Source organism: Neomonachus schauinslandi, chromosome 6 (genome assembly GCF_002201575.2).
Source record: "Neomonachus schauinslandi chromosome 6, ASM220157v2, whole genome shotgun sequence".
Lineage (NCBI taxonomy): Eukaryota > Metazoa > Chordata > Mammalia > Carnivora > Phocidae > Neomonachus > Neomonachus schauinslandi.
In genome coordinates, this window is record NC_058408.1 from 51574742 (window position 1) to 51646582 (window position 71841).

The 71841-nt window shown below is 41.4% G+C and overlaps 3 protein-coding genes and 1 pseudogene across 8 annotated transcripts in view; 2 read left to right on the plus strand and 2 right to left on the minus strand.

Annotated features, from left to right (window-relative positions):
- Positions 1 to 18458: 18458 nt before the first annotated feature.
- On the plus strand, positions 18459 to 43014 carry MRPS14 (mitochondrial ribosomal protein S14). The gene is made up of 3 exons (XM_021682613.2): positions 18459 to 18534; positions 30836 to 30994; positions 42553 to 43014. The coding sequence occupies exons 1-3, from the start codon at positions 18490 to 18492 to the stop codon at positions 42733 to 42735; spliced, it is 387 nt and encodes a 128-aa protein (XP_021538288.1). The 5' UTR covers positions 18459 to 18489; the 3' UTR covers positions 42736 to 43014.
- LOC110573996 lies at positions 35878 to 36858 on the plus strand (annotated as a pseudogene).
- A 5075-nt stretch (positions 43015 to 48089) lies between the features above and the next one.
- Positions 48090 to 59396, minus strand: LOC110573999 (calcyclin binding protein). The gene is made up of 6 exons (XM_021682614.1): positions 59170 to 59396; positions 55214 to 55433; positions 51728 to 51824; positions 51377 to 51476; positions 50051 to 50148; positions 48090 to 48999 (listed from the first exon to the last, which is right to left on the minus strand). The coding sequence occupies exons 1-6, from the start codon at positions 59188 to 59190 to the stop codon at positions 48843 to 48845; spliced, it is 693 nt and encodes a 230-aa protein (XP_021538289.1). The 5' UTR covers positions 59191 to 59396; the 3' UTR covers positions 48090 to 48842.
- A 9205-nt stretch (positions 59397 to 68601) lies between these two features.
- RABGAP1L (RAB GTPase activating protein 1 like) overlaps positions 68602 to 71841 on the minus strand; it is a 776559-nt gene continuing 773319 nt past the window's right edge. For 4 of the 6 annotated variants that reach the window (XM_021682815.1, XM_044915942.1, XM_021682813.1 and 1 more), the window contains 2 exons: positions 71707 to 71841; positions 68602 to 70713 (listed from right to left, as the gene is read on the minus strand). The exon at positions 71707 to 71841 is cut by the window's right edge and continues 63 nt beyond it. In XM_021682815.1, coding sequence (XP_021538490.1) covers positions 70561 to 70713; positions 71707 to 71841 — 288 coding nt within the window. In that variant the 3' untranslated portion in view covers positions 68602 to 70560. The remainder of the gene's footprint in view (positions 70714 to 71706) is intronic. The other 2 variants (XM_044915943.1, XM_044915944.1) reach the window with 1 other exon arrangement.

Here is a 71841-nt window from a genome sequence, read left to right on the forward strand (position 1 = left end):
GAGGAAACATTTGTTGGGGATGGAATCAAGAGTTCTAATTTGGGGGGCGCCTGGGTGGTTCAGTCATTAAGCGTCTGCCTTCGGCTCAGGTCATGGTCCCAGGGTCCTGGGATCGAGCCCCGCATTGGGCTCCTTGCTCCGCGGGAAGCCTGCTTCTCCCTCTCCCACTCCCCCTGCTTGTGTTCCCTCTCTCACTGTGTCTCTCTCTGTCAAATAAATAAAATCTTTTAAAAAAAAGAGTTCTAATTTGGGGTGAGAAGCAAGGATGAGGGTGAAATGTAAGGTGATTGTCAGATTTTGGCTTGGGGGTCATTCTCTTAGGCACAAAATACAGAAGGTGAACCAAGCTTGAGAAGAAATATGAATTCGGGACGCCTGGGTGGCTCAGTCGGTTAAGTGTCTGCCCTCAGCTCAGGTCATGATCCCAGGATCCTGGGATCGAGCTCCGCATCGGGCTCCTTGCTCAGCAGGAAACCTGCTTCTCCCTCTCCCACCCCCCTGCTTGTGTTCCCTCTCTCGCTGTGTCTCTCTCTGTCAAATAAATAAATAAAATCTTAAAAAGAAAAGAAATACGAATTCAGTTTAGACATATCCACTGAGATAGCCAAGTTATCCAATGAGATTATATGGGTCTTGAATTCAAGAGAAATTTCTGAACAGAGACAGAGATGTGAACTTAGTGGGGGTAGTTGAAGCCATCAGGTGAATGAGAACATGTATGAATGAGAGGGGCAGAAAGACACCAACACCAAAACACTTGGGAAAACTCTCCATATTTATGGAGGAAGAGGTGCCCTAAAAGGAGATTGAGAGGGAACTGTCAAAGGAGTAAGAATATCAGATTACATGAAATAAGGAATGCTGTTGTGATCAAAGCAAGAGCTCAAAGAAGGGCATAGTATATTGAAGTGGTAAGAAGGAGCCAGATTTTGGAGGTCCTTGAATATAAGGCAAAGAAATTGACTTTTGATCCTTGGCCTTCATGATTAGCGGTGAATGACATATATATATATATATGTGTATATATATATATATATACACATATATATATATGTACTGATTGTACCTGGCTGAGCCTCCCAGCCTTGTAGGGGAATTGAGAAACACTGTGAGTCAAAGGTCCAAATCATGATCCCCCATGGTCAAGATTTGAAGATAGAAAGTAGAGAGTGGCCTGTTGAGAATATATTTCTACGGGGCGCCTGGGTGGCTCAGATGGTTAAGCGTCTGCTTTCGGCTCAGGTCATGATCCCAGGGTCCTGGGATCGAGTCCCGCATCGGGCTCCCTGCTCAGCAGGGAGCCTGCTTCTGCCTCTCTCTCTCTCTCTCCCCGTCTCTCATGAATAAATAAATAAAATCTAAAAAAATATATATTCTTTAAAAAAAAAAAGAATATATTTCTACAACAAATGTTGGAGAGGTTGTGGAGAAAGGGGAACCCTCTTACACTGTTGGTGGGAATGCAAGTTGGTACAGCCACTTTGGAAAACAGTGTGGAGGTGCCTCAAAAATTTAAAAATAGAGCTACCCTGTGACCCAGCAATTGCACTACTGGGTGTTTACCCCAAAGACACAGATGTAGTGAAAAGAAGGGCCATATGCACCCCAATGTTCATAGCAGCAATGTCCGCAATAGCCAAACTGTGGAAAGAGCCGAGATGCCCTTCAACAGATGAATGGATAAAAAGATGTGGTCCGGGCACCTGGGTGGCTCAGTTGGTTAAGCGACTGCCTTCGGCTCAGGTCATGATCCTGAAGTCCCGGGATCGAGTCCCACGTCGGGCTCCCTGATCAGCAGGGAGTCTGCTTCTCTCTCTGACCCTCCCCCCCTCATGCTCTCTATCTCATTCTCTCTCTCAAATAAATAAATAAAATCTTTAAAAAAAAAAAAGATGTGGTCCATATATACAATGGAATATTACTCAGCCATCAGAAAGGCTGAATACCCAACTTTTACATCAACATGGATGGGACTGGAGGAGATTATGCTAAGTGAAATAAGCCAAGCAGAGAAAGTCAATTATCATATGGTTTCACTTATTTGTGGAACATAAGGAATAGCATGGAGGACATTAGGAGAAGGAAGGGAAAAATGGGGGGGGGGCGGAATTGGAGGGAGAGATGAACCATGAGAGACTATGGACTCCGAGAAACAAACTGAAGGTTTTAGAGGGGAGGGGGCTGGGGGAATTGGTTAGCCCGGTGATGGGTATTAAGGAGGGCACGTACTGCATGGAGCACTGGGTGTTATACGAAAACAATGGATCGTGGATCACCACATCAAAAAGCAATGATGTGGGGCGCCTGGGTGGCTCAGTCGGTTAAGCGACTGCCTTCGGAGTCCCGGGATCCTGGAGTTCCGGGATCGAGTCCCGCATCGGGCTCCCTGCTCGGCGGGGAGTCTGCCTCTCCCTCTGACCCTCCTCCCTATCATGCTTTCTGTCTCTCATTCTCTCTCTCTCAAATAAATAAATAAAATCTTAAAAAAAAAAAAAAGCAATGATGTATTGTATGGTGACTAACATAACATAATAAAATTTAAAAAATAAAAAAGAATAATAATAAAAAAGAATATATTTCTCATTAAAAAATATATTGTCTAACCCAAGTCACTACTGACTTGAGGGAGCTGGAGAGTAAAACCCAGAATTTCAAAAGCCATCATTATTTGTGCTTGGTTCTTATAGACAGCCCCTCGGCAATAACAAAGGACTAAAAAACATCCCCCAGGAATCCTCTTGGTTTAGGCAACTCCAAAACCAACTGCAGGTCATCCAATAGCCTCCCTGATGAGCCTCAGTTGCAGAGCTTCGGCGCCACATGGACCATGTGTTAGTTTATGTTCCAGAAGGAGCCATCAGACAAGTGTAGAAAAATGTCTGTCCGCTTTTCCATTACAGTGTTCCAGAAGAAGAAGAAAATGGCCTGAGGCAAGGGGAAGACAGACTTTATGATTCTTTTTTTTTTTATTATGTTATGTTAATCACCATACAGTACATCATTAGTTTTTGATGTAGTGTTCCATGATTCATTGTTTGTGTATAACACCCAGTACTCCATTCAGTACGTGCCTTCTTTTAAACTCTGGCAGCCTCACCTTCCACCATACCACTGTGGTTTGAAGAGCAGTTTAAAGTTGAGCTTCAAAAACAATTACAAATGAAGACTCTGGCTAAACATGACCACAGAGGGAGATGGAGGTGAGCTGGGTCTTTGCAGAAGGCATTAGGGTGCGCGGTGAGTATGTGAACCTGAATGTCTAGTAAGGCACCTTGGCAGATGCCTTGGTGGCTGGCATGTATTAGGGAGAGTGCGTGTCCCAGGAGGATGAGCCTCTCTGGGTGGACTGGAAAGATGAACGGCCATTCAGACTGTTGAAAAGAGTACCAGGAATGGGGCACCTGATTGGCTCAGTCAGTGGAGTGTACAACTCTTGATCCTGCGGTTGTTGGTTCAAGCCCCATGTTGGGTGTAAAGATTACTTAAAAAAAGTAAAAATCTTAAGAAAACAAAGGAGTACCAGAGATGGTTGGTAACTGACAGCGTGTTTATGGATGTCTGCATGAGACTGCACTTGGCATAAACACTTTGCAGATATACATTGTGCCGTTATTTTCAGAAAGCAGAAAGCCCTAAGCTTCCAGCCACTGACAGAAGCCAGAAGCTGCAGAGACTCAACTGGCGATGAGCTGGACATGTCTGCTACCTCAGGGGAATGGGCTGGCCCTGAGAACTCTGTGCTCTGGAGCCTGGTTGGGGAGAATAGGAAAGGAAAGAGCAAAGGAAACCCAGTTGGATGTCAGGTTCTTTGATCTAAGCTTTGGCCAACCCTACCCTCAGCCTCCAGTTTCACTCTATGCCAGGCTTCTCTTCTAGTGAAAGGTGAGTGAATAGGCAGAGACATGCCACCTCTGGGGGATGCAAAAGCCAGGACTTAAGTAGCTGATGCCCTGAAGCACAAGATGCCTATGGTTGATCCCTCTAACTTTCCACAACATGCACCTTGTTGGAGAAGACAGACCCCTTCTTTCTGTTCGCTCAGTGGTAAGAGATTCCAGTGTGTCCAGTGGAATCAAGGAAGCAAAAAAGCCAGAGGTAAAGTCACAGGCAAAGAGGGACCAAGAAGAGGTCAAGGATGACAACTGGGCTTAAAAATGAGGTCTAAGGCTAAGGTATGACGTCAAAGCAAGGGGGTGGGGAGGAAGACACACACCAAAGAGGCAACCTCTGCTCATTCCATCCAGTACTGTCCAGTCCAACAAGCACACTCAGCACCAAGCACCCTGCTCAGTGGTACACACACAAAAAGAGACAAGGTTCCTGCATTCAGGAAGCACACAGTTTTCCAGACAAGCAAGCTATTAAAAGTCTGTTAACATGATGAGTACCAGAGGTATGGGGTGCAGAGGAGCTGCCCTGGCCCTGCCTGGGGTCCCTTCAGGGAAAGCCTCCTGATGAAGAGGGGTATAGGTGCTCTGAGGGCAGAAACAATACTGTGTGTGCGTGTGCATATGTGTGCACGCACGTGCATGCATGCATTTACTCTATGTCCCCACAGTCCTATATGTTATTTTAAATATGGCAGGTACATAATAAAGATTGTCGAGTGAATACAAGAATTAATCAGTTTTTCTATTTGTATCTCTCTAACCATTCCTCTGCTTTCTTCCTAAATCTTACTCTATTCCTTTTTCTTTGCTGGAAATACCCAGAAGAGTTTCATTTTGGGGTAAGGTGCAATAAACGGGATGCCAGTCAGATATAGAAATTGTCATTTCATGACATGAGCCAGTATTGAAGGAAAGGGTACCTGTGGCCTATGGTTAGAAGGAAAATCACCATCATCTTAATCATTGGAGAGCATTTATTGAACACACACCCTGTGTCAATTGCTGTTTTAAGGGCTTTAAGTATGGAATGTGCTAAATCATTTTATCCTCACCATAACCCAATGAGGTGGGTATTATTACAAGTGAGAAGCTCAACTGATGCACAGAGACGTCATGTAACTTGCTCAAGTTCCCAGAGCCAGTGTGCGGTGGAGCCAGTTCCATCTGGCTCCAGAGCCTGCAACTCCTACTGCAATCCACCCTTGGGACTGAACACTGAGGGCAAAAGCATCTTGGGCTTACACCCCAGTGTACAGGCCAGAAACCACTAATTATTTCAAAATTTTTTAGTTACATAATATCCACCAGTTCATTTTCCCCTAATGCCCTCTTTCCCTGTAGGGATTGGCAGATCCTAAATTCAAAGGGCCTTATAAACGATCACTTTTGTCTGGGCTTTTTATTCCAGTGGTAAGAAACATAGGCCATAAAAAAACATGATAATGTTGGAAATCATGGAGCACATCATTTTCTTCATCAGATAGTAGCAGCAAGTCAAGGTCGTACTGTTTTCTGGCAATATGGGACCTGGGTAGAAGAGACAGGCATGGTTGGCCTCAGGCCAATGTCTATGGTTTGGTCTCACCATCTGAAAAATGGAGCAAATGATCTCTCGGCCTTGTGGAAGCACTGCAAGATTAACAAACTCATGTCTGTATCTGAGAATTCCGGGTCTTCCAGAGGAAACACTGATCACCAAGATTTATGATTCCAAATAATAGCATCACAAATGACCATTTTTCACCAATCCTCTCTGATTCTTCCCCAGTATTAAAATCAACACTAGTCAGAACCCAACCTATTACCATAGAAGGGTGAAGGATAACTAAATGAAGCCAAAGGGAGAAAGAATCCTGTCAAAGACCTCTGTGGTCACTCTGGACATCCCACACAGACGAATGTATTCTGCGGTGAAGTATGCGCATGTGTGGGCCCGTGTCTTGTCTTCATTACATCAGCTTTTCCGACCGGGTTGCCATTCCTCTTCCTTACTGCAAATACTCCAGAAGCAGACCGTCATGGTTATCGAAGGCATGAGGCTAAGGTTTTTCAGAGAATCCCAGATCCACTCAGAGTGGGAGACACTTGGCCTGACATCAAACCTCAAGGACAGATTTCAAATGTATGAGAGGACATGTCCAATCTCCACTTTGTGGATTACCACCATCTATAAGGTTATACCGAATGTAACCGGAACTCCATGGATTCAAATACTTATTGAATGTCTACGGTGTGCCAGACACTGCTTTGTGAGATGGGATATAGAATTGAACAAAACAGACTAATGATCATTGACATCATCATCGCTGTCCTCCTAGAGTTTACATTTCTATAGGGGAAGACAGACTAGCATTCCCTGTAGTAGAAGGGAACCAATATTAATGAAGTATCATCCTGTAGCTCTATGAAAGAGGTAAATGAATTAATGGTAGTTTGTATTCTTCATGTATCTTTCAGGGGATACACATGAGATCTCCCCGTGCTGTACAGGATACTAACAACCCTATAGCTTGCATTCCATGACGATGCAGTGACTTAGGTAGCTACGGTTGCACTTTTTTCCCCTTTCTCTTCCTTGAGCAGAGAAGCGGAGGGTGCTCGTTCCCTGTGAATTAGATCCAGGGAAGGAAAAAAACACAAACCCCAAATGGATCCCTGAAAGCAGATGTCCAGCAAATCCAACTCAATCCAGCAACTTAATTACTTGATGAAAAGATGTTTACTGAGGACAGAATGCCCACTGTGTGCTGTACATTGCGAGAAATCCAAGAAAGTGCTGTGACCTGAGTCCTACCCTCAGATACAGGACATGAAACAATTAGTGAATAACACAAAAGAGTGTATCAGCTATTTATGACAGCAGAGAGCAGAGGATTAAAAAAAACTCTAGGAACACAATTTTAATTTCCTTTTCTACAATAAATCAGGACAAAATTCGAATTCACCTGGTTTGACTGACAACTAATAAACTCAGCAGGAGACAAGACACATCCAGGAACATTTTTCTTTCATATAAGTTAGCCTGGCAGCTGGCAGCTGGTGGCAGGGGCCTATGTGTGTGTGTGGGGGGGGCTGATGGGGTAGAATTTAAGGATTCTTGTGTTTCTGGAAGAAAGCCAATGAGGAGTCTCAGACATACATGGAATGTGAAGTGAGTGTGCTTTCCTCTTGCTTCCTACCCATCCCCAGCATGGACTATGGACAGAGGGACAGGGTACACATTTCTGCTGTTCCAGGACTGCTAGGAGGCCTTCAGGGTCACCCGACCATGTGCCTTCTCCAGAAAAGCCCACCTCTGCCTTGTGCTGGCACCCTGAGGACTCGCCCTGTGGCTTTGCGGACGTTTTCTATGCTTGAGTCCCATTCACTTCCGGCTCTTTGATATTTTCGTCCCCATAGCTACTGAAAGCCATGTACTTCCATGAGATGCTAACATTTTGCCTTTTCGTCAGGGTTTGGAATTTAAAAAAACTAGGAAGAGGAGGGGCGCCTGGGTGGCTCAGTTGGTTAAGCGACTGCCTTCGGCTCAGGTCATGATCCTGGAGTCCCGGGATCGAGTCCCGCATCGGGCTCCCTGCTCGGCAGGGAGCCTGCTTCTCCCTCTGACCCTCCCCCCTCTCATGTGCTCTCTGTCTCTCTCATTCTCTCTGTCTCAAATAAATAAATAAAATCTTAAAAAAAAAAAAACTAGGAAGAGGAGAAAGAAGAAAGAAAAAGGAGAAAGGATGTCAAAGAAAGAAGACGCTACTTTCCTATCAACTGTTTATTCCCCCCAAGTGAAAATCTATTAAGGACATGGCAACAGAAAACGGGTGTGATCTCATCCCTGAAACCACACGAAACATTTTGTTTCAGCCTGAGCCACAAGCAGCTGGAGGAGAGCGCCTGGGACAGCACTGAGTCGGGTCCAAACCCTCAGAATAAGTGTAAACTTCCCTCTGGTAAGGGGAGGGGGAGGTACCCACACAGCTGCAGGGGCAGGAGCAGGAACAAGCAACAGAATCCACTTGACAACCCAGGGGACCATGGCCTTGGGCACGGAGACCTCGTGCGGAGAGCACTGTGGCTGTCTTAGTACCCCACTGAGGCCAGAGGTCTGGAACCCAGGACGGCCAGGTAGCCCCAGGGGTCCGTGTCTCTCCAGGCAGCAGGCAAGGCTCTCTTGCGCATCCGAGGGGAGAGCAGAGTGACCACATCTGCTTGGGTTTCAGCGAGATGAGTAAGTATCGTCGTCATCATCCAGGGTTTGTTGGGTCTGACTCTGGGCAGGGCAGCATACTTGATCCTAGGAATACAGAGGCCGAGCCTCATCTCTGTCCCCATGGACGTCACTTTCTTTCCCGGAGTTCACAACATGTGCTGTACGACCATGTTCCGGAGAGGCCCATGGAGCCCTTCACTCCCTCAGCATCCTCTCGAGGCAGCTCTAGGCCCTCTCCTCTGGAAAAGACAAAAGCGTTTCGATTATTCCCACCAGCATTGTGAGTGTGGTCTCTGTCATGCCTGGGAAGGGAGAGACAGAAGGGCACTTTTTTTTCTAAAATACAAGGCCAGAAGGTTGTATCCAGAGAGGCTGGACTTGAAGGAAAAGCCCATGAGTGATGAGGAGAGAATTTTGTGCCAGTCTGTGTCCTCTCCCATTCAGATTGGCAGTGTCTGGTTAGGACATGGCCAAAGGTCAAAGTCTGAATTATTGTCTGAATTATTGCAATCCAATAAATATTTATGCTATTACATACACCAGATGCTCTGCTAAGAACTTGGGTATGAAGTTGACAACAACACATTGCCTTAAGGAACTTTCAAATGAGTTGAGGAAATTAATACAAATAATATATATATGGTAATATATATTTATAGTAATAAATATAATATATACAATATATAATAATATAGTAAGTATATAACTATATATATATATATTTTGACAGCTTGGGGAACATGTAAAACAAGTATATTATGAAAGAAGGTAAAGGTGAAGGGCGCCTGGGCGGCTCAGCTGGTTAAGCATCCGCCTTCGGCTCAGGTGGTGATCCCAGGGTCCTGGAATCGAGCCCTGCATCAGGCTCCCTGCTCAGAGGGGAGTCTGCTTCTCCCTCTCCCTCTACCTGCCTCTCTGCCTGCTTGTGTGCTCTCTCTCTCTCTGACAGACAAATAAAATAAATATATAAATAAATAATCAATCTTTGGGGGGGAAGTATAGGTGAATACATTCGTCCCACCCTCCCTGACTTGGACTTCCCCTATGAGGATTCTAATAAATATGTACTTGCCTTTGTATATCTCTTTAGAAAGTAGATGGCCAAGTCCTGAGCACACACATTATGAGTCACTCCTAATGAGTCTAGTAGGAAAAGAGGAAGATGGAGGCGAGAAGCGGAAAAGGAGGTGAAGACGTAGAGGTGCTGGTGTTGCTGACTCAAAGTGAAAGCAGATGAGCGCAGTGGGCTGACTAGAGTTTCCCCCAAATTCATGTCCTCCCACAGCCTCAGAGTGTGACTGCATTTGAAAGTGGAGTGCTTGCAGATGTCGTTAAGGTAAGGATTGAGATTAAATCATCCTGGTTTAGGATGGCCTAAATGCAAATGAGACTGTTCTTCGAAGAGTCCGAACACCAAGACACGGGTGGGGAAGAAGGCCAGGGAAAGAGGAAAGGCAGAGATTGGAATGCGCTACCTCAAGAAGCCAAGGAATGCAGGAGCCAGCAGAAGCTGGAAGGGGCCAGGAAGGAGCCTCCCCTGGAGCCTCTGGAGGGAGTGTGACTGTGCGGACACCTTGACTTTGGACTGTGGCCTCCAGAGCTGTAAGAGGACACATTTCTGTTGTTTTAAGTCACCCAATTTGTGGCAATTTGTCGTAGCAACCACAGGTAATGAATACAACGAGGAAAAGCAAACAGCCTTGGAGGAAGGGGGTAGGTAGCCCAGATGGAAAGAGGAGTCCATAATATGAGCTTCTGCACACAGATACTGTTACAAACCAACGGGGGTCCCTTCCCTTGGTGATTACAGACAGACTACAACCAGGTGGAGCTGCTTCACATAGTTCTCCTTATTTGCAGCAAATAAGGAGAACATGGGGAATAACCTCCAAAGCTATGATCCCTCCCCCTCCCCAAATAAAGGGGTGAGCAGGCTCCTTTTGTGAGAGTTTCAGATGGATATTCAGAAAAGGAGCCCTCATCATGGCATGTGATGTGCAGGCATGAAGTTGCACCTGCACACTCAAAAACACGCCGACACATATTTCGTATGTTATGCAGATGACACTTTTATCCCCCCACAAACCTGGGCAGAGATTCTAACATTTTAATGAAGCTTAGGGAACCATCAGGCACTTTATGATTCATCAGGGCAGGCATCCTCCTACGGGTCCTACTCAAAATGTTTCTTTTTCTGCCCCAGGAATTCATTAGTTAGTTTCTAAAAGATAAAATTGATAGTTAGGCAGAGGTTTCTAGGAGTTCCCTGAGTTCAGAGGATCAGATTGATGACAATCCCAAGGCCACGTCTGAGATTATGAACCCTGGGAGCTGGATAGAAGGGTTGAGAATTATCTGCAGAGCTGTGCCTCATTGATAAATAAGACTATCCTAAACCATTTATATCTCAACCTCCAATTTACTTGATATCTCTGAATCATAGAACAGTAATGCAGCTGTGAGCCAGGGAGCCGGGCCTGGCAGAACGAGCAGGTACACCCACCTCATCACCTGCTCCTCGCCCCCTTGGGTGGTGGAAATGACTGTGTACCTGGTGTTCGGTTACTCATTTGATGAACTAAACTGAACTGAATGGAGAGGTTGTCTGAAATCAAGTCTTCACGAGGAAGAACCGCGGAGGGGAACCTTGTAAGACAGGGAACCCAGTGTGGCCAGAGGTGCTTGGCGGGGAAGGGAGATGGTGCAGAGGTCTGATACAGTCATGGGTATCAACAGAAGGTGTTGGTTTGGACATGGGGAGCTACCAAGAATGAGGAGTTGTACTGTTTTAGAAACTTCACTCTAGCAGCAGGAAAGAGGGGATGTTTTTGTGAGGAAAGTGATAGGTTAAGTAAATACAAGGGGGGAGTAGGAAGGGGTGCCTCACTGGCTCAGTTGGAAGAGCATGTGACTCTTGATCTTTGGGTTGTGAGTTCAAGCCCCATGTTGGGTGTAGAGATTACTAAAGAAATACAAGGAGAGTATGGAAAAAGCACAATCAGGAATCCAGCTGATACTAATTCAGGCAAGAGATGAAAAGGGTCTGACCTAGAGGAGCCAGAGTGGGAATGGAGAAGTTTAAAAAGAAGTAGAATCAGTCTTTGCCCCCTGCTCAAAATAAAGCTGTTACCTTTCTAGCCCTGTCCGCCATGGTGCTTAGCAGCCAGGGATGCATGGTCTCAGACATGTTTACCAAGTAAAACACTGACTTGAGGGGCGCCTGGGTGGCTCAGTCATTAAGCGTCTGCCTTCGGCTCAGGTCATGATCCCAGGGTCCTGGGATCGAGCCCCGCATCAGGCTCCCTGCTCAGCGGGGAGTCTACTTCTCCCTCTCCCACTCCCCCTGCTTGTGTTCCCTCTCTCGCTGTGTCTCTGTCTGTCAAATAAATAAATAAAATCTTAAAAAAAAAAAAAGAAGTAGAATCAACAAAGTGTGGATGATCTGTTTGGATGGGATGTTATTGTCTTAGCCTGAATTTACCTGCTACTCCCCCATCACTCCCAAAAGCAGAATCCCTAGGACAAGGGTTTACGTGCAAGTAGTAGATATGGGCAGCCAGCCTGGGGAGCAGGAGTGAGGGATCAGAGCAAGTGGAATGAGCAAGGAGGGAAAGACAATGTCAGGATGTGTCCTTCCATTCATGGCTGGAGCTCCACATCGCCGAGCCTGTGGAGTCACAGGACAACACATCACAGGAGATGTCCCCTCCATAAGCTTCCATCCCCCATTGGTTTGGATGTCCCCACCGGTGTCCACGGCCCTGCACTTGGTAACCGTGTCTGTGTGAGTGAGAAGCAGGCCCCTGGTTCCTTAGGTGTTGTACGGTGACCCCGGAGAAGCTACAGAGCAATAAGCAAGACGTGCCAGAGGTAAGTTTGAGGTACTGTCTCACTGCGCCTGAGCTCAGTCTTATATTTTACAACCTCTAACAGCAACTTCTTCCTGCTTTTTGAACAAAGAGACCTACATTCTCATCTGGCACTGGGCCCTACCGGTCACGTAGCCTGTCTTGCCTATGATGCCTACAAAAGAGGCAAACTCAATTGAAAACACAGGTCCTGGGAGGTGGCTGGGGGGATGGGGTAACTGGGTGATGGGCATTAAGGAGGGCACGCGACGTAATGAGCACTGGGTGTTACATGCAACTGATGAGTCACTAAATTCTACCCCTGAAATTAATAATACACTGTATGTCAATTGATTTTAAATAAATTTTAATTTATTTATTTGACAAAGAGAGACACAGCGAGAGAGGGAACACAAGCAGGGGGAGTGGGAGAGGGAGAAGCAGGCTTCCCGCGGAGCAGGGAGCCCGATGCGGGGCTCGATCCCAGGACCCTGGGATCATGATCTGAGCCGAGGTCCGACGCTTAACAGACTGAGCCACCTAGGCGCCCCGATTTTAAATAAAATTTTAAACACAGGTCCTACCTGAACATATTATGTCATCAATTTATTTGGAGAGAGACAGAGAGAGAGAGAGAGAGGCAGAGAGAGAGAGAGACAGAGAGAGAGAGAGAGAAAGAGAGACAGTGTGTGTGTGTTTTTCCAGTCTGCATCAGACCCCAGGCGTGAGAAAGGGGCGAGGAGGGCCTGGCGGGCATGGGAGCTCGGCGTGGTAATACTGCCACCTTGTGTTCAATCAGTGCACAGCATGTAGCTCCAGGAGGAGACTCCCAGGCAGGGACCACAGCAGCAGCCACAGCGGCTGCTTCTTGCAAGTGCGTGCTCAGGCCACCCACACTCCACGGCCAAGCTGGTACACCAGTAGGGTTACTATTCAGCTGATAGTGCTTATTGAAGGCAGATCACCCATACACACCATTTCAGAGCCAGGGCTGAAAATACTTGCGTGTGTGTGCGCGCGTGCGTGTGCTTCCCTGTGCCTTTCTTTCTACATGATCTTTTCCTTCACTCCTACTTTCCTCCTTTCCCCCCCTCTCATAGCTGTCCCCACACACAGACCACCAAAAGCCCAAGAAGTCTGGTTCTTTTGAGTTAAACCATATCCAACTTTCCATATGTGGGCAGCCTGGCCCTCGAGGTCCCTCCCGGAGAACACCAGGGTCCAGAAGCATTGCAGGGGTAAAGCAAGGAGGGTGTTCAGGTCCTAGGAAGTTGCTGAATCAGCTGCATGAGTCAGTCTGGACTCCTGGGCTAGACAGGGTCTCTAGGGGATAGGCACACGCCAAGCAAATATTCTTCCTCTGTGATTCCAAGGGCTGCAGCCAAGGAGTCCTGGTATTTACCAGTTACAAGATAATGAAAAGGAATAATTAATCCTCCCCCAAAGCAGAAAGGTTAAGGAAATGATCAATCCTCTACTAGCTATAGACTACACACTAAAGGAACTACTACTTTGATGGTAGGCACAGAGGAGCCAGAGAAACGAAGCCCAAAGGGACAGTGAATGACTTAGTACTAAATATGAATGAAGCAAGCATCCCTGATTTCTTCATTTCCTCCTGCTTTGTCCAGGGTCCTGACTGCACGGGTCCCCAAGGATTAGCAGAGGAGATTTACTGGGACCAGGGCATGACCCCTTCCTTCATGTCCTTGGAGAAACACATATTTTGGATATTTTGGGTGAAATAATAGAGGCATAAAAAGAAAAGGACAGATTAATATTGTTAAATCAATGTCAACATTTCTGTGAGTCTAAAGGTAAAACATAAATTATAGGGAGGGGCGCCTGGGTGGCTCAATCATTGAGCGTCTGCCTTCGGCTTGGGTCATGATCCCAGGGTCCTGGGATCCTGGGATTGAGCCCCGCGTCAAGCTCCCTGCTCGGCGGGAAGCCTACTTCTCCCTCTCCCACTCCCCCTGCTTGTGTTCCCTCTCTCGCTGTGTCTCTCTCTGTCAAATAAATAAAATCTAAAAAAAATAAAAATATAAATAAATTATAGGGAAATTGAAAAAAAATTCTAAAAACGCAATCAGTAATCTAGTCATTCAGTCATTACTCAGTATTTGAGTTATTTCCTTCCTAATCTTTTTTTTTTTAAGATTTTATTTACTTATTTGAGAGGGAGAGAACACAAGCGAGGAGGGGGGCAGAGGGAGAGGGAGAAGCAGACCCCAACGCTGAGGGGCTCCATCCCAGGACCCCAGGATCATGACCTGAGCCAAAGGCAGACGCTTAACCTACTCAAATACGCAGGTGACCCCTTCTTAATCTTTTTCTATCTATCTATCTATCTATCTATCTATCTATCTATCATCTACGTATCTATCTCTTTCTTATAACTATACCTGTATCTTTAAACATACATTTTTTGAAATTTGGAACCCATCAGATTTTGTAAACTAGAATTACAACATGTTATTTCTTAATTCATTTAACTCTCCCTCTACTATTAGACTGTTACTTATTTGTTCTTATTCTAAATAATCCTATGGCACATGTCCTTATAAAATTCTAGAGTTTCTTAGCATTCTCTTGAAATAGATTCCTAAAAGTGGTATAACTGGGTCAATAGATAAAAATTTTGAAAACACTCTTGCCAAATTATTTTGTGGACAAGTTATGCCAATTTATATTGCTACTGCCAGGACAGGAAATTACCCATTTCCCCACACCCACAATAACACTGAACTTTCTTTTAACCTTTGTTAATTTGCTAGATTAAATTGTCATTGTTTTAATTTGCATTCTCTTGGAAACTAGTGAGGTTGAATATTTGTCATGTTATTAGACATTCTGAGGATTGTCTACTGGGATTTAAGTTTAAAAAGATATTCATCAGGGCGCCTGGGTGGCTCAGTTGTTGAGGCGTCTGCCTTTAGCTCGGGTCATGGTCCTGGGGTCCTGGGATTGAGCCCCGCATCGGGCTCCCTGCTTGGCGGGAAGCCTGCTTCTCCCTCTCCCACTCCCCCTGCTTGTGTTCCCTCTCGCTGTATCTCTCTCTGTCAAATAAATAAATAAAATCTTTAAAAATAAATAAATAAAAAGATATTCATCTATATTTTCTTCTGTTTCTCTTTTTAAGCTTTGTGAATATTTAACTCCTTAATCTACCTATGGTAAGAGGTAAAGATATAATTAAACATCACTTTCCTGGGGTGCCTGGCTGGCTCAGTCAGTAGAGCATATGACTCTTGATCTTGGGTTTGTGAGTTCAAGCCCCTCACTGGGTGTAGAGATTACTTAAAAAAAAAAAAATCTTTAAAGAAACAATTTTTTTCCCCCTGAATCCTTAACTAGTTGTTCTACCACCATTTGTTCAATGACTGTTACACCTCCTTTAATATATAAACAATTGTAATTACGTTGGGATTTCTTTTTGGCCTCCCTGCTTTAGTTCCTTTACCTGTCTGCTGATTTTGGTTCCAGTACTACACTAGTTTAATCACTATGGCTTTATAATATATGGCATTGTAATATCAAGTAGAGCAAGGCTATTTGTTATTTTTCCTTTTCAAAAATTGCATTCCCAGGGCGCCTGGGTGGCTCAGTCATTAAGTGTTTGCCTTCAGCTCGGGTCATGATCCCAGGGTCCTGGATCGAGCCCCACGACGGGCTCCCTGCTCGGCGGGAAGCCTGCTTCTCCTTCTCCCACTCCCCCTGCTGTGTTCCCTCTCTCGCTTGTGTCTCTCTCTCTCTGTCAAATAAACAAATAAAATCTTAAAAAAAAAAATTGCATTCTCATCCAAGTTATTCTTGTACATATATTTTAGAATTATTTTGTTAAGAAAAAAAATTCATTGGAAGTTTTTTTCCTCCCCATTGGAAGTTTTGGTTGAAATGGCATGAAATCTGGACATTAACCAATGGATATGTTTTATAAGCAAGGATTCCATAACAGAAGTCAGGCCTTTGTCCTTGAGTGGCTGCTCCTCCAGAGTACAATGTGGAGTGAGGCTTAGGAGCATGGGCCTTGGTCTGGGCCTAGCTCTGTGAGTTTGGCAGGTCACCTAACCTCTCTGTGCCTCAATTTCATCACCCATTCAATGGTTCTCATTTCATTAGGCTCAGAACCAACATGGTGACTAGAATACTTTTTCATAATCAAATCTCAAAATATTTAACAATTAAATTTTTATCTATCCATCCAAAAAGTACCTTCTAGCCTCTAAAGGAAAGACTATACAGAAAAAGCAAAGGCAATATACCTGACAATGGTGATTATCTCCACCTCTATCTAACTCTGTAATCTCCAGTTGAATATAAGCATCAGAAGTTCAGGGATTCTCTTGTTACCCCACCTCACACACATACATACACATACATAATAGGTGTACATAATAGGCAATTCATATGTATATATTGGATGAATAAATGCGTGAATGATGATGATTCTTCTGATCCTAGAATTCCAGGACAGTGTGGCCAACAGCCTTCCCCACCTTCTGTCAAATGGCCACAGAGAATCACGGACTTCTTAGGAAAACTCAAGGTAAAGTGAGCTTTCTTTAGCCTTGCCAAGCTTCCATACACACTAATGGAGGAGAGTGCCTTGGAGGAGAAATCTTAGGCTGTTTTACAAAACCAACACTATTAATTAAAGAAGACCTTGAAGTCTTCTCTTACTATCTGAGAGCTGCCTATCTTCCTAGCCATTAAATTGCTTTAATCACTTCTTAAAGTGAAAAACAGCCTAATAAAATACAAATGCTGTTTAAGATATTTGTACATACATGTTCAGAGTAGCATTATTCACAATATCCAACATGTGGAAGCAAAGCAAATGTCCATCAACAGATGAGTAGAGAAACCAAATGTGGCCTATCCATACAATGGAGTATCATTCAGCCACAGAAGGTAATTAAGCACAGACACATGCTACAACATGGATGAAACTTGAAGACATTATGTTAAGTGAAAGAAGCCAGTCACAAAAGGACAACTGTATGCTTCCACTTACATGAGGTACGTTGAGTCAAATTCATAGAGACCAAAAGCAGAAGAGTGGTTGCCAGGGGATGGGGGTGGGGGAAGATAGTTACTGTTTAATGGGTACAGAGTTTCGGCTTGGAAGGATTAAAAAGTTCTAGAGATGGATGGTGGTGGTGGTTGTACAATAATGTGAATGTACTTAATACCATCTAACTATACACTTAGAAATGATTAAGATGGGAAATTTTATATTGTATATATTTTAGCACATTTTTTTAAAGCTACTAATGCTGTTTAAAGATGCTTTCAGAACTATTTTTACAGAAAGGAAGCAAAAGGCCACCGTACACAAAGCTGGCTCACTCATTTTGTGAGCTGATTACAGATGACTCAATTGCGGGGAGAGAAAGGCATTGCAAGGGCTAACATTAGGAATAGATACTTACCTGACATGGCCGAGAATTTTCTGATTCTACCATGACAGGGACTCATGTTGTTCTTTGCTGCCAGCTGGCCTCAGTCAGTTCCTCCCCTGTCCATTTGATATGTTCCAATAAACTTGGGACTTTAAAGAAGGAGTCTGCGTTCAACTTCCTTCCCAGAAGATGTAAATAGCACATGGGCATCTCCTCACTTCACCCATCAACACATCTAAGATACAGGTCTGTGCCAAGCTAATACATACTCCTTGATACTCTTCTACCAGAACCGTGGGTAGGTGGTACTACCCTTACATCCAAAGGAAAGGGGCCTCTCAAAGTGTTCATTCCAGACCAAGGACATCTGCTATGAAGATGACCTAAAAGTTCCCTGTACTACAGACTGAAAACAGCAGTTTTTAAAAATATTTAAGTAATCTCTACACCAAACGTGGGGCTCAAACTCATGACTGGGAGATCAAAAGTCGCACGCTCTTCCAACTGAGTCAGCCAGGCGCCCCTGAAAAAAGCAGTTTTTAAAAGGCAACGTTCCTTCCTCTCCCCCCGCCCCAGAACTCCAAGTGTTTTAATGTATATAAAAATCCTAGACATATAAACAGGAATCACCAATACGATCATTATCGCCATTATAGTGGACAGAAAAGATTTGAAAATCTACAGAGGGAATTACAGAGAAGGAGGAGCTGGCAATAATTCTAGGTTTATGGCAAACAGCACCCTAAACTGGATGGAAGACATAGGAGGAGGGGGAGCAGGTTGAGCGAGACCGGGAAGGACTCTGGGGAAGAGAAATTGGTGACGAAGAGCGGAGGGGGAGCGGAAGGAAAGTAGCTGGGTAGGGACGAAGGCAGTTTCACAGCATCTAAAACTGAAGGTATGGCAGCAAGAAGCGAGGAGCGCCACACTACACCAACAGCATCAAAGTCGCACTTCCGGATTTGTAACTTGCTCATGTTCCGTGAAATACCGCGAGAACGCAAAGCCAATAAGTAAGCCCTCCAGCTGTAGGCTAAAGACCCGCCCTCCGTCCCGCCCCCTGCGCCCCGGGCCCCGCCCCTCGCGTCGTCGCCGCATTGGGCAGTCAATAAAATTCTGGCGGTTCGGCGTTTGCGGCGGATAACATGGCGGCTTCCATGCTGGGCTCTCTGCTGCGGACCGTCCGGAAGGTCAGGCCCGCGCCCTTAGCCCCACGCCTCGTCCTCCCCACTGAATCCCCAAACCCACGGGTCCTCTACCACTCGGCCACCTGTGGCACCCAGTGCGGATCCGCCCCAAGGGAGGTCCGAGCTGCAAATGTAAATTTGATGTTCGTAAGCCTCTGACAGGCATTGAAAGCTGCAGATTGCCGCCGATTTATACAGAAGTGAGTGCAGGTGGAGAAGAGAAGGGGGTCCGTGGATTGAGGCCCCAGGGACTCCAGTGTTAAGCGAGGAGAGCCGAGCAAAGGAGACTTGACGGGAGTTCCTCGAGGGAGAGGGAAAGCCCAGAGACTGGTGGCCCGGAAGCAGGCGACGACAGCATTTCAGGGAGCAGGGAGTGGTCAGCTCTGTGCTCAAAGTTGACAGGCCAATTAAAAGGGCTGAGAATTGGCTGTTGGTTTTAGCAGCGTGGAAGTTGTTGGGAGTCCTCATCATAGCAGTTTCAATGGCGTGATGGGGGCCAAAGCGTTCGAGAGAGAACAAGAGGAAAGAAATTGAGAGACTATGAGTATAGACAAACCTTTGCTTTGATGTTTTGCTGCAAGGGGAGCAGAAAAATGGGTCGGTAGCTGCTGGAAGGAGAGGTGGGTTAAGAGTGGGTGTTTTGTGTCCTTGTTTTTTCACGTGACAAAAGTAACTTTTTGTGTTAACGGGAAAGATCTTGTAGCGTGGGAAAAATTAAGAGAAGGAATGATTGTGGAGCTGTACCTTTTTGTAGGTAAGAGGTGATGGGCCTCATGTTCCATTGTTTAGTCTAAACGTGGACAGTTCATCCTCCGTGGTAGTGTTGTCCAATAGAAATATAATGCCAACTGCATATGTTAATTTAAAATATTCTAGGGGCACCTGGGTGGTTCAGTCGGTTAAGCGTCTGCCTTTGGCTGGGGTCATGATCCCAGGGTGCTGGGATTGAGCTCCACGTTGGGCTCCCTGATCAGAGGGCAGTCTGCTTGTCCCCCTTCCTCTGCCCCTGTTCGTGCTCTCTTTCTCGCTCGCTCGCTCTCAAACAAATAAAATCTTAAAAAAAAAAAAAAAAATTCTAGTAGCCATGTTAAAAAAGTAAAAAGAAACATGAAATTAATTTTAAATATTTGAAGCCAGCATATCCAAAATATTAATTTCAACATGTAATCTACGAAGATGACTTAAGAGAAATTTACATTCTTTTTTCATACTAGATCTTCAAGATCCAGTTTGCATTTTACTTACAGCACATCTCAGTTTGGATGCCAAATTTTCCACCATTAAAATAGAAAATGTCCCACCAAAACAGTAAAGTTGTTTAATATTTACAACTGCTTCAGTTTAAATATTTAATGAATTAAAATTAAATAACATTAGGAATTACATTCCCCAGTTGCACTAGTTACATTTCAAATGTTCAGTAGTAATATGTGGTTAGCAGCTACTATAAGAGTGGATATTTAATAACAGGAGAGAATGTACAGCATATGATTACAGAAGCTAGTAAGTGGGTAGATGTAGTAGTGGGTGTTTATGGAAATTCTCTCCTGATTGCTTCTAATTTTGTAATTAAAGAGAAGTCATTAGTGGAGTGTGAGGGTGTGGGAGCAAGTGTTAGGGATTTAAGGGAAGAGGAAATGGTGTGAAATAGGAGCAGACAGGAAAACTAGGGACAAGAATTGGAGCAAGTACAGTGATGTGAGAGAGAGAGAGAGGCCAGGGAGTTGAGTTTGTATGAAGTACAACATTGTATTTATGCACTGTGGAATTCAGGCTGGGTAAGAGGGAGACAGGAAATCAAAAGCTGTGAGTGAAAAGTGGTAGGACAATGAATTAAAAACCTCACAGGGGTTGTTGTTGGGGTGTTTGAAGGAGCAAGCCAGAAAGAAGTGATAGAGAACGAGGCACCAAAACTGAGATAACAGAAAGCTTGGACTTACTGGTAATAAAAGACCTAGGGCATGGAAGGGAGTACAGAAATCCCTGGAGGAGAGGAGTTCAAGGAACAGAGAAATCAGGAGATAATTCCATGTATATTGAGGTCACCAGGAGTTAGGACAAGAATATTGGAGGGTGACAGTGAGCCAGGATCTAGATTCAGTGATAAATGAAAGGGAGGGGCTGTGGTGGATGAGTGCAGGAGGGAGGGGTGATGGGAGATATAAGCCAAAAGCACGGGAGTCGAAGCTTCCTTTCAGAAAGGAAGGCTTGGGAGCTGCCCTAAAGAGCAAGGAATACACTTCCCCCCACCTCCGTGCCCAGTCACGGGAGAAAAAACTACAGGGGAAGCCATCAGGAGGGATTCAGGATTCAGCTAGAGCAAAAATCTGAAGATGTTAAGAGAAGTTGAGGATTTAGAATATTTTGATGACTGTAGAGCATGAGTTGAAGAGGGCCCCCCGAAAGCTTTTTGGGAGGTAAACACAGGTGAGGGGGGGGAAATAGGAAATAGGATGTGTACAGAACAGAATGGAATGTAATCTTAATGTACATAGTACTGTTAGAAACCTAAAATATTGACAGTCTAAATGTAGGCAAAAGACATAAAACATTCACAGAAGAAATAATGTAATAGAGCAATAAATGTTTTGAGTGTATTTTTTTTCAAGCCAGACTTGCGTTTTAGTGGGCTATACAATCTATGCCTCCACTATATTATAAGACAAAACTGAGCTGCGTAAATTTGAAGATCTAATTGCCTTTATTAAATGATTCTGGAATCAGGAACTGTACAAAATGAGGGTTTTTATAGGAAAGAGGGTAGGGCAAGAAAGTTATTAGCAAAAGAAAAGGATTGTTCCAGGCAAGGTCACTTTCCCTTAGGGGGATGAGCAGGGGGTCTTATCATGCAGATTATCTCCTCTTCCTTTGGGGGATGGAAGGCCCATGTGGCACTTATTGGTGCCCATCAGAAAATTCCTGACTGACCAGTTAAGAATGCTTTTGTGGGGGAAGTTGAAACTGTGAGTAGATTAGGTATTAAGCTCTGGTTTGAGGACTCAGCCTAAGTAATGCCATTTGGGTCTGTGGTTTTCTGTTTTTTACAATTAATTACCCCCTTTTGGTCAAACTCTCAGCTTAACAGAAATGTGAATTGAATTGAATTGAATTGAAGGCCTTAGCTCCACTCAGTGACCAACCTCAAGTTATAGCAGTTTTTGTTATTCCTTTGTGTGATATCCATAGGTCATGACATGTTGGCTTAACCTCTGGGGTATTCACAGGTCATGGCTTCAGGTCCATGTTTTTTAAGTTGGTCATTTTCTTTGTTCCTTAGATGTTTGAAATCTCTTAATTTTTAAAAAAATTTCTAAAGTAATCTCTGTGCCTGATGTGGGGCTCAAACTCACAACCCCAAGATCAAGAGTCGCACACTATACCGACTGAGCCAGCCAGGCACCCCCAGATGTTTCAAGTCTTAGATCATTTGCCTAATGGTTAGCAGCTGTGAACATGCATTTAAAACTTTTGAGAGAATACAATGCACCAGGGAATTACTATGATTAATATAAGCAAGATAATTCCCAGTATATGGAGTGTACTATAGAGCTATAGTCCCCAAGACCCAAACTAATCAAGATTAAATAAGTCAAAGACCCCAGGGAAGGAGCTACCATTAAGCCAAGTCACTTGTTCTATGATCTTATGTAATTGAGTTTCAGCTTCCTCAGAAGTGTTAACCCATGCACAGCAGGTGGTGGTGGGCCATAAGGACAGGCATCTTGCTCAGATAAAAGATAATCAGGAGTGGAGCGCCTGGGTGGCTCAGTCGTTAAGTGTCTGCCTTTGGCTCGGGTCATGATCCCAGAGTCCTGGGTTGGAGCCCCGCGTGGGGCTCCCTGCTCAGCGGGAAGCCTACTTCTCCCTCTCCCACTCCCCCTGCTTGTGTTCCCTCTCTCACTGTGTCTCTCTCTCTGTCAAATAAATAAATAAATAAATCTTAAAAAAAAAAAGATAATTAAGAGCTACTTTCCTATCAAGGGCAACTTTGCTAGAGAGTTTAAGGATTTTTATTGGGCTGCAATTGCTTTAGCAACGGATTTTGCAATAATTTTAAGAATTAAGGAGCAGTTCTTGATCGTAGCTTCGTTTATGTTTATCCCCAACCAGAGAAATACAGACCTGTCAAAAGGAATAAATCCTGAGTCATGAAAGCCTCCTCGTAGATCCTTTTTAACTCAACAGTGTGAATTCAGGGGAATTGACCAATTAGATGTCTTATTTTACTTGTGAAAAGTTAAGAGCACAGTTAGATTTTCTCCTAGCCTGAAATAAGAGGTTACCCCCTCTTAGCAAGGGCCTGAGGATGTTAATCTTCCCAGGGAGTGCCAGATTAAAGGAAAAGGAGAATGGGTTTTATGTTTATAGTATGAAGTCTTGATCTGTCATCTTGAGTGGAAGCAGTCTACCTCAGTGTCAGTTACTTCTCTTCCTTGTCAATTTGGTTTAGAGGTCTGCAGCATCTGTATGGGCCAGGTGTGAGGTGGAGTGTTTTTTAGCTGTGTGTACCCAAGGCTTAATACCTTTTAGTTTTGCAGCAGTGTCACTGGTCAGGAGTACTTGGTAAGGTCTTCTCCGGCGGGGCTCGAAAGTTGTTTTTCTCTGATGATGTTTCTAAAACGCCCAGTCCTCAGGCTTCAGACTGTAACCAACAGGATCCTTTGAACTGGGGTTCAGAGAAAGCTTTATTTACCTGTTGATGATAGGGTTTAGCTTAAGGTACTAAAGATTTGCAGTAGCTAGTCATACTAGCATGATACAACAAGAGAGCAGCAGAATATCATATACTGATAGAATCCCAAAAGGTTTGCAAGGTTTTTGTTAATGTTTGTATGATTTACCCAGTGAAGTGGGTGCTTTGGTCTTTGGAGATCATGGAAAGTATACCGCAGGGGGGAAATCTTCAGCCCATTCAGAAAACACATACAATAACAAGAACATTGATCACCCATGCTAAGCGGCAGTTAAATGAAGTCCAGCTGCAGGTGCACAAAGGGCACATAAGGAGGTCTGAAGCCTCTGGGAGCACAAACAGTTTTTCCAGGATTATGGCCCAAACAGATCAGACATTGCTGGTAGACTGTTTTTAAAGGCAGACGCTTAACCAACTGAGTGACCCAGGTGCTATTTGATCATATTAGAGAGAGAGATTGAGAGCATGAATGAGAGAGGGGAGAGAGAGAATCTCAAGCAGACTCCCCGCTTAGCATGGAGCCCCACACGGGGCTCAATCTCAAGACCCTGAGATCATAACCTGAGCTGAAATCAAGAGTCTGATGCTTAACCAACTGAACCACCCAAACACCCCCGGTATTAGCTTTTGATATTAAAATTTTTTTTTTTTTTTTTTGGGTAGGCTCCACACTGGGCATGGAGCCCAATGTGGGGCTTGAACTCAGGACTCTGATATCCAGACCTGAGCTAATATCAAGAGTTGGACACTTAACCAACTGAGCCACCCAGGCACTCCTCTTTTTCCTTTTTTTTTTTTTTTAAAGTAAGCTCTATCCAACAGCTTGAACTCATGACCCCGAGATCAAAAGTCACATGCTGTATGGACTGAGCCTGCCAGGTGCCCCTTAAAACTCTTTTTTTTTTTTTTTTTTTTTAAGATTTTATTTATTTATTTGAGAGAGAGAATGAGAGAACATGAGACGGGGGAGGGTCAGAGGGAGAAGCAGACTCCCCGCTGAGCAGGGAGTCCAATGTGGGGCTCGATCCTGGGACTCCAGGATCATGACCTGAGCTGAAGGCAGTCACCTAACCAACTGAGCCACCCAGGCACCCCCAAAACTCATTTTTTTTAAAGATTTTATTTATTCAGGGGTACCTGGGTGGCTCAGTTGAGTGTCCTTTTTTATGTATTTATTTTAGAGAGAATGTGAGCACAGAGGGGAGGGGCAGAGGGAGAGGGAGAAAGAGTCCTAAGCAGACTCTACGCTGAGCATGGAGCCCAGCACAGGACTTGATCTCACGACCCTGAGATCACAACCTGAGCCAAAACCAAGGGTCGGATGCTCAACTGACTGTCTCACCCAGGCACCCCAAAACTCATTTTTTTAAATAAATTCATTTTAATCTTAACCAGCTTGACCACATTTTAAATTCCTTTTCAAAGATTCCTTTTCCACAAACCTTTTATAACTGTTTTCCCCTGCATTCCATTTTTGTCCTGTTTTTCTTTAAACAACCAGCCTTATTTTAGGACAAAATTAATTTTTTCCCTTTAACAAAAAATTCATCTTTATTTCTCATACGTTTTTTACTCCCTTTTTTGGCATATGGAGATGTTCCCCTTATTTTTAGTAGCTTTAATTACATATATTAATTAACGTTTTTAACTTTGGAAACTTTAATTTGTAGTAAAAACTAAGGTAAGCAATTGTGAATGATCTGTTAACCAGCATTCCTTAAATTTGCAAATTTATGGTTACATTTCATACTATGTAGAAGCATATGTATGCCTTTTTAATTTTTTTCATGTACCATTAACACATCTAAATATCTTTTAGATTTCTGTAATAAGAATCCAAAAGTAGATAAACCTGTGTTTAGTAATTAATGTTTTAGTATTTTGTCTTATTTGGAAATGATCTAGATATTTAATGAATTTAACTTAACTCATTGTTTAACTTAACAAACTTTAAGGTTTCAAGTTATCAAAAGGATTTGGGGACACTATTTTAAAAATTTACCTAAAACTCTTTATTTAGTCTATTTGTTAAATAATTAAGTTTAGATTACCTACCAGAACTTCATTAAACATTAGACAAAGCATTATCCTAAGGTATTATTTTTTGGTGGGCATATGTTCTAAGAGATAGCTTAGGTAGAATAAAGTTTTATATTTAATGTTGATACCTTGAAAGACATGTCTTTTTTTTTTTTTTTTTAAGATTTTATTTATTTGACAGAGCACAAGCATGGGGAGTGGCAGGCAGAGGGAGAAGGAGAAGCAGGCTCCCCTGCAAAGCAGGGAGCCTGATGCAGGGCTCAATCCCAGGACCCTGGGATTATGACCTGAGCTGAAGGCAGTCGCTTAACCAACTGAGCCGTCCAGGTGCCCCAAGACATGTCTGTTTTAAACTAGTTTTGATTTCAAGTATTTTTTCATATCATATGAACTTGAAAACACATTTGGGTTAGTTTCTTTCTGAGAGTTTTAGAATGCACAAATTTTACAAGCACTTGCCTTCAAACCAACTAAATAGAGCTCTTTTACAAATTAATTTTAGCTGTACCATGTGGAGGTAGAGAAAATATCTAATATTTACAACATAGATAGACACAAATACACAGACAAGATGTAAACAAAAATTTATAACATTTGTTTTTACTAATATTTGTGGAGAGGACATATAGGCCTGATTTCTGAACACCTCCCTGTATTTTTTGTTTTTTTGGATGAAAAACTTCTCCCTGTAGTTTTGCGTTTGCTCTTAGGTTCTGGAGAAGATAGGGGTAGAAAATTTACAGAGAAAGTATCCAAATTTTCTTCAAGGTGGAGATTTGGAGTCTATCCCTCTGTTGTCAGAGGTGCTGCAGTCTGAGCCTAAGAACCCTTTTAGCAGTTTGTATTTTGAAAGGACCTCTGTCATGGAGCACCTGGGCTGCTCAGTCAGTTAAGCATCGGACCCTTGATTTCAGCTCAGGTTATGATCTCTGGGTGGTGAGCTCAAGCCCCACGTCGAGGGGCTCTACACTCAGTGGGAAGTCTGCTTGGGATTCTCTCTCCCTCCCTCTCTCAAATAAATAAATATTTAAAAAAAAAAAGATAAAAGGGCCTTTTTTTTCCTTCAGTCTCAGGTGACTGTGGGCTGTGCTTACATTTCAGAGATGTGATAAGATTTATCACCTCCCCTCTCAGCAGGGAGCCCAACTCAGGACTCGATCCCAGGACCCCGGGATCATAACCTGAGCCCAAGGCAGACACTTAGCTGACTGAGCCACCCAGGGGCCCCTAAAATATACCCTTTTTCTTTTCTTTCTTTTTTTTTTTTTTTTAAAGATTTTATTTATTTATTTGAGACAGAGAGAATGAGAGACAGCATGAGAGGGAGGAAGGTCAGAGGGAGAAGCAGACTCCCTGCCGAGCAGGGAGCCCGATGCGGGACTCGATCCTGGGACTCCAGGATCATGACCTGAGCTGAAGGCAGTCGCTTAACCAACTGAGCCACCCAGGCGCCCCCCCATTTTCTTAAGAGGACAATTTTGTTTCAATATCCTGGTCTTTTACAACATTTTGAGCGGATTAGGCGAGGTTTGGGCATTGGTAAAGATTGGGTTTTGACTTGTTTCTGGAGTTTCATTTCTGGTTTTGTAGAGATTTGTAAGACAAAGACAGTTTTTAATTCTCCAAGGAACTGATTTACAGCCTGAATATCAAGGAACCGGCCCACCCGTTTAACTAGATTTGTTTTTTCATATTAGGAAGATTTTTAACTAAAATGAGAACTAAAGGATTTCTGTCTTTGTAAAATCTGTATAAAATAAAGCTATTCAATAGAGACCTTTTTTTCTGCTTATACAATTCAACCTTGGCATCTATTAACTTCTATTAGTATAAAGTATTAGCTTTATACCTTAAAAAATTTGCTGCTTTTCAGGGGACATGAATTCTTTGTTGGGGGAGGAAGTGTCTAGGTTATATCTACAAAAATCATTGTGTGAAAATGCGTGAAGCTGGCAGGTGTTGGTTACAGTAAACCAAACCCTACAATTTGTTCCCAGTGATTCTGCTAAATTCACAGTCTGGCTTTTCACATTTACAGGAGTAGCATATATACTTTGAACCTAAAGATTAGGCTGGAGTGCTCTTTGTAAATTTTGTAGGAAAGGGGAAGTTAAAACCAGCAGATGGGGCTGGATTTTTAAGGAGGGGAATTTTGATTGGATGTGGACATTATTTGTCTTAAGTCTAATTTTTCTTTTTCTTGTCAAAGGAGTCCCTAGGGCCAGCCATTATACTAATAAGGCAATTGAGAGCTCTTTCTAAAGAATTTTTTTTTTCAAATATAGCCAATTTAAAGGATCCATCATTTGGCCATTGACAAGTGGGGCATCCAGAGGGCGTAGATAATGCAGCCACCTTGATCCAAAAGTTTACTCCGAAGAATAGTCTAAGAAAGCAAAGACTTCAGGCACCTGGGTGGCTCAGTTGTTAAGCGTCTGCCTTCGGCTCAGGTCATGGTCCCAGGGTCCTGGGATCGAGCCCCCCACATCAGGCTCCCTGCTCCGCGGAAAGCCTGCTTCTCCCTCTCCCACTCCCCCTGCTTATGTTCCCTCTCTCGCTGTGTATCTCTCTGTCAAATAAATAAAATCTTTAAAAAAAAGAAAGCAAAGACTTCATTGCATAAGTGATAAGAATAATGTGTGCACACGGTCTCCAGTCTCCCACAAACGTGAATCGCCTTTAGTCACAACCGCCTAATCTGTGATACCAAGCAGGTAGTCTGGAGTGGGTTTTCTAGCACTAACAAGCAATACAGGTTGAGATGACAAAGGCCCCTAATAGGCTGGGACCTCTTAGGACAAACTCTCCTGAGAGCCGCCACTGCCCAACAGAGAGTGCTGCTTGTAACAGATCCCCAGTCTGTTCAACTGGCCATAAATGTGCACCCCAGTAAGTGCACCCTCCAGATGGTGAAGACCACAGAGAATATTCTCACCAGTCACAAAGCCAAACTCTTAGGTCAGAGAACAAGAAGAAAGGAAAACCCCTACCCAGTGTTGGTTTGTTTTGGTGTTTGTGTGCACATTGACCACTTTAGCTATGCTTTGGGTCTCTCAGAGCCAATCTCCTATGTAGGAGGGGTGTGCTTCAGGGTTGGGAACTGTGTTTTACATAGTATCTCATTGCATGGAAGTTTCTTGAGGTTGGCTGGTGACCTACCGTCCATCTAACCCTTTCTGTGACCACTTACCCCTAACACGGGAGTCTTTGAGTTAGATGGCGAGCGCTCTACGGTCTCACACGCTGGACCTGTGCCCCCACCAATTTTTTGTGGCTTTTTGTTCTTCAAGATCCCCATTAGCTATAGCCTTTAGGTACACACAAAACAAGATAAACAAACATGCACCTTGCCACACCAGCACTAATGAAAACATGTCACTGCAGACTGGCCAACAGAAGACCGTGTGCGCCATCAGCAGTTACCAATGTGCACTAAACCAGCAGACTCCATTCAGGGAGACTGCAGACAGGAAATGGGAAAAGGACTAAACCAGTAAGTCCCAGTAAGTGGGGAATGCAGACTGGAACTGGGGAAGGGATTCCAATGTGGAATTGCAGACTAAACCAAGTGAGAAAGACAGGAGCTCTGTTAGGATCCCCATTGATCTAGATGGACCCATTAACCCCGGACTAGAAAGCCAATATTAGATAAGTATCTCGAATGCAAGAGGAGCAAAGCTGAAACCTAGGGGGGCTTAGCAGTGGCTCTCAGAAATTGCAAGAAGGACCAAACTCAAAAGGGTTCACAGGGTGCCATGCCTGTGTTTCTCATTGTCCCGGAATGCCATGAGAAGTTCGATTCATAGCCCAACGCTACGGCTAAATCTGTTAAAACAAAACAAAACAAGATTTAACCAAGTAAATTTGGAGATCCAGTTGGCTTTATTAAATGATTCACGATCAGGCAGCAGCAAGTAGAAGGGACCTCTAAGGAAGTGTAGAGAATGGGAGGGGGTTTTTTTTATAGGAAGGGTGAGGCAAGAAAATCATTAGTTGTCTTCAGGCAAGGTCACTTTCCCTTGGCGGGGGGAGCAGGGGGTCTTATGCAGACGGCCTCATCTTCCTTTGGGGGACGGGGCCCAGGTGGCACGTATTGGCACCCATCAGAAAAGTCCTGCCCAATCAGTTAAGACTTTTTCTGGGGGAGGTTGAAACTGCAAGTAGATTAGGTATTAAGCTCTTGTTTGAGGACCCAGCCTAAGTGATGACATTTTGGGCCTGTAGTTTTCTTTTTACCAAGTAAACATGTGACAGTGAGAAACAAACTGTCTTATTACTAGACAACTTGTGCTAAGAAATTTTAGGCCAGTGATAATTTCAAAGTACCCTTTACCCCAGCAATTCTGCTTTCAAGAATGTACCTTGCTAATCTATAGGAATGCATGTGAAATAATTTATGTAGGAGGTTACTCAGTGCAGCATTGTTTAACGATAAAAGGTGAGGTGTGATCTAGTTGTCTGCCAGGAGGTCCCAGATTAAATAAATGATGCATCTGTGAGGAGGAAAAAATCATTTCCTTCTGTTCTAAGTTCTCAGCTGGGGCCCCTGTAACAAAAGACATGAACAGGAGAGAAGCATACAAATGTGTAAGTTTTACATGATACATGAGCCTTTATAAGGAAGTGATAACCAAAGGGTTAAACCTGAATATTAATGCTAGGTCTGGTGAAGTGGGAAATTGTGGGGAAATGTGATAGGAGTATGAGCTAAGTGTGGTAAACTCCGCAAACAGCAAGGCCTGTTCTTTGATTCCTCTTGGTGTCCCTCCATCTTCAATGATAAGGTTGCCCATACCCCCCTCCCCAAACACCTGTCAGGTATAGGGAGGGCACCTCTCACCTGAAGGTCTTAACACCTGCTTTAGGGGGAGGTCAGAAAGTCTTTCCTGCACCTGCTGTTTCTCAAATTCCTTGTGCTTGATGTAGTCAATAATGTCAAGGTGTCATATTTTGAGGTCGTGTGCCCTGAACCTTGTCAGGTCTACTGTATGGACAGTGGAATATGCAACCTAAAAAAATTGGAGAGACTTTTTAACATATGGATATGAAAGATCTTCAAGATATATTGTTAAATGAGAAAAAAGGGGGGAGGGCATGAAATATGGGGGAGGAAGTATGTATATGTATTTGTATAGACAAAGATCTCTGGAAGGATATACAGGGTCTAGTAATGGTGGATACCTTTGGAGGTAGAGGGGTGGTCATTGGGCAGGTAAGGGATGAGGTGGGAGGGAGTCTACACTGTTTCTTTTTATTCTTTTTTGGTTTTTGAACCATATAACTGTTAGCCTAAGTAAAGGTCAAACAGAATTATATTTAAAAATCTAAGAAAATTTTTCACTCTCAACACACCTTATTGGCATTATTAGTTACCACCATTTTGGATTAATGTACATTTGTAGAAGTTACTTATTTTGAATTGAGTCTATTAGTTTAAGCTATTAAAGTGATCCAAAATTACTAGGAAAAAAAACTATTAGGTCATAAATGGTCAATAAAAGGGATCACAGGATGAGAGACACTGGCAGAACCTGGGTCTGATGATCCTTCACCTTGTTCCTTATCTTTTAGATGGTTCCTTCATCACCTTCAGGCCAAGTTCGAGGTTATTACGTAGACTGGAAAATGTTGCGTGACGTGAAGAGACGAAAAATGGCCTATGAATATGCAGATGAGAGGCTACGGATCAATTCACTCAGGAAGAATACCATTTTGCCAAAAGATCTTCAGGTGAGCTAATTAAGATGAGCCCCTCTCTACCACAAGATCATTCTCAAATCAGAGCACAATTGATACTGTTGTGACTTAGTAACAATATAACTTCTGGAGAATATGATCAAGATATCTTAGTCAACATAAATTAATACCCTTGAAGTGATTTTGGTGAGTTTCAGACTAAAGAGAACTATTCATTCCTAACTAGCCTTTTAATTGTTTCACTAGATGACCCTTAGAAAGTACTGGTGCATGGTAACCACACAAATTGGGCAGTTATTTTGACCTAAGATCTCTTCCCGCCGCTCCCCCCCGCAACTTCTTCCCATTCTTTGACCTGTCAAGGCATTGGGAGGCTGTGCTGACCCATGAGGCCGGCCAGGTGGCCTAAACTGTTCCTCCCCCAGGGCAATTCCTAGCCTGCCTCTCTGAACTCCTTTGCCCACCTCTGTGTGCTGAGGTGGCTTTCCTCTAGGTTTACTTTCTTGTACTCCTTAACTTGAATAAGAGGATGTCAACCCTATTTGACTTCCTTAAGCATAAGGTCCTGCACCTACCTGGTGACATAGAATACCTGCATTCAGGAGTCTTACTGGGGTGCCTGGGTGGCTCAGTCAGTTAAGCAGCGGACTCCTGATTTCAGCCCAGGTCATGATCTCAGGGTCCTGGGATCCAGCCCTGCATCGTTGGGCTCACAGTCTGCTTCAGGGTTCCCTCCCTCTCCCTGCTCTTCTCCTCTCTCTCTTGCTCTCTCTCGTCCTCTCTCTCAAATAAATAAATAAATAAATCTTTAAAGAAACAAAGCAAAAGAGTCTTATCAAGGAGTATAATTCAAACTCAAGGCTACTCAAACTATCAAAAGTTCAGAGTAAGATAAAAAAAAAAAACATATAGAAGCTGGCTGAATAATATACAGGCCATTCATTACTATGAATTCTTTAAATCTTGTCTAGATTAGCCAGATCAGCGGAAAGCTGAGTGCCCTGAACCACTCTGTTAGGGCTTTTATTTTACCATATGGCATTAAGCTACTTAACTATATTTAGGGAGTAGGAAGAGGTGGCCCTTGAGAAACAACTTAAGATGTCATGGAGGAATTACTGATGAAGACCCCCAGAAGAAATGGCTCTGCTATGAGAACCAGCAGTAGCTTTTCAAAGACTCTGAGTTTTAGGAACTGATCCTGGCTCTGTGTCACCTACTAAGAAGCATACAAATCAAACTTATGTCCCAGTTCTAACAGACGTACAGGCTTTTCACAGCACACTCTATAGTCTCCTGTTCCCTATGCCCCAATTTCCTCATCTGTAAACTGACTTAAATCTTTTTGGGAACAAGGAGAGGTATATATGTATGTATATGATAGGTACATGCATACATAAGTCACTTAGAGCGGTTCTAGGACAGCTTCTGCGAAACTTTACTTGCCTGGTGATTTCTCCTCTCCAGTCCACTCTCTAGCACATATTATCCACCATTCATTGACTCATTTGTGTTCTATATAATTCTCTAAGTATTTCATAGTGGGAACACATGCGTAAGCTTTTGGAAATTAGGAAATAATTCTTTTTTCAGATGTGCAATGTATGTATTTGATAATTCTGTATATTACTCAGTGTGTACTATGGTAAGTGTAGTCATTGTCACCATGCGTTTTTATAATATTATTGACTATATTCCCTATTTCTGTGACTTACTTATTTTATAACTGGAAAAATATACCTCTTTTTTTTTTTAAAGATTTTATTTATTTATTTGACAGAGAGAGATAGCGAGAGCAGGAACACAAGCAGGGGGAGTGGGAGAGGGAGAAGCAGGCTTCCTGCCGAGCAGGGAGCCCGATGTGGGACTCGATCCCAGGACCCTGGGATCATGACCTGAGCCGAAGGCAGACGCTTAATGACTGAGCCACCCAGGCGCCCAATATACCTCTTTTTTAAAAATTGAAATTAATTGACATAGAATGTTATTTTCAGTTGACTAACACATTGATTCAACAATTCTGTATGTTACTTTTCTTTTTTAAGATTTTATTTATTTGAGGGGCGCCTGGGTGGCTCAGTTGGTTAAGCGACTGCCTTCGGCTCAGGTCATGATCCTGGAGTCCCGGGATCGAGTCCCGCATCGGGCTCCCTGCTCGGCAGGGAGTCTGCTTCTCCCTCTGACCCTCCTCCCTCTCATGCTCTCTGTATCTCATTCTCTCTGTCTCAAATAAATAAATAAAATCTTTAAAAAAAAAAAAAGATTTTATTTATTTGAGAGAGACAGAGATGGCAACAGAGATAGGGAAGAGAGCATGAGCTGGGAGGAGTGGGAGAAACAGGCTCCCCACTGAGCAGGGAGCCCCATGTGGGGCTCAATCCCAGGACCCTGAGATCATGACCTGAGCTGAAGGCAGACACACTTAACTGACTGAGCCACGCAGGTGTCCCATCTTTTTTTGCTTAATTGAAGTATAGTTCACACATACTATTCTGTTAGTTTCAGGGATACAACATAGTAATTCAACAACTCTGTACAAAATGCTATGCTCACCACTAGTGTAGTTACCATCTGTCACCATGTAACACTATTTACAATACATTGACTATAGTCCTTATGCTGTAACTTTCATCCCTGTGACTTACTCATTCCATGACTGGAAGCCTGTACTTTCCATTTCCCTTCACCCCTTTTGCCCATGTACCCACCTACCTGCCTTCTGGCAGTCACCAGTTTTCTGTTCTTATGGGTCAATTTCTACTATAGTTGTTTATTTGTTCAGTTGTTTTGTTTTTTGGATTTCACCTATATGTGAAGTCATATGGTATTTGTCTTTCTCTGTTTGACTTATTTCACTTAGTATAATAACCTCTGAGTCCATCCATGTCATCACAAATGGCAGGATCTTGTTTTTTAAGGCTGAGTAATATTCTATTCTATTATACACACCACATCTTCTTTATCCATTCATCTACTGTTGGACACTTGGGTTGCTTCCGTATCTTGACTATTGTAAATAATGCTGTGATAAGCATAGGAGTGCATGTATTCTTTCAAATTAGTGTTTTTGTTTTCTTTGTGCAAATACTCACTAGTGGAATTACTGGATTGTATAGTATTTCTATTTTTCATTTTTTGAGGAAACTTCATACTGTTCCTTCAGTGGCTGCACCAGTATACATTCCCATCAACAGTATAGGAGGAGTCCATTTTCTCTACATCTTTGCCAACATTTGGTTTTACCCATTCTGAAAGTTGTAAGGTGATACCTCATTGTGGTTTTGATTTTCATTTCCCTAATCATTAGTGAGGTTGAGCATCTTTTCATATGTCTATTGGCCATCTATGTCTTCTTTGAAAAAATGTCTATTTAAGTCCTCTCCCTGTTTTTTAATTGGATCATTTGGTTTTTTGGTATTGAGTTGTGTAAGTTCTTTATATACTTTGGATATTAACCCTCTTTCAGATATATTGTTTGTCGAAGTCTTCTCCCTTTCAGTAGATTGCCTTTTTGTTTTAATGATGATTTCCTTTGATGTGAAGCTTTTTATTTTGGTGTAGTCCCAATAGTTTGTGCTTTTGTTTCCCTCACCTGAGGAGATACATCTAGAAAAATATTGCTAAGGCTGATATCCAAGATACTGCCTATGTTTTCTAGGAGTTACATGGTTGCAGGTCTCACATTTAGATCTTTAATCCATATTAAGTTTATTTTTGTGTATGGTGTAAGTAAGTGGTCCAGTTTCATTCTTTTGCAGGTGGCCGTCCAGTTTTCCCAACACCATTTATTGAAAAGACTGTCTTTTCCTCATTGTACATTCTTGCCTCTTTTGTCATAGATTAATTGACCATAAAAGCATGGATTTATTTCGGGGCTTCCTATTCCATTGACCTGTTGTGTCTCTTTTTGTGCCAGTACCCTACTGTTTTGATTATTATAGCTTTGTGGTATATCTTGAAATCTGGGATTGGGATACCTCCAGCTTTGTTGTTTCTCAGGATTGCTTTGCCTATTCAGGACTTTCTGTGGTTCCAAACAAATTTTCGTATTATTTGTTCTAGTTCTATGAAAAATGCTATTGGTATTTTGATAGGGATTGCACTGAATCTGTAGATTACTTTGGGTAATATGGACATTTTAATAATAATAATTATTCTAATCCATGACCATGCAATATCTTTACATTTTTTGTGTTGTCTTCAATTTCTTTTCATCAGTGTCTTAACAGTTTTCAGAGTATAGATTTTTCACCTTCTTGGTTAAATTGGCAAACATACTAAAGGTAGTAGGTTATTCACTTACAAAGCTGATATGGAGGTTAAAACCTAAAAACCAAAGTAGTAATCAGTTTTATCTATGAAAATTAGTCTAAGGATACACAAAATAAGAAGATGTAAAATATGACATCATATACATAAAACATGGAGGGCGGGAATTTAGTGCTTTCAGTTTAAACTTAAGCTACAGTCAATGTAATATAGACTGTTATACACATAAGATGTTATATATAACCCAGTAGTTACCACAAATGAAGAAGTTAAAGTAGATACACAAAAAATAAAGAAACAGAAATCCAAGCATGACACTAAAGAAAATATCAAACCCCAAGGGAAAGGAGCAAGAGAAGAAAAAAACAGAGGAACATAATAAGGACACAGTTAACAAACTGGCATTAAGTGCATATCTATCAGTAATTACTGAAATGTGAAGGACTAACTAATCAAGACATAGAGTGACTGGATGGATAAAAAAAAAATAAGACCCATCTACATGCTGCCTACAAGAGACTCACTTCAAGACCTAAGATACTTACAGACTGAAAGTGATGGGATGGAAAAACATATACCATGCAAACAGAAGTGAAAAACAAAAAAGCCAGGCTAGCAACACCTCGGGTGTGTTTTCTGCACTGGGGATGGCAGAGGGAGAGGTAAACCAAGGTTCATTCTCAAGATAGAAAGCCTATCTGACTCAGCTGTGATTTTACCTAGCACTCCCGGCCTGTGCTAATCCACCATCTCCCCATACAAGCAGTTCGGGAAAACAAGCTATGAGTACAAGACTTAGAGAATGATTAAGGAAAACTAGATCTTCATTTAATTCCTGTTACAGTGTGGTAAAATGCCTTAAAGTAGAGAATAAAGAAAATGATCAGACTTTTTCAGAGACACCAGCATCTTCAGTTCTGTTCGGTATTTCAAGAAAAATTTAAACACAGTGAATTTGAAGAAAGTACATATTTGAAAAATACCTTCAAGAATGTCAGTGCAGGGGTACCTGGCTAGCTCAGTTGATAGAGCAAGCGACTCTTGATCTCAGGGTTGTAAGTTCGAGATTACTTAAGTATTACTTAATTAAGAGATTACTTAAAAATAAAAAAAATCTTAAAAAAAAGAATATCAGTGCATATGAATCTAAATCACTTGGTACTGAGGTATGCAGTGATCTCCAAAGTGGCTTTGTAAATGAAGATCTTCCCGGATGAGGATTAAGAAAAAGCAAAATTGGTGGAGAGATTGAGGAGAAAGAATACCTTCTTCAGAGCCTAAAACTGATCAAAATGTACAGATCAAAGATTGACCTGTCTTAGGCCGCTATTACTTTATGAGCTGCGTCAGCTATGTCTGAGAAGAAACCCAGCCTTACTCAGTTGATAGACCACTGTGGGTTAGATGATAAATTGCTGTACTATAACAGAAATGAAGAAGACTTTATGGGTGTTTAAATCATAATTTTTGTCTCCAATATTTCTGGGAATGACAACCTAAAAGATAAAAGATAATACATTTTAAAAGGAAGGTAGAAAACATTAGGGCTTAGAGAAAGGTATCTTCATATATATAAGAGATTTATTTGTGAGAGAGAGAGAGAGCATGAGCAAGAGAGCACAAGCAGGGGGAGCAACAGAGGGAGAGGGAGAAGCAGACTCCTGCTGAGCAGGGAGCCTGATGAGGGGCTTGATCCCAGGACCCTGGGATCATGACCTGAGCCAAAGGCAGCTACTTAACCAACTGTGCCACCCAGGCACCCCTTAGAGAAGAGTATTTTGATGAACATCAGTTTAGGGCATTCTGTTATGTAACTATAAAATAAGCTCTAAAATTAAAATTTAGTATTTTGGATAAATTTGCCAAAGAAAACTTGACATTTAAAGAAATGTGAAAAGAAACTTAGATCATGTTTAAAAAAATAATTTGGGCATTTCTGGAAGTCAGATTTTGTTTTGCTTTTTTAAGCTTTTATTTATTTAAGTAATCTTTACACCCAGTGTGGGGCTCAAACTCACGACCCCAAGATCAAGAGTCACATGCTCCACTGACTGAGCCAGCCAGGTACCCCTGGAAGTCAGTTTTAATACATTGTTTTGTTTATTGTGATAAAAAGGTTTTATTTTAAATATTAAAAAATAGTCTGGTAAATGTCTAAACCTAAAGTGGTCTAAAAATGCCTGCCTGCCTGCAGTGTCCACAGTAGCCAAACTATGGAAGGAGTCAAGATGTCCATCAACAGATGAGTGGATAAAGAAGATGTGGTGTGTGTATATATATACAATGGAATATTATGTAGCCATCAAAAAAAAAAAAAAATCTTGCCACTTGCAACGACGTGGATGGAACTAGAGGGTATTATGCTAAGCAAAATAAGTCAGTCAGAGAAAGACAAGTATCATATGATCTCACTGATATGAGGAATTCTTAATCTCAGGAAACAAACTGAGGGTTGCTGGAGTGGTGGGGTGTGGGAGGGTTGGGGTCGCCGGGTGATGGGACGTTGGGGAGGGTATGTGCTATGGTGAGCGCTGTGAATTGTCTAGACTGATGAATCACAGACGTGTACCTCTGAAATAATACATTACATGTTTAAAAAAAAAAAAAACAGTAAGAAGGGAAAAATGCAAGGGGGGAAATCGGAGGGGGAGATGAACCATGAGAGACTATGGACTCCGAGAAACAAACTGGGGGTTTTAGAGGGGAGGGGGTGGGGGTATGGGTTAGCCTGGTGATGGGTATTAAGGAGGGCACGTATCACATGGAGCACTGGTTGTTATACGCAAACAATGAATCATGGAACACTACATCAAAAACTAATGATATAATGTATGTGACTAACATAATAAAATAAAATTAAAAAAAAATAAGACAAAAAATAAAAATGCCTGCCTGTTTCCTAAGTTTATGAATCTTGTTTCCATCCATTTCTCGCATATTTCCATCTGGATGGTGTAGCAGGTAAATTAAACTTGTTCATATGTCCAAAACTTAAAAGAAGAAAAAAAAAAAGACTTTAGAACAAAAACTGTAGCAAGAGACAGGGGCATTACATAATGATAAAGGAATCGATCCAACAAGAGGATATCATAATTGTAAGTAGCTCTGTACCCAACATAGGAGCACCTAAATACATAAAGCAAATATTAATAGATATAAAGGGAGAGATTGATAGTAAAACAAAGTGGTAGGGAGCCTTAACACCTCATTTACCTCAGTGGGTAGACCATCAGAAAAAAAGTCAATAAGCAAACCATGGCTTTGAATGATACATTAGACCTTACAGACCTAACAGATATATAGAGAACATTCTATCCAAAAAGGCAGAATACACATTCTTTTCAAGTACACAGGGAACATTCTCTAGGATAGATCACATGTAAGGTCATAAAACAAGTCTCAATAAATATAAGAGGATTGAAATCATATCAAACATCTTTTCTGACCATAACCGTATGAAACTAGAAATCAGTTACAAGAAAAAAACACACTTGGAGGATAAACAACATGACACTAAGCCACAAATGAATCACGAAAAAATCAGAGAAAATAAAAAAATACATGGAGACAAATGAAAACAGTGAAGTCCAAAATCTTTAGGACACAGCAAAGGCATTTCTAAGAGGGAAGTTTAAAGTCATACAGTCCTACCCCAAGAAAGAAAAATCTCAAAACAACCTAACCTAACACTTAAAGGAGCTAGAAAAAGAACAAATCTCAAAGCTAGTAGATGGAAGGAAATAATGAAGATCAGGACAGAAATAAATGAAACAGATGTGGGAAAAAAAAAAAAACAATAGAAAAGATCAATGATAGAGCTGAGTTCTTTGTAAAGATAAATAAAATTGACATTTAGCCAGATTTACCAAGAAAACAGAAGGAATGAAATCAGAAATGCAAGGAAATAACAAATGACATTACAGAAATACAATTGATAAGAGAATATTTGAAAAATTATATGCCAACAAATTGGACAACCTAGAAGAAATGGATGAATTCCTAGAAACCTGCAATTTCCCACAACCAAATCAGGAAGAGATAGAAAATTTGAACAGACTTATTACTAGAAATGAAATCGATTTGGTAATCAAAAAACTCCCAACAAACAAAGTTCCAGGACCAGATGTCTTCACAGGTGAATTCTACCAAACATTTAAAGAAGAGTTAATATCTGTTCTTCTTAAACTATTCCATTAAATAAAAGAAGAAGGAAAACTTCCAGATTCATTCTGCATAGCCCCTGTTACACGATACAAAAACCAGACAGAGACACTACAAAAAAAGAAAACCACAGACCAAAATCTCTGATGAACATAGGTAAAAAAAAAAATTATTAAAAAAAATTTAGCAAAGCAATGTCAACAATACATTAAAGGGTCATTCACCACAGTCAAAGGGATTTATTTTAGGGATGCAAGGGTGGTTCACTTTTGGCAAATCCGTCAACATGATACTTAACAAGAGAAAGGATAAAAACCATATGATCATCTCAGTAAATATATTTGACAAAATATAACAGCCATTTGTGATAAAACTCAACAAAGTGGATTTAGAGGGAACATACCTCAACATAATGAAAGCCATGTATGAAAAATCTACAACCATCGTCATACTCAGCAGTGAAAAATTGAAAGCTTTTGCACTAAGTTTGGAAACAAGACAAGGATGTCCACTTTCACTACTTTTATTCAACATAGTACTCTTAACTGCAGCAATCACACAAGGAAAAAAAAGAAGAGGCATCAAAATTGGTAAAGAAGTAGTAAAGGGGCGCCTGGGTGGCTCAGTCATTGGCTGTCTGCCTTCGGCTCAGGTCGTGATTCCAGGGTCCTGGGTTCCAGCCCTGCGTCAGGCTCCCTGCTCACGTGGGAAGCCTGCTTCTCCCTCTCCCACTCCCCCTGCTTGTGTTCCTGCTCTCTCTCTCTCTCTCTGTCAAATAAATAAATAAAATCTAAAAAAAAAAAAAAAAGTAAAAAACTGTCACTGTTTGCAGATGACCTGATACTATATAGAGAAAACCCAGGAGGACCTGCGTGGCTCAGTTGGTTAAGCATCCCACTCTTGGTTTTGGCTCAGGTCATGATCTCAGGATCATGAGATTGAGCCCTGTGTCAGGCTCGGTGCTCAGCACAGGGTCTGCTTGAGAGATTCCCTCTCTTGCTCTCCTTCCCCCTCTCCTCCTTCCCCCACTTGTATGCAGTGCATGTTCTCTTTCTCTAAAATAAATAAATAAAATCTTAAAGCCCAATGACTCCACCATAGTCTATTAACAACTGATAAATGATTTTAGTAAAGGTGCAAGATACAAAATTAATATACAGAAACCTATTGCATTTCTATACATTAATAAAGTAGCAAAAAGAGAAATTAAGAAAACAATCCATTTACAATTACACCAAAAAGAATAAAGTACCAAGGAAATATTCTTTAATGCTTAATAGTTTGTGTTAATTTAGTGGCTTTCATATGCATTTTATTTAATTTATGCACTTTTAATATGTTAGAGTAATTACTGTGCTTTCTCACAGTCTAGCACAGGGTCCATCATACTTGTCATATTTAAGTGAATATAATCACATAGTAATATGCACATATAAATAAATCTCTACTGAGAAATCCTTAATGCAAGCTTCTGTAGTAATCTCTTTTTCCTCCATCTCAACCACTTTTGCCCTTACCAGCTTCATTCTCTCTATTGCAAATGATCTTTTAAAAATGTAAATCTCATCTGATCCCTCATCTTTGCTTCTCCAGCAGTTAGAATCTTTACCATAGGTATCAGGGCTCTATTACCCTTCTCCAGCCTCCTCTCAAACCCATTCCCTCTTACTTGATCTGCATCGGGAGGTTTCAAATTTTCATGACTCATAAGTCATATGGGAAATAACCTAACTTTATACCTTAAGGAACTAGAAAAAGAAGAGTAAACTAAGCCCAAGTTAGCAAAAGAAAGGGAATAACAGGGGCACCTGGCTGGCTCAACCGGTAGAACATGCAGCTCTTGATCTTGGGGTCATGAATTCAAGCCCCACATTGGGTGTAGAGCTTACTATTAAAAGAAGAAGAAGAAAAAGAAAAATCAAAGATTAAAGCAGAAATAAATGAAATAGAGACCAGAAACACACTAAGGATCAATGAAACTAAGAGCTGATGTTTTGAAAAGATAAACAAAATTGACAAGTCTTTAGCTAAACTAAGTAAAAAAGAGCAAGGACTCGGGGCGCCTGGGTGGCTCAGTCGTTAAGCGTCTGCCTTCAGCTCAGGTCATGATCCCAGGCTCCTGGGATCGAGCCCCGCATCGGGCTCCCTGCTCGGCGGGAAGCCTGCTTCTCCCTATCCCACTCCACCTGCTTGTGTTCCCTCTCTCACTGTCTCTCTCTCTGTCAAATAAATAAAATCTTTTAAAAAAAAAAAAAAAAAAGAGCAAGGACTCAAAATCAAATGAAAAAGGAAACATTACAACTGATATTACAGAAATACAAAGTATCATAAACTGATATGAACTGGGTGGGGCACCTGGGTGGCTCAGTCAATTGAGCGTCTGCCTTCGGCTCAGGTCATGATCTCAGGGTCCTGCAGTTGAGCCCCATATTGGGCTCCCTGCTCAGCGGGGAGTCTGCTTCTCCCTCTGACCCTCCCCCCTCTCATGTGCTCTGTCTCATTCTCTCTCTCAAATAAATAAATAAAATCTTAAAAAAAAATGGATAAATGAATTATGGTATATTCACACGATGAAAATCACCACCAATGAGAACGAACAGATTACAACACATGCAACAGTATGGATGAATCTCACAAGCATATTATTGAATGAAAGAAGCCAAAGAGAAATGAATAAAAAAGAATGCCTACTGTATGGTTCGATTTATATGAAATCTAAACACGGAAAACTCATCTGTGGTGTTAGTAATCAGGAGAGCTGCTGGCTAACAGTGTCTGTGGTCAGTGTCTAAAAGGAGGCACACGTGGGGCCTGGGATGCTGCTGATGTTTGTTTGCATTCTAGTTGCTTATTACAGAGATGTCCTATTAAAAGTGAATGAGCTTTACACTTAATGGTTGGTGGATTCTTGTATATCTGTGTTAAATTTCTATAAAATTTTTAAAGATTGTATTGGGAGCATGCCAAACATTTCTATCATTTTTTCCGGTCTATTTGTTTCTACCCAGAGGTTAAGGTTCACTACTGTGTCTAAGGTTCTTTGGGGAAACTGGCTATATTAGTGAATCTAGCCCTTTGTTCCCTGACTCTAAGCATTGACTCAAGCATATAGAATAACTGTGTGCATGTGATCTGTGTAGTAATGTTGTGACTTCCCTTAGGAAGTGGCCGATGGAGAAATTGCTGCCCTTCCCCGGGATAGCTGCCCTGTTCGAATCCGAAATCGGTGTGTTATGACGTCCCGTCCACGTGGTGTAAAGCGGCGCTGGAGGCTTAGTCGTATTGTCTTCCGTCACTTAGCAGACCACGGGCAGCTGTCGGGGGTCCAGCGAGCAATATGGTGACCCGCTCCAGAACCTACTGAGCAGGGAAGCCAGTTCTGGCAAGAAGAGTCTTCTCTAATAGACAAAAACCTAGTTCTGTAGGGGTCCAGTATGGGAGTCTAGTTTACCTGATGCTGCCTACGGTTAAATTACCTTTTAATTTTAAATTAAGAAATTTGGTGGATGTTTCAGTCAGTGAATTCTGGCTCTCTGTGAATTATCTCTTCTCTTGGACTTAAAAATTAACCGAACTGTTTCCATACATACTACAAGGAGTAGAGTAATAAAAAATATTCTGTGAAAATATTCTCTGTATGCCTGCCTTTTCCTTCACGCTGCATCTTTTAGCAACATATGAAGGGTTCCTGTATTTTTAAGGGTAGTATTTCATAAAGCAGTATTATCTGATAGTTAACGCAGCTCACGGACAAGTAGCTCATCTGTGGCAGTTTGTCATCCTGGGCTGGCTTCCCTGACCTGCACAGCGCACCGTACTGCCAGCTCATCGTTAGGGAAACTATGTGTTAGAAGGTACAGCTGATGTTCCTGGGTGTCTAAGTCATGCTCCACTTCTCTGTGTGATGGCTGGACAAGAGGCAGAAGCACTAAACGTTTTCTTGTTCCATCTTTGATGGTCTTTAGGACAGAAGGCCTCTTAGAGCCCCTGAAAATCAATGCAAACAGGAAAAATTTTGTTGGAATAGTATATATTTTCTTTATTCTGGTTTATCTGTAACAGAAATGAGTAAAGGTAGCAAAAGATTGTCTTGTTCAGTAACTCAGCAGTGATCAGCCCATTGATAAAAATGCCCGGGGTGTAAGTATGGAAGCAGCCACTTCACATCAGGCAAGTGTTCCCGGAGCTGACATCAGAACTTCAATCAAGAGGCAAGGGACGAGATTTTTGCAGAGGGAACCGGGGAAGCGGAGGCACAAAGACATCAAGGAGTGCGACGGCAGCCCCTCCGTTGTATGAGAAATATGAAACGCGAGACAAAGCCCATGTCATGGAAGATACCACAATATGTGAAGGTAAGACTGAATTGAAATACCAGCTATTGGGAGAGTTTTAAGCAGAGGAATGACCTCATCAGTTGCTCTCCAGATAACTGACAATACTGTGGTAGATCTAGACCACGAGTGGAAAGGCTCCATGCAAGATAACCAGTTAGGAGGGATGTCATAATTGTTCTGGAAAACCAGGGCCTTAACAAAGGGAGTTGAGGCAGACAAGAGGATAAATTTTTTTTTTTTAATTTTTTTTATTCTTATGTTAATCCCCATACATTACATCATTAGTTTTAGATGAAGTGTTCCATGATTCATTGTTTGTGCATAACACCCAGTGCTCCATGCAGAATGTGCCCTCCTCAATACCCACCACCAGGCTAATCCATCCTCCCACCCCCCTCCCCTCTAGAACCCTGTTTGGTTTTCAGAGTCCATCGTCTCTCATGGTTCGTCTACCCCTCCGATTTCCCCCGCTTCATTCTTCCCCTCCCGCTACCTTCTTCTTTTTTTTTTTTTCCTTAACATATATTGCATTATTTGTTTCAGAGGTACAGATCTGAGATTCAACAGTCTTGCACAATTCACAGCGCTTACCAGAGCACATACCCTCCCCAGTGTCTATCACCCAGTCACCACATCCCTCCCACCCCACCCCCCACTCCAGCAACCCTCAGTTTGTTTCCTGCAATTAAGAATTCCTCATATCAGTGAGATCATATGATACATGTCTTTCTCTGTTTGACTTATTTCACTCAACATAATACCCTCCAGTTCCATCCACGTTGTTGCAAATGGCAAGATCTCATTCCTTTTGATGGCTGCATAATATTCCATTGTATATATATACCACATCTTCTTTATCCATTCATCTGTCGATGGACATATTGGCTCTTTCCACAGTTTGGCTATTGTGGACATTGCTGCTATAAACATCGGGGTGCACGTACCCCTTCGGATCCCTACTTTTGTATCTTTTGGGTAAATACCCAGTAGTGCAATTGCTGGATCATATGGTAGTTCTATTTTCAACTTTTTGAGGAACCTCCATACAGTTTTCCAGAGTGGCTGCACCAGCTTGCATTCCCACCAACAGTGTAGGAGGGTTCCCCTTTCTCCGCATCCCCGCCAACATCTGTCGTTTCCTGACTTGTTAATTTTAGCCATTCTGACTGGTGTGAGGTGGTATCTCACTGAGTTTTTGATTTGGATTTCCCTGATGCCGAGCGATATTGAGCACTTTTTCATGTGTCTGTTGGCCATTTGGATGTCTTCTTTGGAAAAATGTCTGTTCATGTCTTCTGCCCATTTCTTGATTGGATTCTTTGTTCCTTGGGTGTTGAGTTTGATGAGTTCTTTATAGATTTTGGATACTAGCCCTTTATCTGATATGTCATTTGCAAATATCTTCTCCCATTCTGTCGGTTGTCTTTTGGTTTTGTTGACTGTTTCCTTTGCTTTGCAAAAGCTTTTTATCTTGATGAAGTCCCAATAGTTCATTTTTGCCCTTGCTTCCCTTGCCTTTGGCGATGTTTCTAGGAAGAAGTTGCTTCTGCTGAGGTTGAAGAGGTTGCTGCCCGTGTTCTCCTTTAGGATTTTGATGGACTCCTGTCTCACATTGAGGTCTTTCAACCATTTGGAGTCTATTTTTGTATGTGGTGTAAGGAAATGGTCCAGTTTCATTCTTCTGCATGTGGCTGTCCAATTTTCCCAACACCATTTGTTGAAGAGACTGTCTTTATTCCATTGGACATTCTTTCCTGCTTTGTCAAAGATAAGTTGACCATAGAGTTGAGGGTCCATTTCTGGGCTCTCTATTCTGCCCCATTGATCTATGTGTCTGTTTTTGTGCCAGTACCATGCTGTCTTGATGATGACAGCTTTGTAATAGAGCTGGAAGTCCGGAATTGTGATGCCGCCGGGACAAGAGGATAAATTTTAAAAAGTCTTATTTAGAAAGAAAATTGGGTAAGACTTAGAGACTGATTATATTTAAGAGGTAAAGGGAACTGTGGGTTTCTGGTAAGGGTGACTGGATGGATGGCAGAAGGCAACCCCCAGATAGAAAATATGGGCAGAAAAAAATCAGTTGGGAGGAAACCAGGCATGTGAGTTCAGGTTTCAGTTGTGCTGTTTGAGATGCCTTGTCTTCCCAGGGAGAGGCCTGGTGTGCACCTGGGTAGCAGTCTGGAATTTTGGTGGAGATGAAGCTGTGAGAGAATTCTCACAAACCTTGGAGTCATGTTTCCCAAATTTATATTACAGCTTACCAACTGGAATGCTCTAGCTAATATCCCAACTAGTAACTAGGGTTAATCAGATTATAACTAGAACGTCCCATTTGTTGATTTCTGGTGTATCAATAGGACACCATCTTTTTGTTTTCATTTGTTTGATTCGGGCATCCAAGCATGATCCATCGATTTCATTTGGTTGCTGTGCCTGTCGTTCCTGCTTTCTTGTCACTGGTTTGTTGGAGGAGCCAGGTCATTGGTCCTTACGTTCTGCATGGAGCGCTGGGTGTTATACGCAAACTCATGGGGATTAACATAATAAAATTAAAAAAAAAAGGCCAACATTTGGCTGTTTGCTTCTTCACGTGTCCTTTAATTTATTCCCCTGTCCCTAAAAACTCGTAGTTACACTCAGAGGCTTGACTAGATTCAGGTTCAGTTTTTTAAGGAATGAATTTTCCCAAGTGTGCTGGGTACTATTTCCTGTGCCATCAGAAGGCAACTTTCTGGTTGTCCTCCCACTGCTGGGTCCTGTATCCTGTTAACTTGATGAAGGATATTTGGTATTTCCTCACTTTATGGCATAAGAAAATGCAGGCTTACCTTGTGTATTTTCTGCCTCACATTTTTTCAAGGCTCCCTGGTCCTTTTAGTACAAGTGTTGAGACCGTATCTGAGCACTAAGGGTGCTGCTGTTTGCTACTGAATTCTGAATTGTCATTGCCTTTATAAAGGCCCTTTTGGTGGATGTTGCTAAGAAATGTGCATTTAAGAAAAATAATGTAAGTTCGTATCGATTCTGTACTTGTTAAATATAAGCTCCTAATGACTCAAGTTATTCATTACCTTTATCATATAATACATAAAAATTGCTTCAGCATAAACTTTTACTCCTAACACTAAGGGATCACAGTGTTGACTTCTGTGGGTTTGTCTTTGGACTCCTGTCGCCCTAGCAATGGAGAGTCAAAATACTGTGTTCTAAAGTCACTTGCAAGTATGTCTGTCACAACTTGATATGTTAGGTTTGTTTTCAAATGTTAGGATTACTTTTTATTTAGCTTTTAAATGTTAAAATTTTAGATGGTTCTAAAGTCGAAACTACAGACAAAAGTACATTCACAAGTATGGTTTCTATCCCACCTCGTTCTTTTCCCTACTGGTAACCATTTTTATTAGTTTTGGCTTACTCTTCTGGTTTCTTTTTGAAGTAAGTAAATACGTGTATGTCTGTGTATTCACATGTCTCACCCTTTCGGACACTAAGGTAAGTACACCATAAACAATTTTCTGCACTTTGCTTTTCCTGTATCCCGCTGATCATGCTGTATATGTAGAAATAATCATTTCTTTTTGTGACTGTAAAGACCCCCCATGTAGACATATCTGTTTATTCAGCTAGTCCTCGATTAATTGACATTTGGGTATTTCTATTTCTTTGCATTTATCATTCATTTTTGCCATTATTTTTGAGGTTATGTTAAATGTTTAACAGTTATCCTATATGTTAATTTTAAACCCTACCAATTTTTACCCTACCACTTTTACCAGATTCTCCTATTAATTCTAGTAGTTTTGGTCAATCCTCTTGGATTTTTCCTATGTATGTTTAATCGCTTTCTTTTATCTAATTAATTGACAAACACAAATGGAGATCACAGGCATCTTGCTTTTTTTGTGTGTGTGTGAGAGAGAGAATGAGAGAGAGCACGAGAGGGAGGAGGGTCAGAGGGAGAAGCAGACTCCCTGCCGAGCAGGGAGCCCGATGTGGGACTTGATCCCGGGACTCCAGGATCATGACCTGAGCCGAAGGCAGTCGCTTAACCAACTGAGCCACCCAGGCGCCCGGCATCTTGCTCTTAACTGTGGATTTTTAGGGGGAGTAATTCTAAAAGAAATCTTCCCTTTTAATAAAAAGCCTTTCCTGGCATACTCCTGGATAGACAGAACTATTCCATTGAACAAAAACCTAATCAACTTTTTTTTTTTTTTTTTAAGATTTTATTTATTTATTCATGAGAGGCAGAGGGAGAAGCAGGCTCCCAAGAAGCAGGGAGCCCGATGCGGGACTCGATCCCAGGACCCCGGGATCATGACCTGAGCCGAAAGCAGACGCTTAACCATCTGAGCCACCCAGGTGCCCCCAAAAACCTAATCAATCAACTTTATTGAACATAGCAATAGATGGGATTTTTATTTATTTTTGCTTTATGGTTATTGCTTTTGAAAATCATCTGATCCATGGTAACTTACTAATTGGTACTACAGAAAGATGTTTTCCTTTTCTTGTCAAGTTTAGATTTCGTTTTTATTTCTAAGCATTTAAATCTAGAGAAAAGTATTTGTGATTGGATTAGTAGGCCATGGAAATGTGTGGTATATGTATTACTTAAGCTGCTCATAGAAAACTATGGCAACCTTGAAGCACACAGGTACGAATTTGCATTTTATGCAAAAATTCAGTTTTTATTTTTACTTATTCTTACAATTGTGGGAGCTGGTATCAGGAACTTATAGGCAAATATCAGGAACTTATAGGCAAAAACTTTTGTTTTCTACATCTTAGCTGAACAAAAATACACACAATGTGGCATCATCATTAGGCAAGACTTGCTTTTTTACATTTCACACAAGAATACCATATTATCCTTTTTTGAACAAAATGCCCAGATTACTAAGGAAACCATCTTTGGAGGAAATGTTTAATAAGCATATTTTATTTAAATAAATCCTCCAGGAGGAAATGGGAGCATTCACTGCCTTTACTTAGAATAAGAAGGCTATGTAAGCAGTTATCTGTCAAATTTATCTGTGCAGCTCACCAACATTTCCTCATTGGAAACATCAATATTTCCACATCGCAGTTCCCAAAATGACTTCAAAGTCTCAAAATTCTGTGTCTCCTTTGGCTTGCTTCTCTCTTGATTCCACCCAGGCTTTATTAATGGTTCGCTTCATGTCATCATCTCCGTCTTCATAAATTTTCTTTAGAACATTCATCAATCCCTCACTAGGATCTGTTTCAGTGTCATAGGAGGGCTTTCTGTGAAAAAGAAAACACAGTTCTAAATGATCCCATTTACTGATATGGTCCTCAATATAATCAATGCTTCCACTTCAATCCATGTCCAAGCAGGGCCAATTAACTTTATATTCTTCACTTATCTCATTCAGTGCCAGATCATGTAACTGGGCACTGAGGATACAACAAGAGAAAGACATGGTCCTGTGCTCAGGTAATTTGTTCTAGATTTAAAATCAAATCAGATACATATATTTCCTAACTCTAGCCAACCAAGTGCACCCCCTGCTACAGGGGAGGAGGGGAAGGAAGGAGGAAGGCTGAACGACTCAATGTAGGGCATCGTCAGTGCAGGACATTTCAGGCAGAGGAACAGTTTGACCTAGAATGGAAATATCTTTAAATAAACACTTTTTAGAATAGCCATTAAGTAGGATAAAAATATTCTCTTTCACTCTGCACCAGTGACAGTGAAACTAATTACATATGAGAAACTTCTGTGGAATTCAAAACGTTGATCTAGGTATCTGGACCTCTCTTGAGACTAATGGAATCTCTGGGAATGGACACAGAATCTGTATAGAAGCAGCAAAGGTGGGGCACCCGGGTGGCTCAGTCAGTTAAGCACCCAACTCTTGCTTTTGGTTTCAGCTCAGGTCACGATCTCAGGGTGGAGATGGAGCCCCGTGTCAGTCTCCACGCTGGGCGTGGAACCTGCTTGGGATTCTCTCTCCACACTCTGCCCCCCACCGCCCCCTCCCTCATGCATGCTCACTTGCTCTCTTAAGGGGGGGGGGAAAAAAGCACCACTGGCCCAGGGTTAAGAACCAATACAAAAAAGCCAACCAAAACTAAAGCCCTCCGTAAAAAGCAACTTGCTGGATCTGTGCCCTCCTTAAATACATTGACAGTAGAAAGATACAAGATGATGATTGGGTTACTTAGTGGATATTAAGAGGTAAATGGTCAAATTACAGATTATACAACTCTTACCCATAACAGCAAAGTGTTAAAAATCTACAGTCCCAGCAAAGAATACATTTAATTCTTAAAGACGTGAAAGTAAACTTACTCTTTCTCTTTGCATTCTTTTTCAACCTGAGTCAGGTAGTCCCAACGTGTGTTTTCTGCTTTCTTTCTACATAAGATAAGAACTGTATCTGTCTTGACCTGGAAGAAAAGCAGGAAAACAAGTACAACTTACAGCACATGGAGATAAGCATGGGTATTTGGAAAACATTTACGCAATCAAGTTACTATTATGTGTAGGACTGGTTTTAGGTGGTACTAATACTTTACGAATAGGACTCATGAAAGAGAACGTAGACAAGTAAAACTGGAATACCTTCAAATATAAAGACAAAAACCAAGACGAAGGTATTAATGGGGTTTGTTCTTTAGGAAAGGCCTCTGTGAGGTGAAATCTGAGCTGTGGCCCAAGATCCAGAAGAAAGGGCATAGCAAGGAGAAAGGCTGTAAAACGGGATGATTCTGGTGTCTCTGACTTAAAAAGGAAAAAAGTGGTAGGATTTTGGTGATTGAAGGACGGAGTAATACAGTAAGGCGGAAAACAAAATAATACACAACTCTTTCAACAGTGATCCATATAATTCCTAGGATTCTTTTGAGTATTTAACTATGAGATTAATGGATAAAGAAGGAAGCAGTGAGGCACAAGCTAATTAATGTTATATTCTAATACTGCCTTTAAACTGCTATAGAACTATGTAAACACAGATGGCAGAATGGCACATCTATGTACCAGATGTATTAAACCTTATTTGTAGAAAAGAGATTATCTGAGTTAGTGAAAAGTGTGAATAATAGTTTAAAAGGCCATTTATTTTTATAGATTTTACTACTTCTAATTAGGCTAAGCGTTTAAGCCCTCTTATGTATCAAAAATTAAGCACTTTATATATATTTCATTTCAGTATATAATTTCAACTTTGTAAGATAAACTATTCCCATTGTACAAAGGAGGAAACTGAGGCACAGAATGATTAAGTGAGGTACCAAAAAGTCACAACTAGTAAGTGGCAAAACTGGCATGAAAACTCAAGTCTCACTCTTAACCAATTTTAAAAGTTTATTCCCTTCTTGATTTTAATGCAATATTCTTAGAATAATCTATTCTTCTAGAGGCAAGAGTTGACACAGGCCAGATAGTTATTATTTTAGGTTTCTGGTGCAGCTACTTAATTCTGCCATTACAGCGCAATCACAGGCCCAGACAACACATAAACAAGTGAGCACAGGCGTGTTCCAATAATATAGCCATCAGGCTATAGTTTGCTGATCCGTTACAGAGGATAAATTAATTCTAGTTCCTCTCAATTCTAAATCAACCAGGTTCAATTTAATGAGGTTTCACAATATGACAAAAAAGTAAACTTACTTTTTTTGAACTGCCTTCCACAGAGATGGGTTTTAAGAGATTGTTCACAATCATGGAGTAACTCTTCCCATTTAGATTCTTTACCAAAAGATCAAATGACCTATAATACAATAGTGAATACATTATCTTTCTGGCTCTATGAGAGGTGCTCTATAGCTCTTGTGGAAAAAAGCCACAAGTTTTATTTTAGGATGTGCATTTGGCCATCCCTGGTGATAAGATTAGCCTCTTCAAAGCAGGTGTAAAGGAAAATTCGAAATTTAAGCAGGTTTAGAAACTGAAAAGAAGAGAATCAGTAATAAAGCAATCTCTGACTTAATGATCACTATATTTCCCATCGGGAGAACTTACCTCTCTGTGAAATGCACCTGCACATTCTCGGTGGGGACCTGATGAACTCCAGTTAAGGTAATGTAGATTTTCACAAACTTATCTGACTGATCCCATCCTAGTAACAACAAAAAAGGGACATGAGTAAAGTCTCATACTATCTCTAGAACAATAAATGCATATGGCTCCTAAAACTGGAGGAAACTAAATTCTGGAATAGAAACACAGGAAAAATTAAAATATAAGAAACTTTCTAGATGGAGAAATTGAGCTTCATAGCAGTTAAGTAATCTACAAAGTTAGGCATCTAGCTAGTGGTAAAACTTGGATTCAAATCCAGGTTTACTGAACACAAAGCCCATTTTTTTTTATTCCTTAGAATAGGAATATGATCATTAAACACATTCTTTAAGAGTAGCCCATTTTTTGAAGGGGGGGAATCAGAGGGGAGACGAACCATGAGAGACTATGGACTCTGGGAAACAAACTGAGGGTTTTAGAGGGGAGGAGGGTGGAGGGAGGGGTTAGCCTGGTAATGGGTATTAAGGAGGACACATATTGAATGGAGCACTGGGTGTTATATGCAAACAATGAATCATGGAACACTACATCAAAAACTAATGATGTAATGTATGGTGATTAACATAACATAAAAAAAGAAAAGAGTAGCCCATTTTTCTAACACCACTCACACAAACTCAAAATGGATGAAAATGTGAGACATGAAACCATAAGCTCCTAGAAGAGAACATCCGCAACAATGTCTCTGGCACTGGCCATAGCAACATTTTTCTAGATGCGGCTCCTGAGGCAAGGGAAACCAAAGCAAAAACAGTACGACTATACTAAAATAAAAAGCTGCACATAAAAGGATCACCAATAAAATGAAAAGGCAACCTAGTGAATGGGAGAAGATATTTGCAAATGATCTATCTGGTAAGGGGTTAATATTGCAAAATACAGAAGAACTTGCATACAACTCAACACCAAAAGCCCCCAAATGATCAAATTAAAAAATGAGCAGAGGACCTGAAGAGACATTTCCCCAAAGACGACATACAGTTAGCCAACAGACACATGAAAAGATGCTCAACATCACTAATCATCAGGGAAATACCAATCAAAACAATGAGATGTCACCTTACATCTGTCAGAATGGCTAGAATTAAAAAACAAACAAAACCCCCAAAACATGAAATAACAAATGTGGATATGGATGTGGAGAAAAAGGAACCCTTGTACACTGTTGGTAGGAATGTACCAATGTAAATTGGTACAGCCAGTGTGGAAAACAGGATGGAAGTTGCTCAGAAAATTCAAAATAGATATGCCATTATGATTCAGTAATTCCACTACTGGGTATTTACTCGTGTAAAATGAAAACACTAACTTTAAAAGATACATGTACTCCTGCAGCATTATTTATAATAGCCAAGAGAGGGAAGCAACCTAAGTGTCTGTCAACAGATGAATGGATAAAGGTGTAGTATATAGGACAATGGAATTATTACTCAGCCGTAAAAAAGGAGATCTTGCAATCCATCCAGAACAGCATGGATGGACCTACAGAGTATTATGCTAAGTGAAGTCAGTCAAATGGAGAAAGTCAAATAGCATATGATTTCATTTTATGTTGAATCTAAAAAACCAACAAAAGCAGAAATAGACCCATAAACACTGAGAACAAACCAATGGTTGCCGGGGTTAAGGGGAGGAGATAGGCACAGTGGTAAAGGGGAGTGGGAGGTACAGGCTTCCAGTTATGGAATGAATAAATTGGGGAGAATAAAAGGTACGGCACAGGGAATATAGATGATACTGTAATAGCATTGTACGTGACACCTGAGGTGAGCACAGCCTAACAGAGGTGCTGGATCACTACGCTGTACACCTGAACGTATGTCTCATTGTGGGTCAACTATACTCAAAGAAAGTAAAAGAGCAGCTCATTTTCTTTTTGTGGAAATTTTGTCCTATACCTAAATATCAATAATTCACTACTAAACTGGATGTCTAAACATCAGTATTATCTAACTTCATAATCATTTCTAATTCTCTAAACAGTTCAAAGGCAATCATTGCTTTCTCAATTCCCTTCACTGACACAGTAAAATACAGAGTCCCGATCATCCAAATCTAATTTGACTAACCTAGATGAATTCTGTCAACTAAAAACATACAAACTTCACATAAAAAGTGAATAAAAATGAATAATGAATATTGTATATATAGGCTCTCTGTATATCCTTGACTGTTCCTTAGTCCTATAGAAAAAGTGTAGTGTTAATTTAAAAAAAAGACATCCTAGAAGGTTCTGCAGACCTTCATCTAGTTTCTTCCCATTCATTCGATCCATCCTCCACATTGAGGACAGTTTCTCCCTTAACACAAATCAAGGTTGCTGGGCATATGCCATAATCCTACAAGCTCAGACCAGCTTCCTTTGGTCGAATAAGTACACAGCATATCTCCTTATTGTACTATACTACATCTCTCTTTTTAAAAATAGATTTTATTTATTTGAGAGAGAGAGAGAGCACACACAAGAGGGATGAGGGACTTCCCGCTGATCGGGAAGACCAATGCAGGACTGGATGCTGGGACTCTGGGATCATGATCTGAGCCGAAGGCAGCCACTTACCCAACTGAGCCACTCAGGCGCCCACTATACTACATCTCTTAAGCACAACACACACTACTTTTCATTATGACAATACGGAAAATACATGCTGCCTTTCATGGCTCTATGCATGTCCTCTGCTCACTCGATCCCCCCTCCTTTTCTTACACTTGCCGAACTCACCCTTCAAACTCAAATGTCTAAGTCTCCATTACATCAGCTGTATTCCCACAAAACTTGACAAACCTCTATTCACTTCATTCGAGCAAATATTAAGTAATTACTATGTGCTAGATACTGGGAGCACAAAGAAAAATGACTGTCCCTCCCTTCAAGAGAGCTCATCAGATTCAAGTTGCACTGTTCCAAAATGATCTACTGAGAGAAAATGGTATCATTACATGTTATGGTACTAGTTGTATGTCTGTGTCCTAACCACACCATGAGCAAGGACTGGGTCTTGGTCACTGTGTATCCATAAGCCCAAGCACAACAGTGGCATAGATTAGGCACTCAGAAATGTTTCTCAGATTTGCCTCGATTCCTTTCCTTAGATAATGCTGGTGGTTGTTGGGCAAAATAAAATGCAAAACAGGATTAAAACAAGAAGCTGTATTCCTTATATGCTGAACATATTTCAGAATAGGTTCATTCTTGTTGCTACTCATTACAGAAGATCATCTTGCTCTTGTTGATAGCTTTTAAATCTATTCTTTCCTTTTTCAACTCTTCCAAAGCATCTTAATAAATAACAGTAGGTCTTCTCTTTCAAACTACCAAAAACAAACACTGAGACTATTTTAAAAATTGACTTTGTTAGTGGGTCACTACTCACGAATAAGTTCCTGGGAGGCAGAAAGAACTGGGTATAGGATAGGGAATCATACCGTAATTACTGATTTTCACTGTATATCCTGTTGTAATGGGAGCAACCACAGCAGCTGGCTTTTCACTGTCAAGAAGTTCTGCTTTTCTCTGTGATTTCTGCTGCATCTTGTTCTTGATTTCTGTCTCAATCTTGGATTTTTCAGCTGTAAGGGCATCACGTACTCTTTTTCTAGTGGCTTTTTCCAGCAGCACCTTCACCTCTTCTAAATCTTTCTGTAGCTGTGTTAAAATAGAAGGAAGTTAGCTATGATAAATAAAATAATAACTGGATATTGTGCCTATTGGTCATTTCAGTTTACTGAAGAGCTAAGAATTAAGAGATTCATTTAAATTTTCCAGGGTTGGGTTGCAACCTGAGATTCTTTTCTCCAGCCTATTGAACTGTAAATAACTATTGAACTGAAGCTTCCTATTTTTTTTTTTAAAGGAAAACTAAATCTTAAACTAACAGTAATTAATCAAGCCTAAATTTTCCAGTTTGGTAGATGCCTTTGTTTTAGAACGGTTTATTGACAAGATACTGTTGTGATTCATAAAGTTCGATGAAGGAATCTGAAGAAAAATTTATGGATTTCCTTATAACATCTGTTCCTAGTCATCAGGTATTAGGAATTTTAAAAATCTTAAAATAAAAAAGATGAGTGAATACACGATGAACATGGTGAAATGCTACAGCAACTTTACTGAGGTAGTCTACTTTCTGTGATTATTCCTCACTGGTTCCTACCCCAAATACTACACATTAAAAAGTTTGCGTTTTTAAGAGATAAAAAAAATAAAGACATTTCAGCTTTTAAGAAAAAGTCTTGTTCTGAATCTCCAGGTTAACGTTGCAGTCAAAAGTCTGGGTCTTGGTTGCACCATAGAGGAGAAAAACCTAGGCAAACAATCCAAAATGCGACACAGTCCTGATCACTGAAAAAAACCACCTGTTCTTTTCTCCTCATGCCAATACATTGCCTACCAGTGTCTATTTCTACTTTCTAGAGAGAGGGCCAACATTTTATGACGTTCAAGAGTTAAAGACACTATTAGATAATTATAATTAATCAGCTTAAAACCTTTCCCCCATTATCCTCTGACATACTGCAAATGCATAAGATCCTTACAAACAAGGGTTTCATTTTTCTTAAAATAACTTTATATTCTGGCTTGATAATAGCAATTTGACATTATATACTATAGCCTCAGAGCATATAAAAAACCTCAATATAAAAATCTTTAAATGCTTGATAACTCAGTATAATGTCCAAGTAGAATTTTAAAGTCTTTGTTTCTTAAGTCTTACAAAATGTAATAACAGAAAAACAAATGCTTTTTACCCTTATCCATTTAACTCTGATGCCCTCATTTCACTTATCAGTAACTACTAGGATGTTTATTATCTACTCCTCTCACCCCAAAACCCATACTGCTAAGACAAAGAATCCTGCAATTTCATCTTTTGAGCACAGAACCAAGATGCCTTCGTTCAAAGCAGGATCTTATTATGATCTTAAAAATTCACAGATTCTATTACCAATATGATAAAAATATTGAAATGTAAAATCAGTGTATTTGTTCCTGAGTAAGGATTCAGTTAACAACAACAAAAAATAGAAAATATATCAAGTCTTAAACAAGATGTTTTATTTCTTGACTGGATAGGAATCTTTTTTCTAGCAGGCTTCTTAACTCTGAGAATTAAGCAACGGATTCTCAGAACCTCTTTACAGCCAGTTTTGGCTCTCTTGTACTACAAAAGGAAGGGAGCCACTCTAAGTCTGAAGCAACCTTCCAACAGGCCTGTTTTTAATTCCACAGTTCTATTATTTGCAGACCTGAAACCAGTAAAATTGATCCCTTTGGTACTTTTCCTGCACACATACTTGAAGATGTCCTAGATAAAGCAGTTTCTCATCTAATTTACCTTAGCATTCATTTGTTTTCCTTATGCAACATCACGCATCCCTTTTATCCCCACCCATAAACACATTGAAGCTTTTTCTTCTCTGAGTTCTTCACCAGGAAGCATTGAAACCAAAGTGCCTCAAAATGAGCAAAGGACTTGAACACAGCCATCAAGCACATGAAAAGATGCTCGACAATCTTAGTCATTTAGGAAATGCACATCAAGATCACAATAGGATGCCACTTCACACCCACTAGGATGGCTAACATCAACCTCCCTCCCCCAAATAACAAGTGTTAAGAGGGTGGGCAGATATTGGTACCTTCATACGTAACTTATGGGAATGTAAAGTGGTGCAGCCACTTTGAAAGAGGTCACAGGCTCCTACAATTCCACTCCTGGGTACGTACCTCACAGAATTGAAAATACATGTCCACGTAAGACGCTGTACACAGTATTCATAGCGGCACAGTTCATAATAGCCAAAAATCAATCATCCAAATGTCCATCAACTGATAAAGGAGAAACAAAATGTGGTATATCCATATAATGGAATATTATTCGGCCATAAAAAGGAACACCTGCCACACCATGGATGAACTAGAGATTATGTTAAGTGAAAAGAGCCAAAAGCAAAAGGCCACATTCTGTAAGATTCCATTTACATGAAATGTCCAGAATAGGCAAATCCATAGAGACAAAGTAATTAGTGGTTGCTGGAGGGAGCGGAAGTACGAAGGGACTGCTTAACAGACACTTAATAGGTCTCTTTTGGGGATGATGAAAATATGGAATTATACAGTAGTGATAGTTGTGCAACACTAAATGTACTAAAAATAGACACTTTAAAATGGCTAAACAGTGAATTTTATATCAAACAAAAACAACCTCTGAAGTGTCCCTAAGTGTATTTTAAAGTACCTCAACTGAGAAAAATCCCTTATTTCGAAGAGGATTAATAACTGAGCTATCCACATGTGCGACTGTGAAGTCACTGCAGAGACTGTTTCCTCAGGGCACACAGAAACCCAAGGCCTATCTTTAACAGGTAACATAAACCTGGGGCAAGGTATCCAGTATAATACACACATACACACACACATTTTCTTCATTTAAAGATGTTTCCAAGTCAAGTATGGGATTTCTTGGCCTTGTTCATATTGAGGAAGAGATCTCCAGAAAACAAATCTAGTTAATACCCAACACTTTACTGTGAATAACAGTATCATGTACTGACATCCTACTTAGGCCAGGAAAAGAGCAATGCAAGTATTATTATTCTTATTGTGTAACTGTGCAAACTAAGTCTTCAAAAAAGTTAAGACGCCTCTGGTTCAGAGTTCATAGACCTTAAAAGAGAAAAAGGCTATTTCCCACCGCTAGTTACAACCTTTCAATTTATTTTTAAAACCCATCTAGCAGATTGCTGTTTGCCAAGCACTGTTTTCAACATTTAGGACTATTAGCTGGTCTAACTCTATGAAATGGATACTACTGTGGCACAGAGACGCGCAATAACTTGCCCGAAGTAACCCAGCTACTCATGTGCACTGAGAAAACAGGACTAGGAGAAGTCAAGTGCTGGGAGCAAAGACTTCTCACCTTCCAACCGCCTTCTACGGTGGAATGACCCTCGGTTTCTGCAAAAGCAGCTTCACCTTCCCGGGCTCGTCTAGCAGGGGCTGACGGAGCCTGAGGAAAACGTGAAGGTGACCAGCTCGCCCAGGTCCACCGAGGGCACTACCTGCAGCCGGGGACCGCGACACTGCCCCGAGCACCCAGCCCGCGGGGCAGGGACCACCGGCAAGGCCGGGGCTGAGCGCCGGGTGTCCATCGACAACTTTCCCGGGGCAACGGAGGCCGGAAGCCGGGGGAGGCCGCTGCAGGTGGGCGGCTGGGCGGCCGAGACGAAGCTCAGGGACCCGACGACACAGGAGGGAGCCAGGGAGGCGGCCGCCGGGCACCTCAGCTAGAGATACAGGGCGGGGAGCGGGCGCGAGTACGGGGCGACGGCGCTCAAAGCCCCGCACGGCCGAAGTGAGGAAGATGAAGCCGGACCCTTACCTCTTCCAAAGCTGAAGCCATGGTCGGGCTGATTAGGCAAGGCCCGAGCTGCAGACACGGAGGGGAGAGAACAGGAAACACCGCACCGAACGCGCTTACCCGGACGCAGGCCCCACCCGCACGAGTCGCAGCTCCCCAAGCCTGCGCGCACACCCGACCCGGCGCGAGACCCGGCCCGCCTCCCGCACGCGGCGCCTCTGGAACCTTCGCGAGTCCCTCGCCGCCCCCCCCCCTAGCCCCCCCCCAGACCCCCCCCGCGCGCGCGCGCGCGCGCTCGCCTCGCTTAGCCCCGCCCCGCCGAACCTGGCCCCGCCCCGTCCGCCGAGCCTCCCAGCAACGCTCAACTCTCGCGAGCAAACCAGCAGCTCGAGAAGAGTAACGCCTCTTCCTCCCCGCCCGGGCAACTGTACGTGTTATACTTTGACCTCGCGTGTCCCGGCTGCGCAGGCGCAGCTCAGAACCGCTGTCTTGGCGTACCTTAACCCAACCCCGGAAATAACGTACTGGTCTTCGGGGGTCCAAATCGGAAGTTGACTAGAGAGTTGGCTGATTCCGTCCCCTGTAGGGCACCGGGTCGGCTAGGCAGCCATCTTATCTAAAGCTAATTTGTGAGCGTCTGTGAGAAAAGGACCAAAGAGGGGGCGAAGGGGCAGCCTTTTTATGCCAAAACAGGAAAGAATGAAGACGGTCAGCGTGGAGAATCCTGAAGGGAATAGTTCGATTTTCAGTGGGTTCTGACGCTCTGGAGACGTCACCACGATGTAGCATCTGCGATGTGGTGGCATCATCACGGAGCGCCACGGGAGGTGGGGTTCTGGCCACGTGACGGGACCCAGTAGCGCTGCCAGGGGTTAAAGCGTCTGCCAGGCTCCCCAGTCTTCCGCCGCAATTGTGGCTCCCCCTTTGTTCCTTGACTGTTGAATTGCTTCTGCGGTACCGTCGTCCCCTTCACCGAACATTCTGCAACTCTCTAATTCTAACCCAGGTTTGAATTCGATCTGAGGCTGTTAACCAGAGAAAATGTAGGCTGAGTTTTCCTGGGATTACATTATGTTCCTCCTCTTTTCAGATTATTTTAGCCTTGGGCACCCTTAAAGCGTCTGCAACAGGGTTGGGAACAAACAGTAATCTCTAGGAAGTCAAATAACCCTCACTCAGCTTTATCGCCCGAGGCAACGATTAGAAGTCTGAGAAGGAAAAAAGCTACTAGAAAAATGCAGGCTGGCCATTGTCATGGATGGTGAAGAAGCTTCTGGAGTGCAGTACAAAAATAGACAAACTGCAATTACTTATAAGATGCATGAATGTCACAGACCTGACGTTAAGGGAAAGAAGCCAGATAGAGTTTACATCGTTTGGTTTTATTTAAATGAAGTGTAAAACCAGCAAAAGTCATTAGTTATGGTGTTAAAAATCAGGATAGTCTTTCCTTGGATGGGGAGGACAATGACAGACCACGAGGAGGCTTTTGAGGTTTATATAATGTCCTATGTCTTGATTTGGATGTTGGTTGCAGGTATGTTCCCTTTGTAGAAATTTCATGGAGCTATACACTGGAGTGCAATTTTTTTGGTATGTTACACTTAGCTAAAAGTTATATTTAAGTAGGCAGGAATTTTCCCAAGCAGATGAAATGTTACACTGATACATTACAATTATCAAAATTGATAGAATGAACTCCTAAGTTCTGTGCATTTTGTTGTATGTTAATTATTCCTGTTTCTTAAAAAGTGTCCAGCCCAAAGCCTGGAATTATTTATACTTAATTAAATAAGAACAAATAGCCCATTGCACTGCGCGAAAGGTTGACCTAATGCAGTGATTTTTCTAATTTGCTTGATTATACACCTGGGGCAACTCCCCCTACTGCCAGATAGCCTAAATAGAGATTTGATGTATGTATGTATGTATGTATGTGTTTATTTTTATTACTGGTCTTTTTTTAAACTTTAAATTCAAGTTAGTCAACATATAGTGTAGTATTGGTTTCAGGAGTAAAATTTTGTGATTCATCACTTACATATAATACCCAGTGCCCATCCCAACAAGTGCCCTCCTTACCATCACCCATTTTATCCCATCCAGTAACCCTGGGTTTGTTCTCTGTATTTAAGAGTCTCTTATGGTTTGCTTTCCTCTCTGTTTTTATCTTATTTTATTTTTCTTTCCCTTCCCCCTATGTTCATGTTTTGCTTCTTAAATTACACATAAGAATGAAATCATATGGTATTTGCCTTTCTCTGACTTATTTCGCTTAGCATAATATACTCTAGTTCCATCCACATTGTTGCAAATGACAAGATTTCATTCTTTTTGATGGCTGCATAATATTCCTTTGTATATATGAACCACATCTTTATCCATTCATCAGTTGATGGACTTCTGGGCTCTTTCCATAGTTCGGCTATTGTGGACATTGCTGCTATAAACATTGGGGTGCAGGTGACCCTTCGGATCACTACATTTGTATCTTTGGGGTAAATATCCAGTAGTGCAATTGCTTGGTCATAGGGTAGTTCTATTTTTAACTAAACTTAGAAGATTTTAAATACCATCTATTATCCAGTGACTCCCAAATCAGTGTCTTCAGCAATACCTCTCCTCTGAGCTCCAGACTCTGTCTCTACTTGGATGTCTGAGAAGTACATCCAATTTAGCTTATCTGAAAAAAAAAACAAAAACTGCACACACACACAACAAAAATCTCCTCCCAATCATCTTCTCACCTCAAATCAGTTTCTCCAATTATTCTCCCGCTCTGTGAATGGTTACCTCCTGCTCCTAATTGCTCAGGCCAAGGAATCATACTTGAGTCTTCAATCTCAGGTCCTACCTCCCATCCTATAGCAAGATTTAGTGTCCTTATCTACAAAATATGTGGATAATCAAACCACTTCTCACAACCTCCACTGCTACCACTGAAGACCAAGCCATAATTATTTTATCTGGATGTTTTAGCCTCTTAACTGGTTTCTTTCCACCACCACCCCCTCCCCGCCCCGGCCCCGTGCCTTTACAGTTTTCCACAGAGCAGCCAGAGTAATCTTTTCAAATCATTATATCCCTTTGGTAAACAACCTCCCAATAACTTCCTGTTGGGCTTAGACTAAGCGCAGACTCCTTACCATGACCTAACATATACTATATGATCTTATCTCATCTTTATGATGAGTATCATGTCTCATCTCACAGAACTCTTCTCTCACTGCTCCTCCCTCTCCCTGGTTTAAACATTGGCATGTTGTCCTTGAATCCACGGAGTTTGCCCTCACCTCAAAGTCTGTACTCTGTGCTGTTCTCTCTGAAGTGCTTTTCCTCCAGACCATCACGTAGATCATCCCGTAGATCTTCATTTTACTCAAGTCTCTCAAAAGTAACCCTAAGGGCTGCTCTTCCCAGCTGTATTAGTTAGGTTTCGATCAGAGAAGCAGAATCAGTAGCAGATACTTATTGCAAGGAATTAACCTATACAATTGTTAGAACTGGCTAAGCCAGTCCAAAATCCTTAGGCCACACAAGCAAAAATGGATTATAGGCAGGCTGGGTGCCATGAGAACAGGTTGAAGCTTTGATCCACAGAAGTCAGGGAAGGAAGAATTCCATTCTTCTCTCAAGTAAATCTCAGCCCCGTATTAAGGCCTTCCAACTGACTCAATTAGCCCCACCCAGATTATCCCAGATAATCTCCCTCAAAGCTAAATGATTAAGAGCTTTAATTACTATGTGCACAATACACAGCAACACTTACTTTTTGGCTGAATCACGGGGGAGTGTAGGCTAGCCAAGTTTACATATCAAAAACCATCCTATCAACCTCATCCCCATCACTCACCATTTCTCTCCACCCTCTTACCCTGTTTTTCTTCATAGTACTTATTAATACCTGCAATTTATTAGTCTTCCCAACAGTCACTCTCAATTGGGGGCAATTGTGGACATTTTGCTTACTCCTTCCTCCCAGACATTTGGCAATGTCTGGAGACATTTTTGGTTGTCACAACTGGCAAAATACTACTAATATCTAGTGGGGAGAGGGCAGGGATGCTACTAAATATCCTACAGTATGCACAACAGCCCCCACAAGAAAGAACTCTTTGGCCCAAAATGTCAGTAGTTTTCTCTGAGTTTGAGAAAAATTCCGTGTTAAAGTTAAAACTTCTGAGGTAGGATCTTTTTGTTCACCTCATTTCTAGCACTTAGAGACTGGCACATTAGGCAGTCAGTAAATTTGCTTGAATTAATTTAATACACCTGGCAATCTGCATTTTATTTTTATTTTTGTCATTTAAATACTACAATTTCTATTTGGTGAGCCCGTGCTAAAGCCTGAACTTCCTTGCAAATTTTCCTTGCAAGTAAACTTTTAAAAGATTTTGTTCTGTCTCCCTTTGACAGTAATCAAAAGTTTTGTTACGGTAGAATTTCAAAAAGGTGAAATCAAGAATCCCTCGCAAATATAAAAGGAACATGTGACAAATATTTTATTCAACTCACTTAGTGAGGGAACCAGTAAAATGTTAAAACTGTTATCAAAGTGTATTTGCATAATGGATCCTTAGAAGCAATTTATTTCTATTTTTTTAAAGATTTTATTTGAGAGAGAGTGGGGGGTGGGGCAGAGGGAGAGCATCTCAAGCAGACTCCACACTGAGCATGGAGCCAAAAACGGGGCTCGATCTCACAACCCTGAGATCATGACCTGAGCCGAAACCAAGAGTTGAACGCTCAACAGACTGAGCCACACGGGCGCTCCTAAGTGCCTGTAGTTTAACAAGGGAATGTTAATGTAGGGTTGCAAAGTTAGATACAAACTGGCTAATGTCCTACCAGGGTAATAAGCCATATATAACCTTTGGAGTATCCATTCCACTGAAAAGAAAGTAGGGATTTGCATCCCTACTGGACATAAATCTACAATTTAACATGTAACTTCACTAAGTCTAGGACCTTTAATCAGTAGTGAACAGTGAAATTCATTTCCCGTTCATGTTAAGAACACTCATGACTTCTAACTACCAAATTCAGTAGATTTTTGTGAATAATTTTGCTATTTTACTTTTTACATAAAATTTCTCATTTTTTAAAATACCACATGGGTCAGGGGGCTCCGGGCTGTCTCAGTTGGAAGAGCATGCAACTCTTGATCTCAGGGTAGTGAGTCTGAGCTCCATATTGGCTGTAGAGATGACTAAAAAACAAACAAACAGAAAAACATTAAAAAAATAAAAACAAATTAAAAATACCACATGGGCCAAACAAAAGAGGTCTGTAGTCTGGGTTTGAACCACAAACTGTAATTCTACAATCTCTGTTTAATATTCTTAATACATGAATTGTAAGAGGAGCTGACTAATCTCTTGGATTTCACTTAGGTTCCATGGACTCCCAGAACAAAATGCAAATTGGGATTCTCTGTACTCTGCCTCCACTTCCGAGAACTCCTCTGGAGTTTGGCTTGAGTTACGCTATCACCCACTGTGCTGTACTTTGAAAGACTTGAAGCAACTAACTACCTCATCCAGGATTAGCCAATTCGATTTTTGCAAGACTTTGGAATTGGGACCTGGAGATGCCAGTCCATCTCTGCCGGTCACTTGAAGAGTAAACATGTGAACTTGGTAGTTGGGCACTTAGAAGCAGGAAAACTTGTTTTCAGAGGGAGAAGCAGCAGTAGATAAGCATTACCTGGCGAGATGAGCAGAAGCATGATTAAGAAACAGTTGCTCAAGTTCCTGATGGCATTCCAGTCCTTGTCCCGGCGCCTCTTCAGGCCCCACTGTTTGACCTTTATGAGATGAATACACCTATTCCTTTCTTTTTTTTTAAGATTTTATTTTTATTTATTTGACAGAGAGAGACAGCGAGAGAGGGAACACAAGCGGGGGGAGTGGGAGAGGGAGAAGCAGGCTTCCCGCTGAGCAGGGAGCCCCATGTGGGGCTCGATCCCAGGACCCTGGGATCATGACCAGAGCTGAAGGCAGACCCTTAACGACTGAGCCACCCAGGCACCCCACACCTATTCCTTTTAATTAATTGCCTTATTATTATTAAACTAGCTGTGAGTGTCTGGTACGTACAACCAAGGAATCTCTATATAGAGAAGAAGGCCCTTGGCAGTGCTGCGTGCACAGGATCTTTCTGCAGGGGATAGCCCGCAGCAAACTCCTGGCATATTCTTTCTAAATGGACTGGAATCTAGGGTCCGTTCAGAAGTGTTACATAAGGGGAGCCTGGGTGGCTCAGTCAGTTGAGCGTCTGCCTTCGGCTCAGGTCGTGATCCCAGGGTCCTTGGATCGAGCCCCACCTCGGGCTCCCTGCTCAGTGGGAAGCCTGCTTCTTCTCCCTTTCCCTCTGCCTGCCACTCCCCCTGCTTGTGTGCTCTCTCTCTGTCAAATAAATAAAATCTTAAAAAAAAAGTGTTACATAAACATTGGGTTCAGATGATTCAGAATAAAGTTAACTAGAAACAAATAAAAAAGACGTGTATGGACTTCAGAACAAATGTTTATTACTGCTTAATGGGGCCAAAGGGGCAACACAAAGCATTGAAAACATCACTGACTCACAAAAAGTCACCTTGTTACCTTCTTGGTTGAATTTATTTCACAAGGCTTCATTCACACATGAAAACAAGATACTAATCCAAGTTCATAACTGTTATAAAAGTAAACATTTGCTGGGACAATGTACAATAAATTGCACTTTTCTTAACAAGCATTACATTTACACTGATAGCCTGTACTATACATAATACATGGAATTATGGAAACAGCTACTTGGTCAGTGATTACAAAGGCTGCTCACTCATGTTTCTTTTGTAGTCAGTCAGCACTGTTTGGGCCAATCAACTCCTTTATTCTAGAACCTGTATTCATTAGAGAAGTCATGGACAAAATCATAGAAGTCACAAAAATAAATGGTACAGAATTTCTACTACCTCCTCAGCAAGGGAAAGGTAGGAGTTGAAAGACGGGAAGTGATGCTGATTGAGAAACTTCTTCCTTCATTTGAACTGAGGATCCATACATTATGCAAAATACCAAAAATGGAGAATATGGTGCAAAAGGCTATTGGGTCATCTTGGATTCTGGGACCATCTCCAGCTTTATTCTTGTGCTTTCATGACACCAGAGTCTTGATGCATTTATATATTTATAATTAAGTTGCCTATATTTTATTCCATATATAATATAGTTATTAAAAGTTACATTTTAACAGAAAATATTTTACATGGTAACTTATTGCCAATGAAAAAGGAAAGTAACTTAAAATGTTTATTTTCTACTCAATAATTCTTTTTTCTTAAAGATTTCCGAACACTACTAATGATACACCAAGGATGGAGGTGGGGAGAATGGGACATGTTGATGAAGATGTTTTTATAACGGGTAACGAATTCTTTTGGAGATACGCTTGACATGTAGTCTTTTAGATGGAAGCTGGGAAGGGGACACCTGACAGCTGACTGGAGTTACTCGGCCACTTGTCAACATCCGCTTTTCTCGTTACAACTCACGATCGTCATCTGTTGAGACGCAGCCCACGTGGAAGCATTCATTTTGGTAACTTCTGAGAGAGAAGGAAATCCCTAAAATGAAGGGCTTTGCGTGTGTTACGTGGAAGTTACTGTAAGAGAGGAGGGCTGTTCTCGAGCAGTTCTAGTGCAGTGTGGCACCAGGAGGTCAACCAGAGGGAAAGACTGGCCACGTGTGTATTCAGGGGCGTGGTACCTGGCCGTACAAAGAGGCAGGGATCCTCTATGTAAAATTCTACCAGTCACGCACACACACAAATCAAACAGTGTTCAAATCGAACAACAGCGGTTGTCCGTTCTCTCATTTACTTGTAATTGAAGCAAGAAAATCAGCTATTTAAGAGTCTGGATTTTTTTTAAAGAGTAAGTTCTACAACAGAATCCTCTTGTTAAGTAATTAGAAGTGTTCTTTCCCAGAGAGAGAAAACAAGGTATCTAATTTTTTAAACGCTCCCTTTTCCCTGCAAGGGATCCTGAAATAGGACAACCACCTTAGCAGAATCGTTAGTGGGCTGACTGCAGCTAAAGAAAACTCAATCCCTTACGTTACACGTGTAGGCCCCATCCTCAGTAACTGATGAGCTCCTTTCAGGATCTCTCATCTCATGCCCTGAACTGTGCATTCTCTTGTTTTTCTCATTTTCACTGGGAAATAAAGCCACTAGTTATTAACTGGAAAATATTTTAAGAAAATGGAGTAGGGGCTTGAGAAAAATATTAATATACGATATAGAATGACAATTTTGGATAAAAAAGATAAGTATTATTATTCACTATCCCAACATCAGTCCAAAGATTGCTTTTGTACTTTACTTTGGAAATTTAAGAAAGCCAATGAAGAAATTATGAACTTAATAGCTGGGAGAGGGAAAGAGAGAGCGTGGTTGTATGGAAAGAGAGGCCAGAGGCCTATATGACATTCCTATTAGTGTTTCTGATAGGTACTCACACACAGAACATTAGGTAGCTGAGAATTTCTTTGCATTAAATTATATGTAACTAAATATAACCAAATTGTGTCATGGCTCAGGGTGTGAAGCTAGCAAACATATGCACTGCAAAATTCAGCTGAGTTTTTTTCAGCTTCAAAGAATGTGTTAAACAAGAGTCTCAAGATATAAAAGCTAATGAACTGAATTATCAAATTGAAATTCATTCCTTTTATTTATTCTGCAGAGTTAAATGAAAAGATAAATCATCACTCTTCAGAATACTGCAAGTGTTGGATTTCTGGAGGAATGTTTCATACAACATATCCCAGGAAAAGATGAAAAACACTCTAGAATATTTGGAAATTTCCTAGCTGTCTGGGCTGGTTGATGTCTTTCTAAAAGAAATTCAAGAGAAGAATAGCAATTTTTAAATATATTTCAAAATAAGTGAAATTAAAACTAACAGTTACTTAATACAGGGATGCATGAGTTTTCAAACAATACATGGGGAAGGACTGGGGTGGTGCTATTATAATATGTTGAATGAATAATCATATCATATACCAAATTTTGAATTTTCTTTCTATCTAGTATTGCTACTGACCCAAAGGCATTGCAGTGAGGAACAGTTTAGACTTATGGTACCAATACACATACCTAAGTATGATATGGAACTGGAGAAGAAAAAAAACCCTATAGATTGCCATTAAAATCTTTTGACAGAGTTAAGAGAAAATGCAAAAAGACAGATTACACATTTGGAATGTGTACCTGGTGATTTTGTTTAAAGAAAAAAAAATGTAAGGGGCTCTGGAACTGAGCCTGGTGTACAGGAAAGGACCATACCTACGGCCATTCTATTTCTCCATCAACTACCACGTAAGGAAAAATATGCAATTTAGGCATTCTGTGGAATGTGCTGATTTTTGGAAGTTAAAAAGAGCTCTGTACAGTAAAACTATATGATTCACAAAACACAAAAGAACATCTTTAATTTAGCTGGCCATTTGATAAGGCAACTTGTACAAGGCTTCTTGGAATCAAAGCATAAAATACCAGCAAAGCTAAAAAATTATACTAAATAATTTACAGAAACAAGTACCAAGATGCAATTTTCTAGCCATTATATTTTACAACAACAAAAAAGATTACCTTTTCTAAATCACCAAGTAGGGAATATCAGAGTCAACAAGGACACTCAGAATGCTGGATTACAAGGAAATGAATATTATAATGAAAGACGACAGGACAAAACACAATTCTGTAAGAAAAGTATTTGATGAGTGTAATAAAGGATAACATCCATATCAGTTTTATGGGTTGTAGATGATATAATAAACACCAATGAAGGGGACTTAACTTTTTAGAGTTTAATGATCATTTTGGAGGAAAGGATCTATTATGAGCAACTTATAGTGCATGCTCCTGGAGTTGAGATGGCTCTTATTTAATTTTTACTTCCAAGAATGTGTTACTTTTAATTGCAACATATGGCACAGATGAGAATCACTGTGGCTACAGAGTTTAAGATCCTTTGCAAAGAATATGTTCAACAATGAAGCGCAGGATGAGTATCAATAAATGTTATTGTACATAGTGGACAGTAGTTTGGTTGGCGTAAAAGGACCAAAGCCTCCAAACAAGCTGAGAAAATGGGAAAATTAGTTTTGCTGTTACCAAAAGATTTCCTGCAAGGACTATATATATAGACAGGTTAAATATAATTGAAAAAAACTATTTCCACCAACTTTTAAACAACAGCTTTACCTCTCCATGAGATAAGTATTTCTATAAAGATTTTATATTCAATCAAAAATGTTACCAATGCATTTGCATCTCTTCGTCTGGGGTACCAAGGGCATTTTAGGGAGATATGGAAATCAGTAAAAGTTGTCTAACAGTAAACTAAGATGATGTGAAGCTGACCTTTATTTCCCATTTCATAACTTTAAAAAGTAGAGTATATTAGTGTTTACTTAGCAAATATATGTCAACATTAAATTAAATACTCTGTCCCTGGTTCTCTATTTCATTTGAAGCACAATGGCTGACCCTGGGCCTTTCTAGGCTTCTCTGGTAAAGGTTCGCTAATGCTGCAACTCACAACAGCCACCTCTGACTTCACGTTTGCCGGAAGTCACAACTGTGTTCAGACTTAGGAATCAGCAATTCCCGTGTAGAGTTTCTCAAAAGGACCTGTTAGAATACTAGGGCCAAATGATTTATCTTATCCTGCATTTATCAAAAGCTCTGTTCCTTTCATCTAGGGTGTTTTCTCAATAGTCTATCTTATTCCATGGTTCTTGGCACTTCATTTCCAGATATACCCAACAGAAAATGAAAATAAACTCATTCTTTTTGGGGGGACTGTTCAATCCCAGGTTTATTCTTTAGACAGGATTATCGTTTTCCAGGGAGTCACTTTCAGGAAGAAACCTGACAGACGTCATAAATGGTCCCACAGTGTGCTTTATCTGAATAAATCCTGAAAAGATAAGAGGTTTAGATTTCAATCTTTTTTTTTCTGTGACAAATCTCATTCTATCACTTCAACCTTGGAATAAAAGACATCTCCATTTTTATGTAAAATAAGAGTAATTAGGAATAATTAGTTCTAAATAAAAAGCATTTAGTTCTGAATTACTTATTTCCAACTAAACATCAGGCATATAAAATAATGGGTAATACTATGATGGAACTGAACATGGCCTTCCATGAAGAAGCTCGAAAGCAGGTATTCAACATAACTCAGGTCAGTTTAAACATCCCTTTGCAAAGTGTCAAAAGAGAAAGAGTGAGAGCTACTGAGAGATCCTGGCTTGCTTTCTGGCCTCCTGTACTTTCCTGCAAAGGGATACGGGGAGATTCCTCCTGGGTTTCTGTCCCTTTGATCGTTGTGCTCTTGTGCTTGGGGGGAGGCTGGAACTATGTGCTCTCCTTGGGTGGCTGGGTGACCAGCGGAGGCTGCAGTGGCTGGGTGCCCGTGGCCGTTTTGATAGAGTTCAGGGTTTTGCTAAACCAAGAGTTTTTTGCAGCTTGGATTTCATTCATAAGGGCTCCTCTCTGATGTTCAAGTTCCTAATTAAGAAAAGAAAATCATCAGAGTTATGTAAGTGTTTTCTCTCTGCCCAAAAAACCAAAGTATAGCTTTTCGGAATCCCCAGGTCTGTATAGCTGTAGCTATCCTCCCACAAAACCCACAAGAGATTTAATCGGCTTCTTAATGCAAGAAAACAGTTTAGAGCTAAAAGAGTTACCACTGAAAGTCAGAATCTTGCTTCCTCTGAACAGTGAAATGAAACCTCATTTTATCTTTTCTTCCCCCTGCGTTTTTGGTCCAAATTTAGGTTCAGGTTACATGTTTGAAACAACAAATAGACATATGGATGGACTCTACTGATGATGTAAGCATGAATGAATTCTAGTTCCAAACACATGGCCTTCGCCCGACAACATCCTGGGTCCAGCACGGAAACGGTTAAGGGTCGCTAGTGCGGCCCAGGTTAGAGCCATGGCAGGTTATGGCGGTGGGTAAGGACCTTGGGAAAAAGGAAATGGGAACAGCCCATCAGAAGCCAGGACTATTTTTCTAATTATGTTATCTTCTGATATGGACATAGATTTTCAGGAAGGGGATTTGGTAAAGTCAGGTAAAGATGAAGGAGAAAAAGCTCCAAAGCAAAGAATGGATGTCAGCTAATGTTCACCTGTCAGGGAAAGGACAACAGAGAAGGTCTGGCCTTTCTTTCTCAGGATCAGCTACCACAGTGACTGAAGTTCGATGAGAAGGAGCGACCTTGGCAACAGAAATCTCAGGGAAAGCTAAAAAAGCATACGCTTAAACCCATTCTCCTAGGATATTATCTTAATCACTACATTTTCATTTAAAACTATGTGTTTATGTCACTTTAAAAATAATGATGTAAAATGTGACGATGGAGGACACATTAGTGGGCAAAACATGTGTTCATCGTATGTGGAAACATCTTCGGATGCTGAGCTGGATGGGTGGACCCAAACGATGAGAATGTGTCCTAGAGCACGGACTGTATCTCTCCTCTGGTCACCGACCTGGATTTTGCACTTGGCCTCCACCAGCTGCAGCTTGGTCTGTGCCAACTCCAGCTCCATCTCCCTCAGCTGCTTCTTCAGGGCGTCCTTCTCATCAGCCAGGTCTACGCCCTGCTCCTCCCTGCTGATGGCCGC

Bases quoted from the DNA above. Each gene is read 5' to 3' on its own strand.
- MRPS14 (XM_021682613.2), top strand. From the start codon at position 18,490: ATGGCGGCTTCCATGCTGGGCTCTCTGCTGCGGACCGTCCGGAAG. The intron at 18,535-30,835 runs GTCAGGCCCGCG...CTTATCTTTTAG, and splicing joins TGCTGCGGACCGTCCGGAAG to ATGGTTCCTTCATCACCTTC. The intron at 30,995-42,552 runs GTGAGCTAATTA...GACTTCCCTTAG, and splicing joins TTTTGCCAAAAGATCTTCAG to GAAGTGGCCGATGGAGAAAT.
- LOC110573999 (XM_021682614.1), bottom strand. From the start codon at position 59,190: ATGGCTTCAGCTTTGGAAGAG. The intron at 55,434-59,169 runs GTAAGGGTCCGG...ATTTTAACACAG, and splicing joins TGGCTTCAGCTTTGGAAGAG to CTACAGAAAGATTTAGAAGA. The intron at 51,477-51,727 runs GTAAGTTCTCCC...ATTGTATTATAG, and splicing joins CAGGTGCATTTCACAGAGAG to GTCATTTGATCTTTTGGTAA.